Below are 60,948 nucleotides of genomic sequence, written 5' to 3'. Positions count from 1 at the left end.
GCATGACCCACAAGAGGACACAAACTACAATTCCCAGCATTGAGAGACAGAGAGAACTAGAGGATAGAGAACAAGAGAGGGAGAGCGCGTTAGCTCGCCGGGGAAAACGACTGTATGCGGTAATGACGATCTACATACACAGATGTCTTTGGGACATTTCCCTGGCCGGTGCTCCTGAACGGTCAAAGCGTGCTCTTCGTGTCCTCTTGCGTCATAAGCAGTCATTGATCCATGCACACTTAGACTCTTTTTCTTTTTTTTTTCCCCCCTTCAGAGCCTCTGCCACACGTTCCTCTGGCTTTCTGAGCGCCAGCCTACATGATGGAGCAGGTGAAGCCACAGCATTCCTTCAGCAGAGTGAGACCGGTCTTGGTGACAAAGGGAGCAGAGCTCTGCTGGGCTCTGGAGGCTGTCCTTCTGTTCAGTGGAGGATCTGTAGAGGGAAACAATGGGCATATGGATTTTAGTACAGCTACCATAGCTGTGTGAGCCATATTTTATCATATTATATATATATATATGTGTGTATATACAGTATGTGTACAAATTGTGTATATCTATCTATCTATCTTCATATACATATATATATATATATATATATTTATATATAAAGATATAAAATTATGTCAAGCTGTAGCTAAGTACATAAAAAATAAACAAAGCATACTTTTCTTTAGAGAGCTCTTGGGAAACTTGGACTTCAGGAAATCAGCCATCTCTTTGTCTTCCTCCCGCTCCCTGAGTGTGTGAGAAAGACAGGTAACTATGGTGATTATGAAGCAGTGGAGCATCAGCGTGTAACTGACTGCATGTCATTGCTTCATTGTGAGGAACTTTATGTCCTACACAAAGCTCTACGGCTCTGTCCTCAAGATTTAGTGCTGATAAACAGGGTGAGACAGGTGTTATTTTCAGTCAGAATAATTTGAGTTTTCCTGTCTTTGCGTGGTCTAGTGCTGTCTCTTTCAGTAAATTATAAGGTTGGAAACAGTTCACCCACTCCCTCCCTCCCTCTTTCTCTCCCTCTCTCTCTTTCTCTCTCTGAGCTTTTTGTCTAAACACCGAACCAAGAACATTCTCTTCCAATTCACTGAGCCTCTCTTCCTGCTAAACCTTAGGTTTTGCTTTCGTTGTGTCAACTTCTCTTCTCTTCTCAGAAAAGAGGCTCCGTGGGGTGACTGAACAATATCTAATTTCCACTGCTAACCACACATGCCTTGGTGTTAACACCAACTGAGCTAAAAATACCTCCAGCATTGAACACAGTGTTTAACTCACTAGAGCTGACACTTCTCATAGTGCAGCTGTGTCGTGATAAAACGGGAGCATTCGAAACAACAAACAAACAAGAAAAGGTCAAAGATAAAACAAGCAGACTTCTGTTGTCACGGTCGGTTTCCATTAAGATCCCAATTAATTCGGTCGTTGGGACTGAACGTGTTTTCGGTTCCTCACGTCGTGATAGAAATGATATTGATCTTAGGCTTGTAAACAAACTGCTGTGAGCCTACCGAAGCCTCTCGAACTCCACATCGTCTACCAGAAAGTCCCTGGCCTCCACCAGCTTGTGGATCCTTTGCAGAAGCTCCTCCTCCTTCTGTTTGTCTTCATCAGACTTGTCATTATCTAGAACAGATTTGCCATAGAACATTAAACAGAACACAGATGGGTGCTTGTCACTACAATCCCTCATAAGCTTAAATTGCTTGGAGCACAAGTATGTATTTAATACACATTGATATCTGGTTCTATAGAACAAAACAGAGAAGCAGCCATGGCCTAATGGTCAGAGAAGTGGGCTTGCGACTGGAGGGTCGCCGGTTCAGTCCTGGGACTGGCAGGAGAAAATGTGGGGAGAGGCAACAGCATTCACAGCTGAAGTGCCCTTGGGCAAAGCACTTAACCCCAAAACTGCCCCCCGAGCGCCACGGTTGTGTGATGATGTGTATGTGCTCAGTGTGTATTGTGTGTTCACTGCTTTGGATGGGTCAAAATGCAGAGGTTGAATTTTCCTGTTTGTGGGATTAATAAAGGAAATAAACAAAACAGAGAGGCTGTTTTTTAAGGTCATTTTCTGGCATGCTATTAAAATACGGGGTTTGAGTCACAGTGAACATCAGCTGTCATTTATAATGAGCGACACAGTTGTGAATCTCATCATGGAAATATTGAATCTACTGTACTGTATAATAGCTGACAACAAAGCAATTATGTGAAATCTATGCAGTCAATCTTTAATCTTCAGCGCTGATGTACAGTATTAATGAGATATTGATGTTTTGGAGGCAAAAAAACAAAACAAAAAAAAAAACCCTTCATAGTTACGCCTCTAGTGTAAAAATACAATAGATCCATTACAGCAAACTCATGCTGACATTTACCTGGAATGGACACCAGTTTTTGGAGCTCTTTTTTGAGTCTTGTGATCTCTTTACACAGTTGGATATCATCCATCCTGCAAGAAAGGAGAACACAGCCTTCTAGTTTACTTCACATACAATGCTACTGAAATTATGCTGTGAAAGAAACCAGCCCAATTCAAACATCAAGACGCATCCATTAAACGACATCGGTTAAGCACAATGTTTGCTGATTTTAGCAGACGCGGCCTCGTAAAAGACACCGCTATCAGGTTACCTCATTGCCACTATCGCTAAATCATTAAAATTTCAAACCTGAAGCTCGATTATGACTCAGATATGTGGATATATTTGGCCTGACCATTGGCGAGGCTCTCGGGAGTGAAACACGCCATCTCCCTAATCAGCGTTACAGCCTCTTCCCAAAACGGCAGCGCGGGAATAAATATTCATGCCGTAGACACACTGACGGAGGCAAAAGTAAAGCCACTGAATGTGTAATGAGGGGCAGCTGGCTGTGTGCACCTCTGGCTGATGGGAAGAGAGAAGCCTCTGGAGTGGGGACAGCAGATGGGACTCAATGAGCTCTGAGAATCTGTGTGCGCCGACCAGTCAAGACGCTCCGAATGCATAAAAGCAAGCGGCTCAATTCAGATTAATCTAAGGGACAGGGTGAAAGGTGGCACTATTTCTATATGGAAATACCATTGATAGCAGCTTTGCGGTGCACTTTGCAAACCAAACATGGAATGTGCTATAGAGATGATGTTTTCTGAGTGTTGGCCTAGCATTAAGAACAACTGGGAATGGGTTAGTGTTTCATGACTTTTGGACAGTGAAAGTGATCAGGGGCACACTGTTAGGTGGACTGCAAAGATTACATTTGTAACATTTTGTTTTGAATGTGTCCCTTACATTGTGTTTTCTGAATGTTGAGATCCTAAGCACTTTGTCAACTCAATTTCAGTGACTGATTTTAATGATCTGCATCAGTCCGACACCTTAATCAAAGACTAACTAAAAACATAATTAATTAATAAGCTATGCAAGAACTGTTCTGCCTCCTTAATAGCCATTTCTGTGACATCACTGAAAACTATGGAGTATCCATAGGTAGTGAAATGTGGCATAAATCAAGCTGTGTTATATCAGCAGAACTGGACACTCACATGTATCTGAGCTCTGACTCCCTCCTGACCAGGACATCTCGGATCCGCTCAATCTTGAACAACTCTCCCTCGATATCATCTACAGTTATGGTTGAGTCAGCCATAGACACAATGTCCTCCTCTGCAAACAGGGATAGAGTGAGTGAGCCATGGGAGCAAGGGATAAAGAGAGAGACAGACCGAGAGACAGAGAGGGAGAGACAGAGACAGAGACAGAGACAGAGACAGAGAGAGTCCACCTCAGCAATCACAGTCATTTCTTAAATTTGCAAAAACTCCTTATAAAACAGAAACATTTTGCACTGTGTAATGTAACACTTTGTGATGTGTGATTGTAATCCTCTAAAACGATACGGTCTATTCACTGCTGGATATCTCCTGACGTGAATCAAATCAAACTACCACTGACATATACACATACACATTCTAAAAACACTCTAGTCCCCACTGCATGGCCATAAATCATTGTCTGAGAAGTGGGTTAAAATTGAAGCATGTTGTGGTGCATTTATGCTGTCAGTTACAAATTACTGTATGTCAGAGTTAGACACACCAGGCATAACTCAATTAATTACGCTGGGGCTGCTGTCTCCTGTGACTATGCTGCTGGTGCTCTGTCCAGGAGGGACATTGGAAACTGCACTGACAAGCTAAAGCTAATACAACTTGTCACTTACAGGAGGCTGACAGGCTATTTGGGAATGGCAATAGATTTATATAAAAATAAATAAATAAATAAATATCCTTCACAATGAACAAATCAGTTCATGGGTAACAACCCTTGGATAAATGAGACAAGCTTTTACTCCATCCTTGCATGAACACCCCGATTCAATTCACGAAATCCGAAATAAATCACTGAAGGATCTGGAGTGTGTGTGGTCCTCTGAGAAGCCTACTGCTAGATATTGTCCCTTTTTTCCACTATCTTTGCCTTATTGTATTACGGTTCGACAATGACTGCCTCTGTACCACGATGCCACCCAATGATGAGAGTTACATTCCAAAGCATGGGCACAGACAGTAAGAAATGCATATCTTGTTATCTAAAAATAACCCCCGAGTGGCAGCGTGGCTCTTAGAGAGCAGGATAATCATACAATCTCTTGTCCTCTGGGGTGAAACCGAGAACTTGATACAACTGCAGTAAAACCCACACAGCCACTAGGAACAAAACCAGTCTGGCATGTGTTGTCCTTCAGTTTTGTAGGCTGTGGAAAACGGTCAGAAAACTTCTAAGAGCATTCAGAGATATTTAAGGGACCCCACAATGAGGTGTTTTTTTTAAAAAAGACGTTTAACAGTCTCTTTAGAGAAAAACGTGCACAGCCTAAAAGGACGTAGGGACGGATACAGCCATATGCGTTCCTTGTTTTTTGACTGGGAACACATAAAGGGCTCAATGCAACAGATCAATAAAGCTGAGTCAAAGGGCTGACACCATTCTGACAGCAACACAAAAACATATGGTATGAATGGGAACGTATCCACACATGTGAATTCTGACACTCCCTGTCTGATAACGGTTTCTACAACACGCTCTTGAACTGACAATGGAAAACCACAGGAAAGATCTTTTGCTATGTTAGATGTAGCACATGTACCGGGATAAAAGAAAAGACTACCAAAAAAGATATCCAATGTTTTGGACAGAAAACTCTACTTGAAATAAGAGTCAATTAGGTAACCATGAAATCAATCTGATAAAAAACTAGTTAAAAACACCTCACAGTGAAGCCACTGAGAGGTGACATACCAACACACGAGACCTTCCAATAACATCACCAACAGATCGAAGATAAATCACCTCCTTTTCTTTTTTTTTATTAAAGACAGAAGACTGGCGATGGATGCGATGGATCTGGACCCCTAGTAACATCAAAGGATGCAGACCTTCATGTAAAGTGCCTCTTGACTGTACGTGTGCCTGAAAAGCAATGTGTGCAAGTCCATTCTTGCTCTTCAGCCCCTGGGGGCTTTGAGTGGTTGAATTGGTCTGATGTTAAGAGGACTGGGAGACATTAAAGCATAAAAGAACATAAAGGAAAATCATTCTAATGAGAGAAAATGCAACAGCTGACCTCAGGGTTGCACTGAAAGAGACATGAAGAGAGAGAGTTTGGCAAGTCAAGGACCATGGACTTTTAACTGCTTGTACGAAACAACAAATTTTGCTTTGTCTAAAAAATGTACATGTGTAAGAAAAAAAAAAGAAAAGAAAAAAGAGTCAGCCATGACTAAACCTCATGTTCTCCACTTCAATGATCTTTTTGTTTGTGTCAATTTAATGAATAGTTTTCTTTTTTGATGTCCAAATGAATCTAAATTTATTACTTTAAATGTGTTTTCACATGTACAAGTGCTCAAAACCATCTGGCTAAACAGTCTAGTTGTCTATAATGAATCATCTCCTAAAAACCAGCTAACTGGTAGAGATATATAGGTCTTCTCTTAGTGACTTCCTGTCTGACGGCACAATTTTTCAGTAGTCTTGTCTATCTGATGTGGCTGTTCTGAAAATCCACCAGTGACAGTCTAACTGGGGAAAAACACCAGAACAATCCCCTCAGGAGACATCTCTACAAGGGTTCAGTGAGTTCCATGCCTTCAGCATCTATTAGGAGACAGCCATCTCATTCACTCGCCGGGGAACAAAGTTCACCTCTGTGAACCAGGAGAGTGAGAACACATAGACGTGTACGGAATTTGTGGGTGTCTGCCAACCAGGCAGTCACACACCAATAAAACGTCATCTTGGGAAAGAAATAATTCTCAATCAAATATCTGTATACAGACAGTTATTGAAATGTCTTAATCCAACATATCACCCCAATTACTGTAATCCTGAATTTCTACTGGAGTGCACTAGATGCATTCTGTTTAAATGAATTTGCGCTACATTTGCAACAGGTTCGTTTTCAATTTTGGGGCTAATTTCATTACCATCAGTCCACCCGGTTCCCCATCACAAAATTTTTCCCCGCTGAGAAATCTATTGAAGTCATGAGCTCGTTTAGTTTGAATTTGCTGAGACTTCGTCAAGTTTCCCACACCTCCTCAGTCCCGCTGTTTTTACGCGCGGCTTTCGCAACCTACCATAACAGACGGCTCGTTTTCTTTCTTTCGCGCACTTTACGCCACGGGTTGTAGTGAGGTGAGATAGGTCCAGCTAAGGGATGACATAACACGGTGAACGCGACGGAGATAGGAAAAATAACAATCATCTACTAGAGACCGTAATATTAGTGATATCCAATTAATTACAATCTACTCGTTATTATCTTAAGGCGTGCCATTCAATGAACATTTGGTTTAGCCTATTATTAGTAGGCTATTTGATTCAGGACCGATGATGTGGATCTACCAGACGCCTAGATTAAAAACAGATTTTAGGAAATTAAGTTCATTCATCATTCAGTCATAACAACCTTGAAATAAGTTACTCTCGACATTATAGCCTGAACAGAACACTCGAGATACGATGCGAATCGAATAAACTGTCACCGAAACAGAGCAAGCCAACCATGCAAACAGGAAAACGATTCTTTCCTGTTTTTTTTTCCTCATACATAGTCTAAACGGCGTTTATTGCCCTTAACACCTCCGGCTATAAATTGTAAACTGCAGCTAAAAAACGGGTGCTAATGATGATATTAATTAAGATCATCTATTTTCTTGAAGATCATAAGTAGGCTCTATGTAGACTAAATAATATCCATGCATCAATATAGAAATTAACATATTCTTCAAAACCGTTGAAACTATGGTAGCCCACACACATGAGAAACTTTCACCTGTGGAACAGACCATGGTGAAATATTCACGCTCTAAATGTGTAGTGGCAATGGCAAACAACACGCAATAGATCTGAGAGGGGACATTTAACCGCTGAATCCAGCAGTGAAACATTCAGTTGCTTGTAAATGCGTCCAAGGTTGTTTGTTGTTTAACATGGCATCTTCAGCCTCAGTGGTCTACCTGTTTTGTCAGCTTCTACATTCCATTTTGTGCATTCCAATGAACCGTACTGTGTAGAGGACCTTCGCGTCTTGTCCATTTCCACGTTCAGATCAGTACCAAAACTGGTTGATGTTAAAAGGAAAATCCCGTCCTGGAATATTCAGTTATCATGCGAGACGACTTCCTTAAAAATATCCTTTCAAAATTGTTTCTGACCGAGAAATGCTCTGCACGAGAACCATCCGTGGGCATATCAGTGCTGCGTTTAGTGACTGTGGCACGAGAGGCTGTGGACAATTACAAGTAACCTACAACAAACTGCCAACAATGAACTCTTCAACCCAATGGAGCCATCTTGTGGCTATTATACCATACAACGGACAGCGTGAGAAGATGTGGTCTGGGTATTCCCAGAATGTCATTAAAATAAATACAGTACATAACTAACAAACTAGCCAACCCAGTGGGCTTGATACTTTTCGGAGTAGGCTAACAGCTTATGGCTAAAATAGCCTTTATGTACTTAAATACCAAAAAGCAGCAACGTAGAACTTGAAGGCATTTTTTAATACCCTCTTTAAACAATGGAAAGAAATAAACCAGAAGACAAGAAAGTGTTTTAAGTCCTTTTCATTTTTTGAACAACAAATGTACATATTTGTAGAATAGAGATTCATTTAAACCCATGTTCTATACAGTCAGATGAAATAAATTACAGAAATACAATGGTCAAATCAAAACACTGTAACATATTATACAAGTTGCATAGTGTGCATTAATCATTGAACAGAATCTGATCGTCAAACGTGGAAACGTTATGACTTTCAGGGATACAGTTAACTTGATTATGAGTTTCCACAAGTATAATTATAATAATTATAAACTATAAGAGCGTGATATTTGGTCTGAGAGCACCGACTGGAGTCAAGAAGTTGTGTATCATCTTGGTTTTGTGTTTTGGATGTTATCCTTCATATGAACTTAAGTGACAAAATTTGTTGACATTTGTTCCATCACTTTGGAGTTCAGGCGTTCTGAGGTGGAACAGTTACTGTTTCATTCAGAGTGCTAAATTACATTTGTGTGACGGATCAAGTCAACCCATAGCATAAATCCACATAGAAACACGAGCCCGATGTACCATTAATAACAAAATCACTAAAATATAAACCCATCACTTTACAAACACATCACACAATGACTCAGTGACATTTACACAAATGTATGCTTAACACTGCATAACATGTAAACTTAGATATCTTTAAGTCAGCAGCAGTGACGCGTACAATGTGTACAAGCCACTGCAAACTAATTTAATGTGCCTGTAAACAGTTCATACTGTATACATTACATGTGTCATGACTCAACACCTTACAGGGAAAAGTCAGTTAACAATAAGGGACCTTGTAAAGTGGAATTTATCTACAGTACACACTGATATCTGGCTAATGTGACATACAGTCATCACATTCTAATTTGTCTAATAAATCTTTCACACATTTGCAAAATATAGTTACAGGGCTCAGATAGTTAAAATATGAATGTAAGTTTCATTAAAGAACATATTAATAGAATTAGTAAGTGCGCTGACCCCCCCCCAACAATATGTATACTTATGACAATGTCACAACTAATTTAATCACGGTAAGGTTTTGGAACCCACTGTAGCTATATTAGTGTTAAAGACGCCCAACAAAATTGTCCTTATTTGTGTCCATATTTATAGTAATACTGTATATGCTAGTCTTGGATTATGAGGGCTGTCAGCAATTGTCATCTACAGGACTTTGTGGGCAATACAAATAATGGTAACACTTTCTATCATAGGGTTTTCCAAAACAGTGAAGTACCACAAGGTTGACAAGGAAGAAAAAAACACACACCTCATGTATCCATAACACATACGCATATCTTATAAATCCATAACATGTGTTTCAAAATAAATGGAAGACACCGGTCAGACTACTCCGCGAGTCTCCAGGTAAAAGTGAGTCCTTTGTAAATGTTACAAGGACCTTAAAAGTTTATTTAAAGTGTTAAGTAACAAAAAGTGCTGTAGTTTTTCTGGCTGAGATCCTTCGGGGCGTGACAGGGGCATTGGTTACGGTTTGGAGCACTTTTTGAAGGTGCATTCACCAAGAGTTTGTCTGTTTAGTGGATTATTCCAGCAAAGGTGTGGATTGGCAGAGGCAGACCTTTACTCATGTACTTGCTAAGTCCCGCCTCATTGCTCTCTTCTGAGATGAACTTTGACCTCATGGATCTCTGCATGTAATATCCAGGGTCGAGACATGGGGAAACTTCAATGCTGTTAAAAAAAAAAAAATCACACACACGCACACACACACACACACAAAAAAAAAAACCCAATGAAAAAGGTGGGTAAAAATGAATGGGTAAACTGATAAGCAGTATATGCTTATCAATACAATCTGCTTGTTCAAACTGTCTGCTGTATCACTCCACTATTTTTAATGCTGCAAAGTTTATTGATTTTGTTTTAAGGTTTTTCATGACAGATTGAGGTAAACTAGCTAAATCTTTCATTGTTTTCAGGCATAAAGATGATACTATTGGTATCTTGACACCCAGCTATCAGTGTCTGTGGAGAGAATCAAATCCCCAGCAATATAGCTACTTTCATGCTAGAATACGTTAACGTATAATACAATGTGGTAATGTAAACAACAAATTATGTTTACTTATTACCTTATAACATCTGTAAAGGTCCTACGAAAGTCTTTGTCCAAGCGTACAGTGAAGGCAGTTTTTTCTGGGGTCTTCAATTTAATATGACATGTTCTGATTTTTGACTCCTGTAAAACAACATGTAAATTCAGGCCCTAGGTCGCCATTAGTGCTAAAACAGAATGGCTTGGATAGAGACTGAAGACTCACCGTGCTGCTTTTAACTTTCGTGTCATTGAAAGACACTGTCAGACAGTTCAGATCTATGTTTGAGAGAAAGGAAAAAAACAAAAGAATTTTACTTACTAGATTTACTTACATTCCTGAACACATATCAAAAGAATGACCATATATTAATAATATCTTATCTTGTAAAATGCATACAAAGAAAATTACGAGTCCAGAGAGTGAATGAATGAATTCCACTGTTAAACGATGTATGGATATATCAAAATAGACAGATAACTTCGCTTACATAACGTCAAATCAATAAACAATGCAAGTGTTTGTGAGTGTGTGTGTGTATATATATATATATATATATATATATATATATATATATATATATATATATATATGTATCAATGCTCCATTCTACATTCAGTGGGGTAATACCTTCTGTTTTGTCAGAGGGAATTGCAGAAATCTGCACTCCAGTGGTCCTTAGCATAACCCCTTTGTCTACATCCCTGTTGCTTAGCGACACCTGGGAGAAAAATGACAAGAGAAAGAATTCAGCTGAGACAATGCCACATAAAAATCAAATTCAACCCTTGGCTGCCATGAGAGAATATCAGCTTTAAATGCTGACATCCTCGCTAAAATATAGCCCAATGGGTCTAGAAACAGAAGCCTTTTTAAAAAAAAAACAGAAAAAATTACTCAAGCGTGAGACAGCACTCGTTGACCCCGTTCACATGCTTTGGTTCATGACATGAACGACAAAAAAAATCTACAATCAGAATGACAATACATTCAGCGACATTTCCTCCTGTAATCCCGTGTAAGAGTCGGGTAATAACTGGAAACTAAAATAAAACTTTTCACCTTTCTATAACTGATAGAAACGGCAGCACCACACATGTCTGCGGAAACTTTCTTCTGCTTGGTAGATGTGTCTGTGAGAATCAGCACAAACAGATGGTCAGAGAACAACAGAATATATGTTTTGACTAGGTATTCAAGACCAGATTAAAACATCCTGCCGACACTCCCTGTAACCCAATCAAAACAGGAATAGATAAACTTGTGTTGAACAGTCGTTTAGAAAAGGTATTACAGCATCGTTATGTTTGGTATAACAGTCTATAAGCCACACTGATTGTACATTAATTCCAGTTTAAGTAAACACACACTATATAGTATGTTAATACTGCTATGTACATGCAAGGTCTAACACACACACACACACACAGACACTCACACACATGCACACACACACACACACACACACTCACACTCCAGCTTTACCTTTAAGGGCTGCGTGAACCAGTTTAAAGTCAGGGAAATCTACTTCAAGGTGCGAGAGAAACACCTCCTCCACAGGGTCTTTACTGGGCGTGCAGAATGAGAGCTTTAAGACAAGCAGATGTACGGTTAGACATTTTATTTCAGTGAAATCATTCTTCCTGTTATCTTGCCAGTTCTGAGAACTGATCCCTCAACCTGGATCTAAGTGTCTTACAGCACATGCTGTCCTCAAAAGGAACCCTGGAAGAATTCTTTCTCAGTCTTTTTTAAAAGAGTTCCCCAAGAGGCACATCAGAGCATTTTAAAGCAGGTTGATACCTAGAGCTGAACGTTTTCAATTTTTATATATTTCTATCAAGGCCACGTTGTGGCACGGGAAAAGATGATTCTTCACTTGTGGGCAGACATTACTCATTTCATTCAATGGAAATGTAAAGTCAGTAGCTGACACATACTGTATTTATGAGGAAAACACACAGGAACAGGGAAGAATAAGTTCCTCAAAAAACAAACTGGTTCAATAAATTTACAATTGCGAAAATGCCTTGACGCTCACCTTGACTTGATAAATGGTGAAGTACACTGGCTGCAATGCAGTTCGCACATAGTAAGAAATGACATCAGCCAGGAAAGGGTTGGGTTCATACTGTCTGCCTGTGGTTGACTGCAAAAGACAAAGTGTCAATCGTCACCTCATATACAGCCAGCGCTAATAGTAATGGCACTATTTCATATTAATATTTTGTTATCTCGTCATTACCAGCTTGTTTTTTCAGACATCCCATAGTCCGTTAAACTATACCTACAGTGTCGCTGTTATGTCATACTAAAGTAAATTCAGCAATCTGATTTCACACAAATAAGTAAAAATCTCACTGAAAATGCATAATAAAAGCCTGGCAAAGAATTTTCTAAGTCCACATTTTCTACTGTCTAAAGTTTGATAGCACTTCTATATGTTATACTGAGCCTTAGTTATGAATAACAAAATCTCGTCACAAACTGCTATTAAGCAAGTTATGAGTTATGCATTTTAGACAGTAAAACCTACTCTATTTCACATCATCAACAAGGCAATTTAAAATACGAAGCAACTTTACGGTTAGATCCAGTAATCCACTGCCCCCTTGATGCCGCTAAGAGTACGATGGTATACTACTTCCTTTTATTTCACAAAGCAATATCTCATCAAGAGAACTTACCACTTTGGCCAGTTTGGGGATGATGTGTCCAAGGCTGTTGATGTTACAGTCATACCATGGATCCACCATCCCAAGGTAAGATCCCAGAGTACACAGATTCCCACTGGTCACTGTGACATTATCCTGAGGGGTTGGATTAGTTCGTTATCACCTGGATACCACATAAGTGGACACAAAAAAGACAGTTTCACAGAAGAACAGATGGAACAAATGTAGCTTACAGGATAGGACGAGGAGGGCTGGGAGAAGACAGGAATGTAGTATATCTGCAGGTTGACTTTCATAGTAAGGGACGGGCGTCGAGCTTCTCTTTTCCTGTAAATGAAGTCACATGGGGCTGTGAATTGGATACTTTTATATGCAAAAATGACTGGTCAAACAGATACAGGTACAATGGGTTTCCAAAATTCTATTTTGAGTTTGTATGAATAAAGGTTCATGTTGCTCTTCTTCAATAACTTATTTGTTGCCCAAAAATGGTCTCCCTGCTTCCACTTCCTTTGCAGGGTGGTCTAAGATTAAATTGAAGAGCCAAAGACTTATTGAGCTGCTTTGTGAGAACCACCACAAGTATGTGGTTAGACAGTTTTATCAGTGTAACTGTAAGGTTGCTAGGAGGTTTCTAACACTTTAGCACGCAAACACACATACAAACACACAAGTTTGTGAGTGTGCGCACATAGACAGACACATACACACACACACACACACACACACACACACACACACACACAGACCACATGCACACGCACGCACGCGTGCACACACACACACGCACGCACACTCAAACCCAACTTCCGTCATAGAATGGAAACAAAGAAGTTAAAACATTGCTTGTTTCAAATCGTTAAGAGTTCTGGAAAAGGCACTGACTTAAGAAACCAAACACATAGCTAAGCGCTTCCCTTTTCTTTTTTTTCATAGCTCTCCACGTTAGATTCAACCACAAAATATGACATTAAAAAAAAAAAAGAAAAGAAAAGTCACCTGAACCAGTAGTAAGCCCTAGCCAGCCGTCCCAGGACTCTGTCATCTCCCATTACCACGATATTGGTCGTGAACTGGCGCTGCTGCTTGGGAAACGCGATGGGACCCGTGCCCGCTTTCCTCTGCAAGGTGCTGGTCGTACCCGCCGAACCAGTCTCCTCGAGCGCATCCTGTAGCATTGCCATGCTCTCCGTCACGGAGGGTTTGACCTTAATGCAGCGTCGGCGGGTCAAGCGGGCCAGCTTGGGTTCGGATTTTAGGCTTCCAAAGCCCGGCGTGTCTGAGTCCGTCATCTCTGCCCCGGCCATGTCCCGCTCGATTCCGCTGTCGTTGGACATGACCGAATGTCGCGGCATTTCGGCGTCCAGGTCGCCCAGAAAGTCAGACATGTCAAAGTCATCTAGTCCAGGGGTGAACTGTTCTGAGAAGGAGCTGGAACGGACAAACTTGGCCAATTCCCTCCCTAGAGTATTAGAGAGAGAAATGTATTGAATGAGAGACTGAATAATAGCTAAACGTATAAAAACAAAACGAAAGGAATATGTCTCCAGTGTTGATAAATATGTAGTTTATACGAAGATGGAAGCAAAAGAGAATTTGTCATGTGAAATGATTCATATTTGAACTAAATAAATTTGTGTGAAACTTAATAAGTGTCAGTTTTACTCCATTCTGTGACCGACTTCATACGCGCGCGCACTTAAGGCTTAAGGCAAAAAAATCACTGCAGCTTCATTAATGTACAAAGACGCTTCAAACAGAAGGCTCTCTATTTTTAAAACTTGTAAGGGTCCGAGTCACAAAGAAATGCTCTCTCCTGAAACAGTCAACACACTCCGGCATGCGCATACGACGCCTGAGGAGGTTCGTCCACAGATTACCAAAGTGTACTTGTTTATAGTTTATAATAGTCAATATATCATTTTTTCCTTAGGGCAGACGATATCAATAGTCAATTATGGCTCAGCAGTCCTAAATCAGTCTGCATAATGGTTTTCTTTCACTGCTGGTGAACAGGACTACACCAGTTGTGGTTTTGACTTTGATGCTAACTATAGCATCAGAGGTGCTGGTGTTAGAGGTGCTGGTGTTAGAATTGAAGAAATATAAACCTGGATTAGAAAATTCTTGTACAATCAAATTGATGGCATCACGCTAAGGTCACCCGAGTTTGTTGATTCGCTCGCAAACAAAAGCTGTTTAGTGGTTATTGTGACTAAAATGAACCAACTGGAGACTGACGCAGACCGAATCTTTTTTGGCAATGCAGCAAAGCGAACGCTGACACCGTTACGTTCTCTTTCCGTGTATTTATGCTGTTAGTGTGAAGGTTCCTTTCATCAGTGAGCCAAAACCTGTGCAGGGATCGTGGGCAACTCACAGAGTTCCTCCTCTTCCCACCACAGGTGGAAACTCATCTCCGGATTGGGAAGCGGAACATCGCACAGCGAACCATGGGACAATGGATCTGAAAAAGGGGAGGGAAAGAGCCCAAAAATCACCACAATGACACGCCTGAAAAACAAGCCCCTCACTTCCTGCTAAGACCACACATCCGCTATTGTGAAAGGAAGAAAATAAAAACAACCGTGTTTTTGAGCAAAGGATGACAAGGCGGAAAATTACAGAGTAAGTACTTGGACAGCAGTAACACAAGCGTAGCAGGTTACCAAACAGAGAGCTGAGAAAAAATGAAACAGATAGAAGTAAAACGGATTTTCCCCAAAGTATAAAGAAGCTTGTTTGAGTCAAACCGCCGTAGTTCTTAGTAATAAAAGTAAACAGCTGCACTATCACTGACAGCTATTCTCAAAACACAGTCCACAGACCACTAGTGCATGTTATGAAGAAACAGGCTACAGTAGCGCATTCAGCTGATTGAGGCTAAAGACTGTTACATTTTCACAAGTGCTGTTTCCAGTCTGTCATATCTGTCATTCCTCATCATGGTGTGAGATTGTTAGTGTTCACTCCTACTCCCTGCGCACACCTCTGTATAGTTATTGCTTTGTATTGCGTGTTTTAAAAAGGCCTGAGGTTGTTATCAGGTCTGATAAATGCTGAAACGCTTGAATCAGTGTGATTGTTATTGCCCTGTTCAATTATCAAATCATTCAAAGGGCTGCTCAAGAGCAAACAAACAAAACCGAATTTCAGTTCATAACTCCCTTACATATTTCCTTACTATTCATTTCCCATTTTCCTACATGAAGTGTTTCAATATTTAATGGTGGACTGTTAACCACTGATCTGGACAACATGCTTGGTATAAGACATCTTACATCTATTCACTGATGAGTACAAAGATGTCTTGTTTACATAGTGGATATACCATGATATTAAAAACCAGAGAGGAACCACGATACATTTCGATTAAGCATGCACTTGCAATTTGCACAAAGTCTTGGAACTATCTTCCAGTTTGAAGAGTGGTGGTGATGCAGTAGAGAAGTAGGGTTTTGCACCTTGCTTGGCTGTAGTGAGGATCTCAGTGTAGAGCTGCTGAAGTCTGTGGGCCAGTTGAGTCTGATCTCCCCTCCCTTCCTGTGCACTCTGCTCCAGGGCCGCTACCACTTCCTGGAAGTACGACTCTACATCCTGATCCAACTGCTGTCTCACACACACACACACATACAAACAACCATGGACACACACACACAAAAACACACATATACTATTAATAGACCAGCAGGGGCTCCAGACAGATACTTGCGGGGAAGTCCTGCGGAAGTCCCGGCTTGTTAAGGAGCGTTTTTTTTTGCTGTTTTGTCAGGATCACTTACTATGAAAATATACTCTAAGCTATCTTGTTAGTAAGCAACGGAGCAATTCCAGCCAGCTGAAATAAACTTATTCAGATTTCTAGGTTCATATTGTTACAAAGATGACCACTGAAATAAAAAAAAGCCAAATTTCAAATAAGCTTAGCAGTAAGGGTTCTGAACAGTAAGAGGCGAGAGAGCACTGTCAGTCCCTTCCAGACACTGACACGTGTGTGAGAGAGAGAACCCACTGACCTGTAGGGCTCGGGCCAGGGAGGGGCCGTGACACTGCTGCTCCCCCAGCACAGACTGGAGGGCGTGCTGCACGACGCAGCGCATATAATTCAGCCGGCTTTGCAAAACTCCAGGGGACTCTATGTCCCCCCTCAGAACCGTTCCCAGGGAACCGGAGAACATGACAGGGTCAGCAAACACAAACACCCTGATGGCAGAGAACACAGTTAAGACTGTTCCAAGCTTCATATAACCAAGGTCTGTTCAAAGGTTTATACTCTACGCTCTTTATGCTCCTGACACTGTGTTCTTACTATCGTAACTCATGATGACAGAAAGCAATACGCTTCGTGTGCGTTAGCATTAGTAATCAGGTTTCAGCTCTGTTTATTCCCACAATAATTAACTACAGTCTTGTTCAACAATTTTGAAAATTTCCTGATATGAAAGAGCCATTCCAAAATGCGGACGTGAAAAAGAATTTGTTTGGTTGACAATGTAACGGCTTTTTTTTTTTTTTTTTGTGGTGTGAGTTTTATAAGGAGGAACCTACTTATATCACTCACACTTGCTTGGTCTGTCGTACTTTTAAACCCAACACAACTACTCTTTCACACAGATGTAAACAAGCCTGAAAGAAACACTATCTCTTTTAAAAACAGATCACGAACACTTAAGTGAGCTGGTCAGGATCACAAGGAAGCAAAAATAAAAAGGATAAAAAAAAAAAAAAAGCCTGGATCCAACTCATGTCTCTCTTATGTAATCATGTAATCGCAACTCCGTAATGAAAACCGCTCACTTTTCCTGAAGGGGATAACAGTCATGTTTAAGGTTTTGTTCTGCCAGGATTCTCCGCTGATACCAAAGACCTGTGAGAAAAAACAAAAAACAAAAAACAAAAAAAAAAAACAGGGAACTCTCTTAAAACCACAAATGATCATAAGACCATCTGAAAACAGCCCACAAATTCTGCGCATTGTGATACGAATTATGCATGAGCCAGCAACGCCTTAGGGAATCTCACAATAAAATATAGAAGTGCTATCTGTGCAATAAAACCTGCAATAAAGACTGAAACTGAATAGATCGCTGACTTGCCATCGTGTTGATGACACTGCTCAGTCTACGGCGCGTTACTCTCACTACCTCTATACTCTCTGGTGAAGTCTACCAAAGTTTACAAAGTTTCACTAGGTTACTACGTTTATTATGCACAACAAAACCTTTTTTTTTTAATTTGCCATTGTTTTCACAAGTACAAATTTTCTTAAATACCGTACAATAATTTCATCATAATTAGCCAGGTCACAAACATTTTTTTTTTCTTTTACTTACAGATTTTTAGTTGAATCTTTGAAAAACTGAACACATTTTTAAGTAAATAGATTTTTTAAAAAATGTGAATACCATTTAAGTGTACAAGCATTTGAAAGCAATGGTAAATCTGTGCGACTCCTGACTGACCTGGGGTGTAGCGCTCTGTCTTCATACAGCGGGCGTAGTTGAGACCCACAGTGCAGTACGGGTGAGGCAGTGTCAGGAGCCTCTTACAGAAGTCATACACCCTCTTATACAGCTCGTCAGGGATATATGGCGCCTAAACACACACACACACACACACTCTTTATGAGAACCGTGTGCCTTTTACACTACATATGTGTGTGTATATATAGTTTATAAAGTGAAATTCAATATATGTAGTGAGATTAAAAACTCGAGAAAAAAAAAACATGATACATACAAGCAAGCACGCACTTGCACTCTGCGTGCAAACACATTCACACGCTCTTTCTCTCACTCTCACACAATTTCTGTGTTGATCACTTTCGTTTGATCACACCGGCGCTTAAAAAAAAAAACATGACAAGAAGTAGGACAAAACCACAGGAGCTATGTTTAGCATGGCTAGACACAGATCTGTAACACAAAGGCTTTGTTCACAGGACGCCAGTGATGTCTCTGTACCTGTATAACAGCGTAAACAAGCGTATGTAGCAAGGGTATGATGTGTGTCTTGCAGTCCACTCTCTCAGCCTGGATCAGCGACAGAGAACATACCGGAGTGTTATTTGCAATTAAAATATTAGCAAGGTAAATATACGCGCTCTTTAGAAAAGGCCCCCTTGGACTAACGCAAACCACGTTAGCATCATTTTGTTAATTACTCCGTCTAAACTTAAGAGATTTTTCATTTTAGCGACGTACTCTAAGATCTTCAAACCAATTGTCCAGTCGTCCTCTGCTCTCTAACCCTAAATGTCTTAAGAAATGCAGAGTCATTTACTGTCACGCTGTGTTACATTTTCTTGTCGAGATGCCAACCGTTGCCGAAATGCTTGAAGAACCACTACGTTAAACTACGTTAAACAGTCACAGCCTCTACAGAAACGGTGTGCAGTCAAGTATGTGCTTTCCTAATGAACTGCAGTTATGACACTCATAGTTACTCATCTTCACATATGCCAAACTATTTTTGGTATCTCACCCTTTCTAGTTCCTTTATGGCCACTTTCACCAACGCTAAACTACTCAAAGGGTTCTTCTGCAGCTTCTTATGTAACGTCCATCTCAGCATCCCTTAAGCAACAAAAAAAAAGAAAGAAAAAGAAAAGAAAAGAGAAGAAAATGAAATGAAATGAAACAAAACAAAATGAAACAGAGCAAAAAAAATGAGAAAAGAAAAAAATAAAAGAGGGGGGAAAAAAAAAACAGGCTAAGCACATTACCACGGCAACAGTTTCACTCATAGAACAAAGTCAAACAGAAGGGTCTACTGACTTACTGTCAAGCTCCTTTATAAAAGACTTAACTGACATATTTTACTGTCTGTGGGTTACTGTGATATTCTTGTGAATGAGTTAATGCCACATTCCTTTAAAAAGACTTCACAAACCTAACCGCTTGTCCGTGTTTAGTATGACCAAAGATACTTGCATTCAGTGTTTCTTAGAAATGGTTATGCATGAATCTATTATTGTCAGACGATGAATAATTGGTTGTGCAGTAAAACTTGGGAGAAAAAAAAGTACCGTGCTGTGCAGAGGGTAAGTGGAAAGAACTAATTTAATTACTTACTTACATAAAATTTCACAAATTAGCAAAAAAAAAAAAAAACCCACAAAGTTGTGATCTTTGACTGCATGAAACAAATTGTTAAACATATAAAGCAGCTAGGTTTGTTTGTTTTTCCTGACAATGAACTAGATGATGTACCTTAACTATCAAAACTAATGTCTATTTTGTTGTGTGAACATATCAAGCTGAGATTTTTTTTAGAAAATCTGTCTTTATCAAAAGAAAAATCCAACATTGTTTGCACCTGGGTTACCCATGTTCTGTTTAATTAGAACAGCTACATAGATTTAACCCAGTCTAACATAATTTAATCTGATCTATCATGTTCTACAATGGAGACCATAAATGCAATCAATGTCAGACTATATGCCATTTTAGTTATAACAGTAACACCACTGTTGGCCACATTATATTGCTGAATGCTTTAAAATAAGACTGTGATCAGGGAGATGGTCTTACCTTTGTTGACCACAGACACTGGCTGTTGACTGTCCAGCTCTCGTAGAATGGCTTGGAGGCTTCGATAGATTTCCGACTCTAAGGCCGCACTAAGTTCTGAATATTGTACAACCAATGATAAAAATTTGAAATGTTTTTTTTTTCAGTCCCATACATCACATACTGTATATGTCTAATTTCACGTACACTCCCTTAATAATGCACTCATTCACACACCCTCTCACACACTCACACTTTGTCATTCACTCACTCATTCACTCACACACACACACATGTTGTCACTCACGCACACACCCACACCTCACTCAATCATCCACTGACTTAAAAACACACTCACTACCTCACACACTCACCTCCTCCATCATTCACTCATTCTGCTACTCTCTCACTCCATCATTCACTCCCTCTGTCACACAGTCCATCACTCACTCCCTCTGTTACTCATTACCTCCATCATCCAGTCACACCATTATTCACTCACTCACTCACTCACTCACAGATTTATGTAATCTGTATTTATATGATCCTATACGTCTGCAGTAGCACCACAGAAGAAATCTAGAAATCTTGCCATAGCTTCAAGTTGAGTTCATCGTTCAGCAAACCATTTATTGACACTGGCACATTCTCAGCAGCTGCGTGAACTCACACATTCTCAAAATCAGTCATCATCTGGTTTCACTACTAACAGTCAGTGCTGAAGTGCTTGTTTGTTACCTGTAGCATCCATACTCATGTGGCTGCTAGGGAGATCCCAAAGTTATCAGGTTCATGACTGTCCCAAGACAAATATTCCTCCCTGTGGAAATAAACAGGAAGTTGCCAGTGATTCTCTCTTGTTGATTAAGTGTTGATTCCTAGTGTTACCATATAATAGATTGAAACCTGGCCTGCAAACACGTAAACACACCCACATATGCACACATTCTCACACACACACACACACACACACACATACACACACACAAACACACACTGCTAATATTATGCATGGGAATCTATATCATAGATTCAAACATAGCCTGTAAACACACCTACACATGCACAAACACACACACTCACACACACACACACTGCTAATAGTGTGCCTGGGGATCTACAGGGGACAGGTGTTTTCTTTCACACCATAAAATGATCTTAGAAAACCTTGTCAAGCCTGCTGGTGTCTTATCAAGTCCTTTCTACATCAGACAAACACGTATCTTTGCATAAACACTCTTTTGCATTCTGCTGTCAGTCACACATGATTAGCTAGCGCAGTTTCAATCACCACAATACACTTCTACGGGACAGCCTTGACCTTAATTCGCTGTCTTAGAAACGTGGCAGAGCACCTTCTCGAAGGTTCCCGGAAACATCGGTTTTTGGACACGACATTTAAATCTTGCAAACCTTGACGCCTCAGGATGTTTTAAACCAAGTTGCGCAAAGCATCGCTCTATTTTCAAATCAAAATTTAAATACAATGAAGAACACATCCTAAGGACACAGATTTGATACTATTTTCTCTCAGCTGTAAACGCCTTTACAACTCTGTTGCCAACATCCAGCTTTTTATCTTTGAGCAGTGTTCGCAGTGTCAAAACACCTAGCCTCTTTCCATTGTTTTCCCACTTTTGGGCTAGTTTATCATATTACAAACATCAGATGAAGAGTGTGGCTATGGACCCCACATGGCCTGTCAAGGCTTGTGTAGGATCATCGGTCATTTTTAATATTTTTTTAATACTGCAATTCAAAAGTCCATTCTCAGTCATAATACACGCAGATGGGTGTTTGGGGAGGGCACGTCAGGAGGGGATCAAATTAGTAAGGATGAGTCATCGCCTTCAGCTTTCCGTCAATCATTTCACACTCTGGTCAAATTTAAGGGGAGAGATGAAACTGCCCACTCTTTTCCAATGCCTGACATGCAGCTCAGTACAGAACAGAAAAAAAAATATAAAGGTAAATCTCTGGTTTTTATGTCTGTCTTGGTCTAACACAGCAGACCACGTACGTGCAGAGTCTACACTGCTTTAGGTAAAAACTCAAACAGAAACTTCTTCACTGAGTGACAAAAAAGTAAATCCCTTCTCAGACAGACATATATGCAGATGCACGCAAAGGCACACGCACACGCACACACACACACACACACACACACACACATACACACACACACACACACGCGCGCGGGCAGAAAAATGCACTTTGGCCTGATCTTGCATGTTCCTCGTCTGAAGTTTCTGTGGAAAACGAGCTTTCTGTTCAGATAACTGTGACTAAAAAAAGGAACCTTTTCACTGACCTCAGCTACCGAGATGTTTCCTATTGCTCAGCCTCTGTTACTGGTCCGAACATTAATGAGTCGCCTCTCTAAAAACGCACTGCCAAAAAGACTACGTGACAAACACGTGCAACAAAACTCAGAAATACATCGAAAAAGAAAAGCTTTCACTTACCTAGTGCGGACTCTCTCCTCACCAGAGTACGCACATGGACTGCTCCAACACAAGCATGAGAAACAGTGACAGCGAACCGCTCAGTCAGAAACACTTCCTCATACTGCTGCCACTGAGGCAATAAGCCACTCTAAGTCAAGGCTGCTGAGAAGCAAGGGAGGGAGGGAGAGAGAGAGAGAGAGAGAGAGAGAGAGAGAGAGAGTGAGAGAGAGCGTAAGTGAGGAAGGGAGGGAGGGCAAAGGAAAGTTTAGGGGGTGGTGTGAGGGAGAGAGATATACAACAGAGAGTGAAATAGTGGTAGTGGTACCCTTTGATGTACGGTGGAATGACTCCTGTGTTAAATTCAGGAAGGCAACGCTCGTGAGCAGCATATAGAGACGAAAAGATCTGAGCCATGAGTTTCATTTTTTGTGCACACTACAAAATGAAACCAGAATAAGCCTGGTTTCAAAAAAAAAAAAACCAAACAAAAAAAAAAACTGACCTTGAGTCAGTTAGGCGTATGCTCTATGTGCCACATTCAAATTTTCCTTCTGTTTTTTTTTTCCCCCCAACTGAACTCAAGCTAATGTCCTAAACTGGCAGAAGAGAATGACAGAGTTAGCCTGGGGGAAGTAGGATTTAGCCCTTAATCCGGGCACAGAAAAGCTAGCAAAACAACAGAAAAGAAAAAAAAAGGGTTCACAGGCCTGCCTCAGCAATAGAGAACTGCCACTGGACCGCAAGCTTCCTGTAGCGCATGTACCTCTTCTCTCTCTCAGTCAGCCAAGGCAGAGGACAGGTCCTGACACACTTCCTGTCCATACGAACGTGTAGGCGTGACACGCGAGGCAAGATATATTTAGGCTGCTCCAGGATGTACGCTGAAGGCTAAAATCGTACCGAGGTTCACAAATAGTCCCCCCAGTGCACCTGAAATAGGCAGGTAATCACACCAGCTAGCTGCCCGTGCAAGATCTTCACAGTAAAAAAATAGCATTCATCAGTAGGAGGATGCTTTATGGTTTGTTTTTTTTGTTTGTTTGTTTTTGGTTTTTTTGCATTTTTTTGTTTTGGAACTTGCATTGCACAGCTATACAGTTGTACAGCGGAGTCAGCAAACACAACAAATGTGCATGCACCTGCTTCTCTGACTTTGCTACAGTATGTTATGTAAGATCAAGATTACCACAGCTAGGGGATGAGAAAATGTTGAAATTTGTTGGCTACAACATCTAAAGAGGCAACAAGTGAGATACGTTTTTTACGTATGTGCCTCAAGAAGAAAAGAGGTAAACCAGGGGGAAATAAATTGTACATATCTAATGTAATTATTTAACGTAACAAATACGCAACAAGGAATCTAGCACAAAACGAGGCCAAAATTTTAGACGTTTATGAAACATTAACTTGTTGGACAGGGAAACAGCAGGAGACCACAGCTGAATCCCTCTTTGTGTGGTTTTAAGAGAGGTCATAGCCTTTCTCGCAAATCACCCAGTACCACCTCCTACACCGCTCTGTCGACGTAACGGTAAGTTTGTGTGTATGTGGTGTGAGTATGTGAGTGCATGTCGGCCTGACTGCGTGTGTGCACAAGTTAGCGCAGCGACAGCATTTGATCCAACCCACAAGCGCATGTTCCCAGACCAGCGGCTCAAATTTTCCTAACGCTTTTTTTTCCCATCCCCCAAAAATCATGTCAAACTTAGTTTTAACTAGCTTTAAAAAAAAAAAAAAAGAAAGAAAGAAAAAAAAACAAAAGAAAGAAAAGTTTGTCATTATGTAAGTCCCAACTTTCATAAACGACTAAAACTGTTCTCTATTTTGGCACTTTAAACGTACAGTAAAGAACAATTTGTCAGTTTTGCACGATTATCTGTGCACCAGCCATATTTGGCCTGGTCACACAAGTGAACTGGCACCTAAGCACTGAGGAGTGAGACAGGGAGAGGAACCTGGCATCGCTGCATAAACCAACTTCCTCAGTTTACTTTCTGTTGGCAGCGCTGTCTGCGTTTTGCCTATCTTGGATTCGTAGGTAGACTATGAATAGAAAATGGAAAGGGAGCCTCTGAAAAACAACCTCGTGAAAATTTATTTATGTAATAAATATGTATCTAAAAAAAATATGAGCCTGTGAATACTACATAGACGGTTATTTTATGTAGTTATACTTGCTATTTATCCAGGTACAGACAAGTTTATGAGGGTTTGATACTTAATCCGTATGACTGGTTTGTGTCTCTGACTGTATCTCCAGATCTTGTATGGTTCAAAGTATTTGGAAAATTAAAAACACAAACATACCTGCACACGGCATTGTAAAGTTTCATTTAACGCAGACTTCTTCTGCTAAAATCCCAACTGAGGGACACAGTTTGGTGGTGACATGTTTCTTCTGGCACCCTGTTCTTGCCTAATGCTAAACTAGCACATACCACACATGCTCCATTTTTTCCCCCCATGCATGTGCTGACTGTAAAAACACAGGCACAAAGATACAGTAAACACCAGGCAAGTGCAAGGAATATTGCCTTTCTCCAAAGCTCCATTGCAGTTACCTTTGAAAACAGGAAGTCATACTGTAGGGGGCTTCCTACATATTACTTAGGGGCTTAGACTCTGGAAATACCCCACATTAGGATTGTGAAAACATCAAATGTACTTAACTCTGCACAAAGACTTCTTCACTTAGTTGTGTTGCTATGAAAATAACCTTCACTATTGCATGTACGTGTCCCATTGATCAAAAGGAGGGAAGTACAAAGTGTAAGCTCCAAGGCAACCAGTGCATTCCATTATGAGAATGCAAAAGCAAACAAACAGTTTCTGGAATGTCCAACTCAGCTGAGGAGAAGAGAGGTAATATCTATCAGGCCATGGATCAGCAACAGAGATATACGACCGAATACTACCATGTAATAACTGACTGACAAAAGTTTTGACATCGACTCTATGCTTGCAGCGCATATAAAAACAAACTTGGCGCAGGAAAAAAAACAAAACTGTTCAAATGAACCGATTTGACAAAAAAAAAAAAAAAAATGAGATTTTACCAAAGCTAAACTAACATGCTGCTAGCGGTATATTTGTGTGAACGAGAACCCAGAGGAAAGGCCAGAGGAGAGAGTGGAGGATCAATCAGCCACATTTCCTTCATTTATGGAGGCACAATACAAGGAAGTTTTTCGATGATTTGCGCACGTTTACGGTTCCAGAGGTCTACCTGGCTGGGTGTGTTTAGCAGCGTCGAGGGAGAGGGGAGGGCATTGCTTCCTTTATCAGCATCCTGACTGCACACAATGGGCTAGAGTGAAGATTTATACTTATTCAAACACATGTTAAATCAATCACGGGCCAGGAAAAGACCAAAGGAGGAAGAGGGTTTACTGGGCACCGAGAGAGAGAGAGAGAGAGAGAGAGAGAGCAAGGAGGTGTGAAGTGGGTCAGTAGACTAACGAAATCGCCATCTGAGATTCCCATCTTCACTGCAGTCAGCACAGTGTCCAGCATCACATGACTGGCCAGTTAGTGAAAAGAGACGATACTCAAAATGACCTCATTTTTACAGCTCCAACGGTGACTGGCTCATTTCCGACGATAACAGTTCTTGTGGGGAATTATAAAGGTGTTTTATTTACTCTGCTGAAGATAAGGATCCATCTGCCAAATGACTAATCGTCTTCTTATCCTTGTCATGTCTCTAGATAACCACTGATATGAAACGGTTTCACAGAGAGAGAAAAAAAGACTGATACCTAAATCACAGTTTCTTTAACCCATCCAGCCTAGTGAACTGGTAACATGTTCAGCCTTGCAACAGTAAAGTTATAGAAAATGATGACGCGCCATGAGATCCATGACGAAATGACTACACAGAATAGAAAAACAAAACAAAAAAAACCCTTACATTTTCTGTTCTGAAATATATTTATAATGAGTTGTCCACTCACAGTCCAACCACTGACCTTACCATTTTTACATTCAAAACTACAAAAAATAGACTGACCACAGGGGTTTAGGACAATCGCTTCAGATATAGAATGCCTGAGGGTAAATGTGTACCCAACACTGCATTGGTCGCTTTGGTAGTGAAACAGGATGTAGCCAGAGCGTCAGAGAAGACTCTAAAGCCAGACAGCTGGCATGGTCACACATGAACTCCCGTAAGGACAAACCACAGGGAGCTCTGGAAATATTACTAGTATATGAGTCTTGACTGAAAGAATGCAATTCCCAGTGCTGTCTTCTCCTTCTCTTTCTGTTTTTTTTTTTTTTTTAAGAATGCCATCTTCAATAGGCAGAATTTTTCAATGAATATAGACATTTGTCAGTGAATATTATAATAACATTAGAAAGTCGCTTGTAGATTACTTGCAGTCATTCTGTTAACACACACCAGCGTAAGTGTTTCTGTGCATCTAACAAAATGTCAGTTTTTAACAGGTCCAATTAAATATTGGATGGCCTAATACCTTTGTATTTATACTAAAGAGGGTTTGGTGCAGTGCTTGGTTTGCTCTTTGTTTGCAGTTTGATAAAAAATAAAAGAGCATCGTATAAAAAATGTACCAGCACTGAAATGTACAATGTGGTTTACCAGGCATAACGTGAATACCAAGGTGAAGAGGACTAAAGTAGAATCAACTGTAACACTCTTAAGTACAGTCACAAATCATGTTCAGGCTTGTGTTCAGACAAACTGGTTTGCCAGATTTTTTTGTTTGTTTGTTTGTTTAAAATCCACGTAAAGAAGAAATAATCATGCTTCATGGAATGCCAACTAAATGCCTGCCATTACATCATAGCCCTAAAACGAATTTGTGTCCAGTTAGATGATGTAATACTGGCTTCTAAAACATCTCAAAGAGGAAAGAGCACCCCTTTAGTTATTCTTGGAACTAAACAGTTATTGTGTAGTTTAAAGTATGATAATGTAATGCTATATTCAGTTACCTCCAGGGCTCCGGGACACTGGAGAGTGTCTTACATGAATGAGCTCAGTTATTCAAATCTATGCAATGGAAAATGGCAAATACAATGGCAAAGACAAGTTGGAACATGGCCAATCGTATCATATCTGTGAGCCAACGCTTACAGGCTCTCTGTCTTACAATGCATGTTTCTTTAAAAAGCTGACACCCCAGGGTAGAACTTTATAGGGCTGGGGAGGGAGCAAATCTTTCTTTAGTAATGCTGTGATTGCTGACATCAGATCAGTTAAAAAGAAAAACACTGGCATGTTTTTGTTTCTTCCTGACAGCGGGTGCATTGCCTTTGAGCGGGAATAAAAACACTGTGCAACTTCCTGCCTGAAAATAACCCCTGTTTCCTATTCCATTTACATTGTCTGCACACACCTTACACTGACAAGGGTTCAGTCACACACACACACACACACTCCCAAAAACCGAGGCGCAATGCTGTGTTGCTCGGTATCTTGCTAATCAGTAAGCGATTTGAGGGCGGGATGCCATCCCCCTTGTTAGCAAAATGACTAAAATGCATCCCCCTTGTTGACCTGCCATCTTCCCTCTCCATCCCCTAGTAGCAGAGAGAGTGCAGGGGCAGGGGGGATGTTTGGCTGAATATGCTAGTCTAATCTGCCTGACTCATTGATCCTTTGTCTGACTGAGGTTTGTGCAAGTTAGAATCTATGGATCTATGGCCCCCACCAAAATGCATCCCCCTTGTTAAACTACCATCCACTGGTCCATCCCACCTGTTCAAAAAATAATAAATCACCTACTGCTGCTAATGTACATTAACAAGTGCTTTTAATCAGATGCAACCAAGTACTAATCCTGATTTTAACAGACATCACAGGTCTTGTACACTACAGACATGAAATAAACTGACCGAATTAGCTCTGTTCTGATCCATCTGTGTTACAGCCTGTCATGCTTCTGCTTATTTGATACTGATTCGAGCTTTATGATCGTATGGTAACATCACACGGCGCAAAGATGCAAATGTGTAAATAAAACCCACAGTAACCATAGTAACAATCAAGGTGAGTGCTACTTAGAGTTCATATTGTCAATTTACCACTATCGTCACCGTACGTGTATGCCTGAAAAAAGAGATAAATCAATAAATTATTATTATTATTATTTTTAGAAGACATCAATTGACTTTGAACTACTTGCATGGTCTTCGCGAAAGAACTAAAAACTGGGGGGCTAATCCCAAGGCACGTGCCATAACTAGCTCCATTTCTTAATTTGTTGGAAACTATACTATTTTTTTTTTTCAGCTATGGTCCTGCTGCTACTGCATGCTAAAATAAGTGACTGAAAACAAAAATTAAAGAACAAAAACATTGCACCTGCTCTCTCAAATCTACTTTCCAAATAGCGCTTTAAAATGTTTATTCTAGCACAGAGGAAAAGTAAAGAAACGCACGGATAAAATAAGGTCCTGGCATCAATCTTAAAATCTCAGAGCATCCGAAATTACCTGCTGGCGGATGAGACGGATCTCAGACTTTCAGTGTTTTACTCTGCGGTTCGTCGTGTAGCAATGTTAACAAATCCGTTACAGAAACGCCTACTTGTAAAACCACAGTGTGCTGTCGCCATCCTCAGCCTTAGCTACTGGTGTCAGTTAAGAGGTGTGTGCGTTTACCAATGTTTATACATTTCAGCCCAGACATGCCAGACATTGCACAGAAGTTATGAAGAAACTTCTCTGTCTCAAAACAGAAATGTATCGTTTTAAAAAAAAACAAAAAAAAAAAAAACATTTATTTTTATTGTGTTTACCTTGTAAAAAAAAAAAAAAAATACGGTGTAAGCAATTTCTAAATGTACCACCATCACTTTCAAAAGACAAATAGTTGATCTGTTTATTGTAAGTCTCTCATGACTTTTCTTTTTTTTCTTTGTCGTCATGTGTTTTTGGTGCTCTCTCCCACTCATCTGTTAAAGGGACAATTCTTCAGTCTCTTATGACCCAAAATATATTTTATTACTCCAAAACAAAGCGTCTCTCAGGTCTTGGAGTGGAGTCCCACTCTGCCTTAAGGTATAGTGGTTAGTTTACACAAAGCTTGACTCACATCCTAGTTATCAGCTGACTGGAGATGTGAACCACTGTTAGTCCTTTTAAAAGTGCCTCAATTTTCTAAGAAATACAAACACAGACACTGGTTCAATTATCACACACACACACACACACACACACACACACACACACACACACACACACTTCTACTAACAGAAGATAAATATGTTGAAAAACAAACCTGCTGCTTTCAGGTTACCTTATCTAGTGCATTAAAGACTTTCCCAATGATTTTCTCATTTGTCCTTCTTTTTTTTTCGTCTGTGAGGCAGATATCATCAAATGTTCGAGGTTCTAAGCTGTCATCAAAACAGCTGCTGTAGTTTATAAGCTATTTGTGAGCTGAAAAGAACTACGAAAGCTCTTGACATGGCGAACAGATTTTTTTTTTCATTCTGAACAAGTGAAAAGTTTACAGATTCTTAAGACTTATCTTTTTATTTGATAAAACTTTAATAGAATAATAGTGGTTACAATTTAAAAAAAAAATAATACACAAATTATAAAATCCAGTTAATGCACAGTAAAATCACTGAGTTATATGAATAGTACCACATAAGTTTATCTCTGCTTTGAAGCTTGATTTTTCTTAAATGTCCATTCTGCACAATAGAGAACAACATCCATGTGAGTGTATTGTGACATACTGTGGCAACTGTGTGCATTCTATGCTATATATCAGTGCAATTTTCTTTGCTCAAGATCTTCTTTTAGACCTTTACAGGAAATGTTACTGAGACATACCTGCTCTATGTTCCCGATATACTCTGACTACTTCCCTCAAGTCAGCAATTCTGTGATAAGTGTAAAATATTTCCGATCATAACAACATACACTGCGTTTTGAGTTGACCTGTGATTAGATCATTAGAACACATATAAATTTTATTTACATTTTACAGTCCTAGTATGATTTCATCAGATGAAAATATTTACAGATATATTTGTACTTTATTCTTGTACAAGTTTGGTTCTTTGTGAAAATGTTTTTTTTTTTTCACACAGCCTGAACAAACCTGGAAAGTGCTTTGCTTATATACTCAGCTAATGTAAGGGCAATATATAAGTAAGAAATGTACTACGATACTAATGTATTATGATCTTCTCTCCAAATTACAAAAGAATTTACCATTAAATAAGCCAGTTAACATTGATTGGTGGAAAGTGTGGGTTAAAATCAGAGTCACAAAGTCATGTGCAAGTGTTGATCAAAAGGCTGAGCACCATGGTTAAAACCCTGCTAATATGGAAAAACATAGATTCAAACAGGAGGGGCATGTCAATTCAAGTCACTCTGAAAAAAACTGAAAATCTTCCTATGTATCACTGATGAGTAGTCAGAATGATGCAAAAGAAGACAAAATTGTACAAAAAAAGAGACACAAATAGGAGGGAAATGTTCCAATAACCCCTATCCCTAATAAAATATTCCATATAAATATGTTTGTCTGAATCAATACCAGTCAGGAGCTTGTAGCTACATATTCAAAGTGCGATATGAAGATCCATTTCTGAGCTCCGTGAAGCTCTTACTTTTCTTTATTGTGTGCTCTGCATGACCCCAGCAGAATTAGGCATATGCTATCAGCCCCTGCTATCTATTTACTGATTAGGGAATAGTGTCCCCTCCTGGCCAAGATACATCATTTCCTCTGAGACAGAATACCAAGAAATCTGACAGTTATTTTAATATTATAGCTTAAAACAATCACTGCTTAATGAATATTTGCATCTGTACATATATATACATTGGTTTTTTGGGTTTTTTATTTTTTGTTTCTTTACAAAAGAAAATTAGTCATTTGACTGTGAAGCATGAGAAGTGCAGGGATCCATTCAGTTATAGTGTATGGACTACTGCACTGTCATACTGTAGAAAAGAGGCAATCCAATGCCAGTATGTGAACCAGACATATATATATATATATATGTGTGTGTGTGAGTAAAACCTCTAAGTGGAGAATTTTCTATAGGTCCAAGAAAAAAAAAATAGATCTGTAGGTGTCTCTCAGTGATGCTGAGCTGACCACAAGTGAACCTGGTTCTTCAGGGTTGTGGTCCACTGAAGGTGGCAATGGGCAGGCAGAGCAGAGAGCAGAAGGTGGGATGAAGTGGCTGGATCTGTGACCACAGCGTTCTCCCTCGCGTCCAGTCTTTGCAACTCTCTGGTTTGTAGCAAACTGACACATCACATCTGCAAGGCGAGGAGGGGAAAACAACGCTAAGCCTATTGTTTGAGAGTAGCTCATTGGCACCAGAAAAGGGATTCAATTATGTTCTATATTGAGAGGAAAAAGATATTTCGAATGCTATATCCTGAAATGTTACATTAGAGAAGCAGACAGACAACTATTTTGTCCTACCAAACTAGTCCACTGACTCAAACAGACATGGTCAGAATGTACCTGCAGTTATACATGCTCAAGAAGACATAGTGCAGAGGTATACAAACATAGCACTGAGACAAGCATTTATACATATTACCGCAAATGCTTGAGGGGCACGTGAGACTGCTACTGGACTGCTTTAGCTCTAATTGTTTCAAAATCAACAAGCACACACACAACAATAGAGTACCTGGTCACACTTTGTAGAATCTTCTTCTCATCCTGGTCGAGACACACGGCGAAGGTGGTACTACCGGCGCCGCTCACCTGGACCTTATCGACTTTCACCTTGGTGGTCGTTATTTGCTAAAAGGCAACACATATTAAAACATTAGTGTGAAACATATCTGGCTCACGTGTCATTTCATAACATACAACATGCTCTGGACCCCTGAACATAACCACGAATGCACCAAATAATAAGAGCACTGTAATGACAATGCTGTGTGGTCTGTTTATGACAGAATAGCAAGCAGAGAGAATGTGAGTGTAGACCCTGTCACGTCTCCTGTTACAGCCTAAAAAACTTTTTTTTTTTTTTTTATTTGCATAAACTGTCGTCGTTTTCAGTCTTTCAGCTGTAGCAGCTTCAACCACAGTTCAGCATTTAAGAGGCATAACAAAATGTTTGCGCTACGCTGTTTGTACTTTTAAAACCACAAACAGGTTTCAGTCCCAGCAGTTTCCTGCTCACCTGATTGTAACCCTTCTTCGATTTAGAGTTCTGCCTTTTCAGCACCTCAGTCATCGTTAACTGCAGGCACTCCATTTTCGAATCTGAACAACCACAAAGGAAGACGTATTGGTAACCATCTCAATATCACAAGCAAACCTTCGCCCCATGATTCCGCATGGTTTACTTAAGTAAACTATTTAATAGTAAACTAATGCTTATCATTAAATGGTACTTCTATAAAACACAGGACTTGTTTATTAGTTGTTATATAGGCTGAGGAATTTGGGTTACATGAATGAGGACTTTGCAAAATTAAAGTAATTTTTAAATGATTAGTTCATACCCAACTCCTCAGGGTTCTTGCAGGCTTTTGTCAGGTTTATAGATGTGCAAACTTTCTCTGCTTTTATCCGTTGACTTCTCCCACTAACCACAACCTGATCATTCGAGGAAAAAAGAAAAAAAAAAAGAAAGAAAGACAGAAAGCGAAAAAAGAATCAGGACGTGAGAATGTGTGCGGTCTTTCTTTTAACGGCATTACTGAAATGTGTGAAAAAAAACAACGGAATAAGATCTAACCTTGTTGTAAACAACCTCCAGAGATAGGGGCACTGCCTCACGGTCTCCATCAATCCCAAACCGCTTGCTAGCAGCTCCTGTTGCAAAAAAAATACCCTGCATTAGCAGCAAGAAACAAGCAAGTGATGCTAAAGAAATCAGCCAATTTAGCACGTATCAAAACATGACTGACACAACTGTGTTTAGTAGTACAACACAGAGATTTTCAACAGTCAGAAGAACAGAGAAGCTCATGTTAATGCACATCTAGGAAAGGCAGAAACCGTGAGTCTTAACTGTGTCTAAAGATAAACTCATCATAGCTGATGAGAGATGATAAGGCTTCACAAGACTGCACCAAAACATCTGTGATGTAATGTAATCGGTAGGCGATTCAAAGGGGGATGAGGTGGGATACCATCCCCCTTGTAAGCAAGATGACCAAAATGCAACCCTCTTGTTAACCTGCCATCCCCCTATGAACTCTGTAGAGTAGTGTCAGTGACCACTGGGCCATCAACCCTGTTGAAAAATAACAAATTCCCTACTGAATGTAATGTAATGCGCCCTAGTGACATAAATGGAGAAACGGCTGCTCACAAACAGGGCTGACTCTCCAGACGTTAGGAGCTTTGCTGACTCATAACTACAGAGTCGATTTGGTGAGAAAAAAAAACGGGTGTTCTGGTTGACCACACTCACCCATCGCCTTTATGGCTCGTGTACCAGCTGTGTGACCCAGTTCCAGGGAATGGATGAAAACCTCATTCCGTTTTTCCCCTCCAGCAAGAGTTAACTACAACAAGAAGTCAAGATTAAACAACAAACCAAAGAAGCTACTGTTATGTCTCAAATAGCTGCATGAGGTCAGTAACCACCTCGGCCTGGTAGAGCTGAATGAGAGCCGGACGTGTGGCGTGACGGCAGTAATACAGGATCAGGTCGGCCAAGATGGGCAGACGCTCTTCGCTGGAATCGTCGTACGAGTCCGTCTCGATTTTCGACGTTTGCTGCGCGGTGTGGAAAAAGGATCGGCGTGAGTGTTGATTTTTTTTGTTTTTTTTGTTTTGTTTTTTTTGAGACACACAATCAAACTGGATCAAAACGGAATCAAACCGGATTTCTTATGAACCTAGTTCCTCATTTTCACTTCTCCTACTGAACAGTTGAAGACGTAAGAGAGGACATTTCCGTAGAAGAGCGAGTCCTAGAAACTGCTTTTATTTATAGTAATCGCCACAGTGATAACCCACAAGTTTAAAAAGACGTCATTTGAAACCACAGGAGATTATCAATGATACGTTTGTGGCTATACTGTGCTTGTTCTTTTTTGTTTGTCTGTTTGTTGGTTTGTGGGTGAGTGAGTGAGCGAGCTTGGACATGTGAGTAAACTCACTTGGCATACGACGTTGATGGGCAGGTTGAGAAGACTAAGAGTGTTCCTCTCGTACCAGGGGTCCAGCATGCCAAGCAGCTGGGCAATGTCATTAGTGCTATCCTCTGAACTGCCAACACTTAAATCCTACACAAACAGAAAAAAAGAGCAAGGCATTACTACAGAGCAGCCCCCCCACTCCCACCACCACCACCACCAGGTTTTACTGACAAAACTCTTCAGAAATCTAGAGTTGTATTAATAGTGGTAAACTGCAATCATTCTCCTTGGCATTGGCTTGAACACTGCTAGTTCTCCTGAAGCACTACGTTCAGTTGATTTTATGCAATATTATGGGGAATCTCTGGACCTTGTGGAGACACAGGTGTTCAAACTGTTGGCCAAAACTGAGCTGATATTTCTCATTCCTTCTCTAGGACAGGTTTCATGCATGCTCTGACATTCATTAGTGCAGTGACCTGCATTAGTTGAAAAGCACTTTTGAAGAGCATGCAGGAGCCTATGCACTAGAATGCAACAAAACAGAATCTTTAATGTTCAACAAATATTGACACCAATGAATAGTGATCTAGGTCTAGTCAGACTGTCGGTTGGAGACTCAAGGTATGTTTTTGGAGCGTTCCAGTGATGTGGGTGTTACCCTGTTGCTCGCTACACTTACCGTGGTGGAGGCAGCTCCTCGAAGCGGAGTCAAAGAGAGCTGAGACATGGAAGCCAGGCTGTTCGTGTCTCTCCTCACAGGGATGAAGAAGAATCGGAGCTTGAAGGCCCTGCTAAGTCGAGGGCAGGTTCTCTCCCGCCTCCTAAGACGACTGTAGGCACGGGCCACCCTGCCAGCCATGTGGTCCGCTCCAAACACCACCACCCTGAGCAAAGTGCACCCTCCACCTGTCTCAACGTCCTCATCGCTGCTCAGGATGGGCCTCCTCCTGTAGCACACATGACGTAGCTGTCCCAAAGGGCCGGGAGACAGGCCCAACTCTGAGTTGTGAAGCTGGACCTGCTGGGGTAGAGAGTTAGAACGCTGGGAACGCACGGCGGTGACCAGTTCTTTGGCTTCAGGGGTGCCCAGGCTTTTAGCACGGCACAGGTTGGATCGCGGCTTGAAGAGCCGGGAAAGACGTTTCGAGATTCGCCCGCCAGTTTTGGATTTGCCAGTCGATACAGGGCTCCTCTCTGGTGTGCCCTCCTCCTCTGCTTCCTCACAGAAGTCACTGTCAGTGCCTGAGGCTTGGGAGGAGGAGAGAGTGGATAAAGGAGAGTACTCAGAGGAGGCCACTGAGAGAGTGGAGAACATGGAGTCTTTAGAGGCAGTGGAAAGGGAGGAGACTGTGGAGAAGGTGGAGGCTCGGTGATTGGCGGTACCATTGATGACAAACTCCTCCATCTCCTCCAAGTCTTCATCTTCGTCCTCCTCTTCATCATCTTCATCCTCCTCCCCAAGGCCATTGGACGTCTGATGAGCTCCAAGTTCATACTCAGCCTCCGGCAAATCGTTCAGAACATCTGTGAAGGGAGACAGAGAGAAAAATACATCATTTAAATGAAAAAACGGGCAAAGAACTGAGCACTGGGGGAAAATGCTAAAAAAGAGAAAATATGTGTATGCTAAAGAGAGAAAATATATTTATTATTTTGTCTTTGGTAAAAGATGTATTTTATAAATGACCACCATAAGGAAGCAAAAGCCCTTTCGCCCTTTTTAAAATGCCAACTAAGAGTTCAATTCTAAACCAAAACAGCCAAACATATTGAATAGGAGCTAATTAGCCTTCAGTCCTTACCAAAATTGTCCTTGTCCCAGTAAAACATGTAGCATTTGGCTGTGGCCATTCGCAGAGTCTGAAGCATCCCTGGTGGCAGTAACACAATTCACAATTCAATCTTTCTTTTATTCCACTCTTCATAAATCTTTCATATTGGTAAAAGACCAAATGGGCTTTTAATCTTAAAACACATTAGCTGGCTGCGCTGCCAGAATGATTTGCTTACTTCAGCGCACTTGCCTAGAAAAATAAAATAGAATTTCTACAGGCAGTTTTTATGCCAATGCTAAGTGTATCACTACACAAATGAGACTCTATGTGCCCTCAGTCAGTACTGTACAAGGTGTCCATTTTGATTGGCTGGTTTTCAGTCAAACAAACAGGCTGTCTCAACGGCAAAGAACATATCTGGAGAAAACAATCAGATAATTTAACACTTTGTAAAGTGTGGTCTTTTTTGACTTAACAAATATGAAAACTCATGGCATATTCATGTTTGGGTCACGCAAGATTTCTTCCATGTAAATTAACAACATTGCACCGAGCATATACGGCGTGGGTTACAAAAACTGTTATATGTAAGATACAGCAAGATCATATGTTATGATAAGCGTAAAACGAGGTTTGGGGGTTAGCAAAGCTTCACCTATTACATTTCGACTAGTAAATCCTTAAAGTTATTTGAACCACGGTACACAAACACAATGTTGTATTTGGCTCTCGTGGAGCGGCCCTGGCCGGCCCCCCCTCACCGTCGGATTTCCTGCCGTTGGATGCTTGGATGCCAAGCTCTTCCCGCAGCTCCTCCAAGCCCTTCACCACATGAGACCGTGCTTTGCTGAGGTCAGCTGTGGTCGCACTTGTCTCCAGAAGCCTGGTTACGGTGGACAGGATCTGCCGAAGTTCCTCAATTCCTCTGGACTGAAAAGAGGAAGCCTCAATATCAGACATAAATCTGCTTTTGTGGTATTTATAATTACAGTCATGCCTCGCTTACTGCCCCTCAAAATGAAGCCTCTCTCTCTACACTGCGCTAATGTTGAGAGTTAAGCGTTCGGCTGCGCCTTTCTAAAAAAAAAAAAACGGCGCTCTGCAATAATGCAGTATATATGACGTCGCTGGCTACGTTCCAAATCACAACTAGCACCTTTCGAAGTGGACCAGCATTGAAAACACCATTAAGGACGCACTTGTAGATTGTTATGAACCCATGGAAAGGTAACGGGAACAAAGCCCAGAGCCAATCTGCGACTACCGCATATTGAAGGCGGGGCAGTTGAGTCACTGTCCCTTCTCAGTGAGGTGGTGTACCTGCAGGGCATTGCTGATGTTCTGGAGAGGGTATTTCGTCCCAAGATTGGCCTGGTACGCGTGTTTAATAAGAGTAATGATGGTCTCTTCCGGGCATGGCTGAAGACCATTCAACTGCTCAGCCACAGATAAGAACTCAGGAGGTACCTCAGAAGTGTTCATTAACAGCACCGTACTGATGAAGCATCACACAGGGGAACAAAAACACTAGTCAATATCACGGAACAATGTTGTACACTCACAGTGCACACGCAGACACACAGACACACAACAGACAGTTCTATGTCACGTGCCCAGCCTTCTGCGTCAGGGCTTGCAACATGTTATTTGCTGTGTAGGACTTGTCATGAACTTAAAACAAAGAAACTGACAAACAACAAAAATGCAATGATGCCCATGGCCTTTATGCAATCCAAGAACTGACAGAGGAAATGAATTGCTATGACAACAACCACATGAGCTGAGCAATGGCTGACACAAAAGGATTTCCTATGTTCTCGGTGGAAACTTGGTGACTCACATGGTCTTAGAGCGATGAGTGGAGGTGGTAAGGCCTTGTTCCTCTCTCATCAGTCTGTGGTATGAAATCCCTGGTTGACAGGCGCATACACACGTACACACACACACACACACACACACAAAACCACATGCAAACATGAAAACATGTTGACAAGCTGGTGCAGATTGTAATCATTCAAAATGCGTTTTCAGATGAATACACACAGACTGAGGAAATGCGTAAATCATTTATAGAACTCTGTATCACTACAATAACTACTATGGTCACTGGGTGGCGGTATTGAACCACATAACATATCTTCCCCATAATTTCCCCTGAATGAGCAGATAGCATTCTTACACTGTACATGTTGCTCTAGCTCACAGAACTGTATTTTCCCCACAATTTCCCCTGAATGAGCAGACAGCATTCTTACAGGGTACATGTAGCTCTGGCTCACCTCAGCAAATAAACAAGCAAAATAAAACCAGATGATATTCAGATGGAGTCTAATTCAACGGGTAATATCCTGACACAAATATGTGCATGTGTGTGTATGTGTGTGTGTGTGTGTGTGTGTGTGTGTGTGTGTGTTACCTGGTGCCCTGAGCTCTTGGTGGAGGGTAGAGAGTAGATTTCGACACACACCACAATAAGGCTCTGGCCATGTCAGGAAGCCATGGAAAACCTCACTGGCTTCTTTCAGTAGCTCCCCATCTGGGGGAAGGAAGGGGGTCTGGGGACAGAACATACCAGAGTCAGGGGACAAATCCTGGGCCACGGATGGAGTAACATGGAGCATGGATGGCTGGTGGGGGAACACTGCCCATGCTCTTACCTGTAGGAGAGTGGACTCAAACATGAGAGTAAGGGGGGCCACCAATTCATACTGACACTTCTCCTGAACCTAAGAACAAAACAGAAACAAACAACCAGTCAATGCGGTCAGCCAGTCAGACTGTGCCCTACTAGATCACAATGGTAACAAAAATGAGTTAAAAAACCATCTGATTATTACTATGTAGGAAAGCCCCCGGTTACAGAAAATTCCATGGCTAACCTGTTCAAAAACCTAGAAATTAATGGTGACCAAACATACTCTTAGAGCAATATTGTGAGAATATTTCAAACAGTTTTTGAATTCCTGCATGTGCTTTCATCAGTCCGACGTGTGCCAACAGTGTCCACAGGGGGGCACTATGTCTGAAGTAGCACATAATGAAATGTAATGAATAAATGGAGGCAAAGTATTCACGTACATCTCAATTCCATTCAGACCTGTGCATGACGTGCCTCTTCCTTAAGAGGCTGTTAAGCCACAAACATAAACTAAACCCAGCACAAACCTTTTTCAAGAACAGTTTATCGAGAAAACGCTTTCGATTGCACTGACAGTGTGGGGTGCTACAAGTGCTAAATAGAAGTGAAAGCTCACAAGGAAGTCTTGACCACAAGTTTGCATGACAAAACATAAGAAAACCAAGATACAGATGAACATTAATGTCAATAACAGCTACTGCTACTTTTAAACGGTGTGCACATTTACCACAGAGATGTTTTAAGAGTTTTGAAGAGGTGTTTTTAAAGTCTCACCTCTCTGGTTTTCTGAAGAATCTGCTGGAGAAGGATAAGAAAATTCTCGGGATCCCTCTTAACCAACTCCTCCAGGCTCCAACGGTTCATACACCTCCCTGCTGCACATGGCAACACACACATTCACACATTCACACACACGCACACACGCACAAACACACACGCACACATGCAAAAAAGCACGTACACGGGCACGCACACACACACACAGGCACAAACCATGAAGAAATGCCTGGATTTTCCACATGATAGCTTGACAGACACACAAACTGTCACTATTCAAAGCATCAGTGAGATTTACACACAACAGCCTTACACACACAGCTATGAAAGAGCTACAACACAAACACTGCAATTGGGATGAACATCTACACAGTCCCATACATGCGGCTTTGTCTCTCAAAGCAAACTGACACCAAGCAAATCAATGTACAATAACATAAAATGCAACACAGTTATCCCCTAAGTCTATCGTTTTAATCATATTTTTAATTTCTATTCTCTTATATCTTTTTCATTTGAATTTGAATTATCTTTGTGTTTTCTATTTTCTCATTTTTAAAGTACTTGGAATGACTGCAGTGTATGAGAGGTGCTATATAAATAAATTTGCCTTGCCAAGCCTTGCCCTACAGTGACCTACAAACTAGTGTCAGCTATTAGGGATAAAGCTTCTCTATAAAGGTATAGGTCAAAAGAGTTAAGAGTTTCCCATTGAACTGTACTGTGTTAACCTAAATGGCAAAACTTTTTCATTATTGCCCTGTGTTTGACATACCCACTGCGGTGCTTAGCATCTATCACATAGGTGGTAGTACTCAGACTAACTATCCTTCAGTGGCATGGTGGTTTAAAAAAAAAAAAGCATGAAAGAGGATATCAATAAAATTTAGCAAACATCCTGCATTAGCCACAGATCATAAGCTTTAGACCCCATGCCCAAACACCAATGGGCCGTAACTCTGTTGTCATTTAAAACAAAAATATCAAGTGCGGTCTGTATGCGGATGGCAGCTGTAATTGATCCCACTTTTTTTCCTCTCTCTCTCTCTCTCTCTCTCTCTCTCAGTCACTGCCCTCTGGCTTGTAGTATGACTGTGACACAGCGGTGTACGCCTTAGCTTCCTCCTAGGAGGTGTTAATTCTGACACTTCCTCCTGCGTGCTGTCTAAAAACAACCCTTCTTTTTACACAATTCAACAACAGCGCCAAACTCAGCAGGCTTCAAAGGAGTAGAGCACAAACAAGTCGCTGGCATGATGTGCGTACTAAAGGTGATGAAAAACAACTCTGATATGTATTGGGCTGGTAGAGTGAGTACGTAATCAAATTAGCTCACCAACACGGATGAACAGGTACACGTTTCAGCTACTACATTTCAATCCTTGCCGACAACAACAACAACAACAACAACAAAAAAACCGTCCCAAATTTGTTTCTGGTTCAGGTGGTTCAAAACGGATCCTGTTGAATTTAAAACAACAAACAGCGACAAAAAAAACCCCCCAAAAACAAAACAAAAACAGGCTGGGTCTGTCTGAGGTGTAGCGAGGAACACAGAGGCTGTTCCAGTTTGTCTAGTTTCCACACACGTTAACAAGAGAATCGCTATATGTCATCTATTCATTATATTTTTTTTGTGTGTGTTTTTTTTGTTTGTTTGTTTGTAACTCTGGACTTTCCCCCCCGCTGAGAAAAAGGAAGTCAATAGCCCTATTAAGTGTGCCGCGGGCATAGAGACCTCTTCACGATATCGATGCAAATAAACTCTTACCGTTCCATGCGGTGGAGTCAGAGCATTGGAGACCGTCCAAGCATCTCTCCAGTGCGTGCTGGATACGGTCTTCCGTGCAGGAGGTGTGCTGCATCTTCTCTCTCCCTGTGAGGGACACAAGCATTACATTTACACGGTTCATCCCCAGGTGCCCTTCCATCTCTGCCTGTCTGTTCCTTTTGAACTCCTACAGTGACACCCAGCAACACTGACATCATCGCTCAAACAGGGCCACTAAGATATGGACTAATTGAGGCGAACAGGCAAGTGTTAGGGAGTACATACCATAAACCTTCTGATCAGCAGCTTGCTATAATGAGGTAAAGTTGCAGTCTGGAATATGGTGAGGGAGATGATCCCTTTGTCTAACCTCTCGTTCCGACGTTACCATCCCTCTCTCCCCCTGTTTCTCTCCTTCCTTGAATGTATAATGGCCTTTTCTCCCGTCAGGGAAGTAAAAGGTTGTATGTTTTGCATGGTTCGAAAATGAAGTGTTGGTTTAGGGAAATGTATGCAGATAAAATGTTTCAAAGAACACGCAGAAGGGAAGGGATTTTTAGGGATGCTTACGCAGACTTGTGTGTCTGTTATTCTTTCTGGTTAAAACCGTACTGAAACACAGCAACGCAATTCGGTGACATCCTACACAGAGGCACATGTAAATCATTTTAACATGCGCTGTGTTTGGCATGAAGTGCGTGATACAAACAGCTGTCGTCTGTGCCATGCTGTTAGCGAAACCGGAAAGGGCACGAGGGTGATTGAAATGGAAATGAAAATAAAAACAAAAATAAACAAAATAATATGTTATTTAGTCCCAAATGGACATTATCGCAACAACAGCACTTTACAGAAAAACAGCAACAGAGCAATGTCATAAAAACAGCCAAACCCGTAAAACAGATGAAATGCCATGGAATGGAGACTTCTCCTTTTCAGTTATTACATTTTTCAAGTGTAAAACTTTAGTCCCTTTGTCCTAAACTCCTAAGTTTAAAATCCAGTAATGTAAGGGAAGTACTTGGTTATACAACAACTTCCACTTTATCTGCCTGTGGTACGAGTTTGGTTGATACTGGCAGTTTCTTAAATACAGTTGTGTCGAAAATATAATACATGAATGGAAACCATTTTTCCCCTACTATGCTGTTATGTGTTATTTTGCAGTCTATAAACCCTTTGGGACTCTGACAATCACAGCCAACTTTCAATGTCCCAAATCAAATTACATTTCACCAGAACGTTGTGGCCTTGGACCTTAGTAAACTTGAAGGCCACATTTCTAACTCTGCACGATATTATGTTATCATTACACAAAGTATGACAACTCAGCTTGGCTGGTTGCAACCATAAAATGATCTACAAAATGAATCTCAAAAATTCCCCAGTGTGAAACCAAAAATCCCCAATATGACTAATGAGTAATAATTTGAGACAGATACAGGCTGATTATATATATATATATATTTTCTGACTCTCCTTACCACCAACTCACAAACATTAAACACCACAACGGATGTTATCTGCAAACATAGCCATACCAATCATTCGCTGTGTCACACCCTGAATATCTGCAGAGCATAGCCCCAAATTAATCTTAATTATAATTCTTTTCAAAATAAGGCCCTGCGCAGGGGGAGAGCTATGATAAAAGTTAAATACAGTGACAAGCAGTGAACAAAGTGCGAATACCACGAAAATCACTAAAACAACAGCCAGAGAAAACAAAGGGGGTGACCATGAAGCTACTCAGCTGTAATTGTTTTTTTCTGTCTGGATGCTAAGGATAGAGTTGAGTTTAGATAAAGTGTAAAAGAGCACGTCCGCCTGTATGAAAAAAGCTACGGTATGACGTCCACACAACTTCTCGTTAAAACTATGAAAATTAGGATCGTACCTGTTCTGGGGAGTGGGCGAATGGGTGAATAAATTCAGTAGACAGCAGACACACCTAGTGACACAGGTCTATGTTAAACAAATATGAAAGTATTCACAGTCAACATTCGGGTACTCACTCATTTCAGAAGTATCTTGCGGTGTTCTATCAAGGGCAAACAAAACCCAACTCTACGCTGGTTATACTTCTTTATGACTCTTTAAACTCTTCTGCTGCTTTCATTTCTTTCTTCTTTAGCATACATTAAATGAAGTTACTTTTGTGTCACACACGCCTAACAGTAAGGAGCATCTATTTATTTTCGAGCGTCGTAAAATTCCTCGTTTTAGGACTCCTTCACACAATTCAGAGCGCTCGGGCCCACTCAGTGCCGCATCTTCTGTCAAACGAAAATCACATTCCCACTTTGTCCTGAACAGCACTTAATCGATTCGAGCTCGCCCACTGGGAAAACTAATGTATCACGAGCTAAGTAAAAGGGCTTCATTGTAGCTCAAAGAAAGCTGTTGAACAAATTCGAATAAGAGGAAATATCTGTCTTTCTGTATGTGTGTGTTTTTATTAGACGTCACTCTGAAAACGCCATTATTACAAACAACATTTCAACACACTGGTGGTTATGAGCACTCTCGAAAAGTGCCAAAAAAACCAAACCAAACAAAACAAAACAAAACAGGACCTCAGCTGTCCTAACCACAAACTTAACGTTACAGTTACGTGTGCATGAAACCCGTCTTGATGCCCATTCGGTGGTAACCAAGTCGACAAAAAGTAAGCTCCGGTATTTGGACTGTGACGTATCCAGGTTACATTTGTGGTGTTCTCTCAGTCTTAACCACATAGAGTTGACACAGCGAGAACTGAAGACAAACATGTTTTCACACTTGCGCAGAAAACACTCTAAAAAAATTAACAGAAAGGACAAACTTTAACATTTGAGAACGGGCAGTGAGTATCCAAAGTGGGTTCATTTTGACTGTTCTGTCGGTTTACTTAATGTGAATTCTGTACAGTGACCTTTGGGCATGTATGGGTGTCTATTTACCTTTTTGTTATGCATGAGGTGTAATGGTCAGTCATTGTTTATTTGTAGACTATATCCAATCTTATCCCCATTCTTATCTGAACGATGGAGCAGCTGATCTTTTAATTCATTATCCCCGCTGAGTGCCTTGTATCCTTTAAACGCTGATTGCACTGAGGTGAAAATACGCACCTCTTAGAGCGACTGTTTCGAATACGTCAGTTCGTGTCAGAATATCCACTTTTTTTTTTTTTTTTTTTTTAACAGAATGCTGACAGCTATTTTGGTCATTTCGCTTAGTCCGTTTTGCAGCGATCTTTCTTATTTTTCATTATTTAGTTAATATAAAGGTTTATTATTGCTTAGAAGCAGCCTAAGATAATCAACGGATCAAGCATTAAGATCTAATGACGAAATTAAACTAGCAAGTAATACTTCGACAGGCAAAGTCTCAGGGGGCTCAATTTAACCTCACACCTGGAAAACTGAAAAGTGCTGGATAGGTAATATCTAATTGAGAACATGCAATTCTATGTTTGAGGTCCACTGAGCACTGAAATTCAGTAGGTACTCTTTTTCTGTACTGGCTTCTAACCTCCTGTTTGTTTGTGGAATAAGCAGAAGGAGAGAGAGAGAGAGAGAGAGAGAGAGAGAAAGCAAGGATCCTTATTTTTAGTCCAGAGGGGCTTTTTCTGAGATCCATCACTCAGACAGGAAACTGTCTTTGTGTGCGGTTAACAGTGTTGGGTGATGGGCAATAGCCTTGTCTCGGATGAGGAAATCAAGAATTGCCCCAGTTATGGAGTGCGTCCGCTGGGGTGACCCATCATTATGAAGACATGGAAATCCCAGGCGAAAATGCAAGCGATCGAGCAGGGCCAGTTCGGGACCCCAACGCAAAACTCACCAGCCCGCAACCAGCACAGCAACAAAACCTCCAATGTGCCCAAGTACCTGTTACTTTCTGAGTCCTCTTTAAACCAGGTCTCATAACAGGGTCTAAGACTAATACGGTAGAAGCAAGATGAAAACATTCATCTTAGAAACAATGACCTTTTAGTGAAATAGTCATGTTATAATGTGCCTTCCATCAAACCTGGGAGGAACTGGATCATTTATTGGAGTTATACCAACCGCGACCAGTATAAAAAGAACAAATATCTCACTACATCTCATCTGCGTTTATTGCCCCCCCCCTTTTGGATTTGCATTTATGATATATCCAAAAAAAAAACAAACAAAAAAAACCATGCGTGCAGTCAGCAAATAACCCATCGTTGCATAGAAACCATGCCTGGGTCATGTGTATTCCACAGATGAAATCATAATCTTTCTTAAGAGGATGTGAGCACATCCTTTTACATGTCAACAAGGTCACTTCCACATTTTCAGAGGTTGCAAAAGGGAGGAAGAGGTTGAGGCAGCTGACTGCTATTCACTTGTTTTGTGTCACTACAGCACTTCATTTGCACGGCTGTCTTAAACGCCGCTCCACGGAATGATCTTAAGGCGTTTGGGAGGTTTTTTTTTATTACCGAGGCTCTGTAGCGACCGATCCATGGTCTCTCGGTCATGTTGCCCATTTGGCTAATGATTCGATTTTTTTTTTTTTTTTCATATTATAGTTTCAGCAGATGAGGGAGAAACTCACCCTAAACATTAGTTGCTACGATAAGACAGGAATTTCTGCAGATGTATCATTTTTAAAGAGCTTAAGCAATCCATTGAATTACTTTCATTCAGCCGAACATTCTCAGCAAGGTATTTCTCAACTCTGCTGTTGAGGTTACTACCATATACGTGATGTGAAGTTCAGATAGTTGTCCAGGACAGTGCATGCTAAGTTACACAGAGACACACTGATCACCTCAGTGTTTGCAACAAGTCACCCACAGCTCAGAAAGTACACACACTTTTTTTTTTTCAAAAGAGCATCACACTTTCACCAGCTCCTTGATGAACACTAACCATTTCATGATCAAGATAGTATTGAAGGAGTATTTTTGAATACAGTTTATTTCAGAAAGCACATCTCAGATCATTTCTTAGCAGGATATTTGAATTTTCTTAACGAATATTGTATGATAGGCTTAATTGCTGGTTCTATTTGTCCAAGGACCAAGAAATGATAGTTTCCCATGTTTGGGACCATGTGATGCTTGCATGAAGTATGTGGAATGATCCTGAATATAGGTCAATATCACAGAAAATAAAGAAGAACTCAAGGACTGAATGTTTGGTTAGGATTTTGATTTTACTTTTGACATCAACCATTGGCTAAGAGAGTGCTATATATTGTGATGCTGCACTTTTCCACCAAGGTTATCCTTAGAGCATCCTCAGCCAGGATCCAGATTTGGGTCCTTGCCAAAGTGAGGGCTTCCCCGCTCTCAAGTGTTCTCTCTCTCTCTCTCTCTCTCTCTCTCTCTCTCTTTCTCTGTCTCTCTCTCTCTCTCTCTCTCTCTCTCTCTCTCTCTCTCTCCTCGACCAAACATGAGAACTGTCTTGGGCTTTTCTCATTCTTTCTCCCTCCCAGCACGACCTGATCTCAAATCCAGCAGCTCCAAACAGGAAGAATGTTCCCCAGGTCTGCTGAGGAAACAGGTGCTGCTCCATTGTTATGGTGCGATCGCCCTCTGCGATAGACTCCCACAGTAACAGTGGGCCAGCTCGACATTGTGTGCGTCCTCTGATTGATAGAGAGTAATATCCCCCTCCCCTCTCCCCCCAACTTCTCATCTGGTTAGTCTGAGCACTGTGATATTCCACCCCCCCCCCCCTACTCCCGGTTGCCCTCTAACAATGAGAGCAGGCTCTCCCGATCGTTTTAGGAAATAACATCAGTCAAACAATACCGCTCTACTGTAAATGCTTCCCTTTTGTTTCAATGAGCTACCAGCAACTTACTGTCAAGCATCAGCTGGCCAGGTACAAAAGGATACAGGGGATCCATCATAAAGCAATATTTGCCCTACTTCGTGCTCTCATTCAGCTGCCAATTTCCCCAGTCTGAGCGGAAATGAGGAACTGAATTCCTTCCTGTTTGGTCCGCATTGATACCATGGGAACTGCTGGGTCACCTTATATAAGTTTATTGTATTACTAACTTAGGATAATAAAATCTGAGGTAGACCAACACATGGGTCCTGCAGATAGCAGAATTTGTTTTTTTTCTAATATGAATCGTTGTGAAGAACATTAGCAGTGCCCCGTTTCTTTTAAGAGTAAGGATGTTCAGTGACATATATTGGTGTATATCATATATCAGTATATCATTTATCATATATCATATTTATCACGTTGATGTGTATCATAACCATACTAGACAACAAGAAACAGGTTTTACACCTAAATATATGACATTTCTTGTATTGGTTTGTTTACACTAAGAACCTGTATAGTTGATATGTGTATATTTGTGTATTGCATGTGGTATACATACATATATATATATATAAACAGACATCCACAAACAGACATTAAAAAAAAAAATTGGCAAGACACCTAATTGTTAACACTGTGGCGTAACACAGAAGTAAAGTTACTTTGATTTGAAGAATTTTGAACTGATAACCCATCTGTAACATCCTATATAATGTTCTCTCCCCCACACTGATCCAATTTATAAAGCAAGTAAATAATACAACAGGGAAAACAAGATCAGCAATAGAAGAGGACTGTGTAGTGCAGTACATACAGAGCAGACGTGCACAAACACATTTCTTGGTCTGTTTACCACATTTCTTGGTCTCGCTGCCTTATTTGAAACCCAAACTGAAAACACAGCTAAAAGCAAATCAGTCTTACAGACATGAATACTCTTTAATGTTGTTTTGTTGTTGCTGTGCATGTCATAGTGTATTTATGTGTTGTGTTGTAAACACTGTAATGTTTAGCTAAGTAGCTAGCCTCAGCATCAGGAAAAACTGGAACTGGAAAAAATGAAATGCTGATTAAGGTACAGTTACCTTATTCTACAAACCAATTAAAACAAAACTGCACTGAACACTATGCAGGATATCATTTGTCCTGTCCTAAAAGGACTATATTTTCCCACATAATTCAGACTGTCTCTCTGAAAAAATGACCCCCCCCCCCAAAAAAACCCTGTCTTCATAGTTTTATTGCTTTTTTCCTTTTTTTTTTTGTATTAATATTTATGTTTGGAAACATTTTGTCTTTTTCAAAACAGTTGAGGTATCACAACTCAACTTGATGGAGAGACCTGGTTCTGAGCAGTAACCTGCATTAGTTCCTCAGTCATCACAGACAAAGAGCCGGCACCATGCAAATTAATGCTTCATAGCTTTTGTCCATGTTATTCAATGTACTGGGTACACAGCACCGATGTTGATGTTATTTTCATAGGCATTTCTCCAATTTCCCTGTGATATTGTGGGACTGACTGCAATGATTGGATGTATTTTTTTTTAAAGTCTTACTATGTTAAATAGCTTAATAGGGTCAGTTATGCTAAAGTATACGCAGAAGTTAAATAGAACAAACAGATTTTTGTTTGAATCTGACACAGTTTATGTGCTCCAGGTGTAAAAACCTTGAAGAGTGAAGATGATGAAAATGATCTGGTAGATAAGACCTGTGAAGAAACAAACAGGAAGAGGTGTAGTGCAAAACACTACTGTGTGAGCCTTTTAAGTCAGATATAACGAACTTTTTGCCTGCTCAAAATAGGTGTCGCTACTTTCACTAGAAATGATTCACGCTTTTTGTAGTAAGGAGATATGTATGTCCATGCTAACACCCACTCCTAAACACACTCAAACTGATGCTATGCAGTATGTGTGGCTTGGATTGAAAGCTCCTTAGCAACGAAAATTTGATTTACTGAAGATCACCAAATGCGCACGTTTATTTGGGTCTAAGGAAACCAGAGGCAACCTCAAAACCAAATGAGTCACGTGTATTTCTCAATACAGTTCGAATCATAGCTTCACGTCTGAGGAACGGAATAGGGGTCCCTCAGATACCATCAACTGCACACACTGTTGCCTCTTCTTGGTTATTGCTTCTCCAAGCACTAACACACGGTAACTGTAGTGGAAGCAGAAAACTTGCTTAATTCTAAGTCTCATCTGCTGACTTGTCATGCATTATAAAAATGACTGTCCAATCAGACTATAGTCCTAAAAGGAGAAGTAGTTCCTGATGTAGGGGGAACTCAGGGGGAACTTTAATGTCCTGTTCCCTTTAATCTGTTACATCACTCCAACTATCTTTGGCTCTCCCTGTCATGGTCCCGAAGGTTTCATCCCTCTCACACACCCAGTTTTTAACTGACAATTGATCATTTCACCTAGGTCACCGAGGGCTTGTAAGTCCTGGATAGTCATATCATTAGGTTTTATGGCGGTGCTATTAATAATGTAATTTGCAAGTAAAATGACCCTGTGCCATGTGTCGGTCTGTTCCACTTAAGGATTGAATCTTAATTGGACTTACTTCCCATGCTCTTCCGTACCATTATTGTCAAATGTACGTCGAACAGCTTTTTGCACCAATGAGTAGAAAAGGCATGTGACACTATTTCATATGTTAAATAAAAGCAGGATTTGCAAACAGGCTTTGAGCAAGTCAATTCAGCCAATTCACATCAGGTTCGGTTTTGAAAATGTAAAACCAAAGACAACAAAATGGTTGAGATCTGTAATAATCATGAAACAAAATAATCCGATTAAGTCTATTCTAAAGCAAATCCACTCATACCATGACTGCAGACACTCCTCTATGAAACCATATACTGTGTAAAACTGAGAGCTCTATGAAGCAGGTCCCTGAGTAATAAGTAGTCAAAAGGTAGCTAGATACCCAATGAAGCTTGACTGAACTGTGAGGCAGACTGTAGTGTACTATAACAAACGGATCAATGATCTTTTTGATTTGACCCATGTCAACAAGAGCGACAAAGTCCCATTCAAGCTTTGGCAGTCTCTGGACACTTAAGTGTCATACTTGTCATCTCAAAGATGAGTAGGATGCAATCAGACAGTTACGTGTCAGTAATGCCATTGTGTTATGCATGGAAAGCTTTTAGTTAATCTTTGGTCAAAAACAGCTTTTATGACCTTCTCAGAGTTTCAGTGGGAACAGGCCATCTCCAGAAAAAGAACACGTTACTGGCAGTTTTGATTTTGAAGTTTAACAAGCAGAAATAAAGAATCTTCTGGATGTCAAAAGTAAGCACACGTAAGACTTACGTTGTGACAGCTTCAAGGCTAAATACTGAAATGTATTAAAAGAATTCATTTACACCGAGCTCTGGGACACCTTGTCATTTTTCATCCAAATGTGTTATAATCCACTGTTCCTCAGCTGAAATTTCTTCTGAAAACCTTTGGCACCACTGAAATATTCACAGTAGCCTAACTCCACACTTAAAGATGACAGTGGACACCTCAAACCTTCTCCATGCTAAACACGCAATGATTATTACTCTGCCACGCTGATCTTGTCATCATGTCTGTCTAGTCAAATAAGCGTTTTGGATGAATCACTTACCTGCAGTTAACGCTTTCTCCCCATGCCGTTCAGGGGTATCTAGAGTTGGAGCAAACGTCTCTCAGGTTACATCCAACAGCCATGCATTTACAATGAAGGGAACAGACAATGCACCCACATCCTTCGACAACGTGCTTCGCCAGTTTACAGCTACTGAAACAATATTAGCTGGAGCAGTCACATAGAAAGTCAAGTCTTGTGCATTTCAGAGCGGCAAAACAGGAACTGAACGAAAAAAGGTGCACAATGAGGAAGACACTCGCTGAGTGTGGTAACAAGTGGGAGGGGGGTTCAACTCCCACTCACAGGCGGAAGTCGTTCTTTGATGTTTGTGTTACTTTTATGAATTAAGCTACATGTGCTGATGTTATGGGATGGACTTGTGTTCTGAGCTGTTTAGCAGACTAACTGGCTGATCAGACATAGTACTGGTGTCACATGGTCACAGTCAATAAATCATTTGACACGCGCACACGCATGCACACACACACACACACACACACACACAAACAAATGAAAAAACATGTAAAAGTGCTGTTCCCATGTGATATTTTCATGAGGGTAAATTTGTCTCCTCTCTTGGAGCATAAGAGACTTTTTCTTTTCCAATCAGCTTTATCTCTCTCGGAGAAAATGGAGCTGTGTAGCCTCAAGATACAGGAACAAGAATTTCTTTATAATTTTGTCACAATAAATAATTACAAGTCTGTGACCCAACCTTTGTATATGACTGAAAATGTCTTGGGGGACAGAATTCGTAGACGGTTCAAAGATGAACTTTGATTCTAAATAAACAGGAGAGTGTGAAATAACTAGTTGCAACAGACTACATTAATCACTTCTCTCTGGCTGTAATTGCAGACTCAGCTCCACATACTGATGGTAACATCCATGTACTTCCTCAACTAAGGCCTATGATTTGCATGCCCTGTTTTACCGTAAGTCCCCTTCTCTCTGCCCCCCCCCCTTACTAACACACACTCCCCTCCTTATAAACTCTCGGTTCAACCACACCCATGCATTCTCATAGTAAAACTGTAACAGAGAGAGACACAATTTTGAGAATACAAATAGGCTACAGATTAGGAGTAAGTGGTTTGACTCATGTTGATATCCATGCTACTTTATGAATGATTCAGAACTCCTCTCTAATTTCTGTACAGTTCCAAAGAAGAAGTGGCCTGTTTTAGACAGTAGTTTATCTAAATCTGTGAATTGTAAGCAAAATGAACTCAGGGCCAAAAAAAGTGATGTTCTATGATTGCTGACGTATGATGAGCGACAACAAAATTGCCGACTGCCCTCTGCTGGTACACAAAATGCACTGACGCAGTAAACCATTGGCTCTGGCCAAGGCCAATAAGATACTGGATGACTAAAATTAATAAATAAACTGATCAATTAGGAAACGATTATATAACCAACTGTGAGACTTCGAAAACAATCAAAATACATATGTTAGACCACAACAAATCAGTGCTGTCTGACGTTGTGTTAAGTTTTAAAAGGCTGATAAGATGCTCAAATATGACAGCGAAGTGGGCATGACGGTCGGCTAGTACATGCACTTGGGCTCAAAATTACATTTACACAGAGAGTAATTATTGTAAAGGTGCCAATACAGTTGCTCCGTTCTTCCCCCTCTAGAATCGAGGGTGTTTTTTCCCCCTGCCATTTCATCTCAAAACAAAACCAGAACCTTCCCGAATGCATAATAATGAAGCGATTTTGCGCTCATTTTTCTATAGAAGTTGGCACAATGCACTTACTTTGTCATGGCTCTTCATTGGAGAATCCCTCCATGGAAATTAATTTGGCGTTTCAGGAGAGCACGGACGGATAATGCGGGTATTCAGGAGTCCAGATTCATTTGAGAGAGAAGACCTTGGACAAGTGAGTTGTAGGGCTATTCAAGACTGTTATTTCATTACGGTCGTAATACACGGCTGCTTCGCTCGGTGCCTGTGTAGGCCTATGACATGCCGCTGCCCCATATTTCGAACAATCAGTAGGTCTAAGAGATGTAAATTTAAATTTAGGTTAAAACAAGGATAAACCTTCACCAAAATTTGTCGACTTTTCTTCTCCACTCCAGCATTTTTTTTTTTTCAATTTTTATAAGAAAAAATAACTTCTCACTATCAAGTTGATTGCTTCGTCATATTCGGCGACTAGCCTGTAGGCAAATATGTTATGGAAATATGTATAAAGTATTTAGGATTTGTCATATTCATTTAAAATCCAACAATAAAGAGCTTTTAAGATGTATATAAACATACACTTTTCTATGAAGTGAAAAGTGAAAAATCAACTGAAAACCAGGAGCAAGACCTAGAGTAGATTCACGACGTCCTGACTGTTAGACTGAATAATGTTTAGCCACCTAAATGTGTAAGTGGAGAAACAAGTCTATTGGGATGTAAACCTAGGCGCCTCTCACTCGTCAAGAAGTCGTCATGACGAAGTTTGGTGTGTTACAAACACGAGAGGGCACCATTTAGGGCTCCTTCAGGGTTTTAATAGAGGTAAACTCACCATATTTGGAACAGAAGTGGATAATTCCTCATGTAGTCATCTTCCCGATAACTGCGATTATTTTAAAATGTTATTGGAATTACAATCCCAGGAAAAAAGATGCGTGTCTATCCGTAAACGAACTTTTACTGGAAGAACTGTAGTTTATCCCTAAATGGACAGAGTATATTTTCGATTATCACATGATGCCAATTTAAGCAGGTAGCCTACTACAGTTGGACCGGGAGTTGCTCTGTGTGTGCTGGGGAAATATATCCCTAATCGTAAAAGAATAAAATATACAGGTGTCCAAGCAGGAATTCTCTCTGTCTCACCTGTAAAGTGCAACATTATACCAGTGTTCGACGCGGAGGGGGATCTGCAAACTATGACGTCTTCTGAAAAGCACTTATTTAAATCTGTTGCTCCAAATGATATGAAACATTGGGATTCTACAGTTCTTAGGCTGAAGAACGCACAGAATTTTCTAAGAATCAAACTCACTTTAAAGCTCCATTATAAAGTTATCCTAGAGATTTGGCTCATTGCAACCAGTTGTTTTAGAGTCTTGCAGTATTCATAAGTTGAATTAAACAGTTTAATCGATAATAAAGAAAATTTATGTAAAGAGTATCGAGAAGTGGAGTTTTTCCTGCAGACTAAGTGTATTGGCAGCAATCGTTTTACAGCCTTGCTTCATTTTAACAAGGCATGCGTGATTTTCAGTCTTTAAAGTTAACGAAAAAATAATGCCAGTTAGCATTATGTCATAATGCTACGCCTTTTTGCAATGCTTAAAACGCATGGATGATGTTTAGACTACATGTCGACATTTCAACCGCTGGTATTGTCATACTTCTCAACTTGCCATTTTAAGACATCAGTTTTATTTAACTGTTCTGTTTCATGTGGAATGGGCTTATTTTTCAATGGTAAACTTTTGAAAATAAATGTACCGTTGTAAAAGCAGGCTTCATTCCTGATCTACTACTGAACATCAGCCAAATACGGTAGATGGTTATACAACGATGTTGATTTTCCATGTCTCAAATTCAGTTGTCGGATGTGACAACCCATATTATTATTATTATTATTATTATTATTATTATTATTATTATTATTAGCAGCAGCATCACCACCCACCATCAAAGGATTTGGAGACCATTGTATTTTTCTATTTCTATGTCCAGTCGGACCTTAACATACAAAAATACACGCTGGTTTGCAAGATATGTTTATTAGGGATCAAAGTTCTTCCCTGTCCTGCTTATTCTATTAATCAGCCGTATCTATCTCATTTTATTGATAAGCTACCAGTGGATGTCGTTGTTCACTTCTTTTACGCGCGAAGTGTCACTCCTTAAGATGACCTCAAGCTCAGCGTAAACTGAAGTCGTCCTTCACTCTCCAAAGAGACGCGCGGCAGATACAGTGAAAGACAGAGAGAGTGAGTGTGTGTGAAGGTGGAAGGCACAGTGCAAAAGATACGGAAAGTAACGGCTGCTCTTACATCTTCTCTGGTTTTGCTTCTAGGTTTCAAGAAACAAACAGGATCACAAGAGCGCACGTCATTGCATACGACCTGGTGGACTGGCTGAGATTCATTTTTATGACTTCTACTTTATCTGAGCTATTATACCGAGGTACAGTGTCCTATGTGGAGATTTGTTCACCTCGTAAGCCAATTTAATTCACTTTCTTAGTTCATTATCGTAGAAGACACTTTTGCTTACTCGTTTTACAGTTTGGTTTGTGATGCTAGATTGTATGTTTTGCGGGTTTTATTTTAGAGTTTTCATTGTCCTGCCTCTAACACTTGATAAATACAAGTGTTTTTCAGACAATTAGCCGATTTCATTTTATAAATCGGCTTATTCACTATCATGAACGCTAGTGCCTCTTCAGCAATTGTGTTTTGAAAGGAACTCAATTTTACATCTTCTTCACAGGGCACAGCTGTATTTTTCAGCACAAAGTATACTGAGAGACGCGGATTGCAATGTTAAAGGTTTCGGATGCTTTGATCACTTTGGTGACACTGTACGGTGTCGTGGAAGTGGTGCTTGGTGGCTACGGGATGAGCATGTTCGCTGCACAGACGTCTCCGCCGGATCCGTGTTACGACGAGAACGGTAACCCGAGGAGATGCATCCCCGATTTTGTGAACTCGGCGTTCGGGAAGGAAGTGCGTGTTTCCAGTACCTGTGGCAAAACCCCCAGTAGGTACTGTGTGGTGACAGAGAAAGGGAATGAGAGGAACAGGAACTGCCACACCTGCGACGCATCAGACCCAAAGAAGTCTCACCCACCGGCTTATTTAACAGACCTGAATAACCCCCATAATCTCACGTGTTGGCAGTCGGAGAACTACATCCAGTATCCGCAAAACGTTACTTTAACGCTATCACTTGGGAAAAAATTCGAGGTGACTTATGTGAGCCTTCAGTTCTGTTCACCTCGACCCGAGTCTATGGCTATTTTCAAGTCGATGGACTATGGTAAATCCTGGGTCCCGTTCCAGTTCTATTCGACGCAGTGTAGGAAGATGTACAACAAACCCAACAAGGCTACTATAACCAAGCAGAACGAGCAAGAGGCTATCTGCACGGATTCTCACACGGACATGCATCCGCTCTCAGGCGGGCTCATTGCTTTCAGCACCCTTGACGGAAGACCCTCTGCGCACGATTTCGACAATTCGCCGGTACTTCAAGACTGGGTAACCGCTACTGACATCAAGGTTACTTTTAGTCGATTACATACTTTCGGTGACGAAAACGAGGATGACTCGGAGCTTGCCCGGGACTCTTACTTCTATGCAGTATCAGATTTACAAGTCGGCGGCCGATGCAAATGCAATGGTCATGCATCAAGGTGCGTAAAGGATCGAGATGGAAACCTTGTTTGTGAGTGCAAGCATAATACTGCAGGACCAGAGTGCGACAGATGCAAACCGTTTCACTACGATCGACCCTGGCAACGTGCAACTGCGAGAGAAGCAAACGAATGTGTCGGTAAGTGCCCCCATCTCTGCATCCTAAAGTTATTAACAGTGACAGAGCCTTGTTACTTGAACAGGTTTGCCAAGGAATACCCATTACGTCTGCACGGCTTTGGCTTAGTTAACATATCTCCTCATTCTATCCATCAAATGCAACCAGTTTCTTTAATTGAGTGACATTAAGAGTGAAGTATACGTTAAAGAGTTATAGTTTGTGGTGTAGACTAACGAAATAACACATGCCAGTGATAATCCTAATAAAATACTACAGTAGGCCCAATTAGAAATAAATGTAATTTGTCAACATATCTTAGAATAAGCACAGACAAAGTTATGTTTAAGTGTATGCTTATTAAAACAACACTTAAAGTAAGTGAGCCAATGCAATAGATAACTAGATAACTAGTATACCGTCAACACTTACTGCCAAATAAACAGGCAGGTCGTCAATAGAGAACTTTGGGTACAACTACAAACTCTTAAGCCTTAGTTACAAGTGGCTGGGAATTTTTGCCATCACAGGTCAAAACTCCAAGTCTTTGTGCATGTTAAGCACGCGATACGGTTCAGAATAGCTATTGATTTTAACTCTCTAGGTCTGAGCGAGAAAGAGATAAAGATAGATGATCAGTCACGTTTAGGATGTCTCTTGTCCGTGCTATTCCTAGACATAGCTTACATTGCACATTATACCTGAGGTTACAAAACAAACCCGAATGAACAGCGCTATCATGAGCGGAGAGACAGATTTCCTGAGAACCATACAACATGCCATTTTTTCATATTTCATAGGCAGAATTCACAGCCTACTCATCGCTACTCCTCCGGAGGTTTTTTTTCCCGAAAATAAAAAGGTTATATAGTGATTGCAAGTATCTTATCTGATCCTTAACAAATAAACAACAATAAAATACTCATGATATATCTCAACGATGTATCTCAATGATATACCCATCTATATATAAACCGATATATCTCGTTTTTTTGCAAATGTTAGAAAATATATAAATTGCACTGGCTGCTTCAGATCGCGGCTTGCAAACTAGCTCAATTTACTGTGTGAAAAATCCTAGTTGAAACGAGCCGCCTCGTTACCAAAGCACGCTGTATAATCATTCACAGTGGAGACATGTGTTTCACTGGTAATCTTAGGCACTCGTTTTTTTCCTACCGCAATAAAGCAATGCATTTTATTTCGAGGGCATTAAAACATACCCACAGCCATTGTTAAATAAAGGTTTTATGGAGAGTATTTGAGTTTACGTATGTTAAACGTATTTAACATTTATATGCTTACCATAAACTATATACAAGAATATAATTTCTGAAAAAATATTATTTTAATTTAATATCAATTTTGATGAGAATATTCAATCACATTCCACGTTCCAGCTAAAGTGAAAACTGGATAATATTTAATATATTAAAGGAAATTATTATTATTATTATTATTATTATTATTATTATTATTATTATTAGCGGGAGCGTTATTATTAAAAAAACCCCAAACGATTGTTCAGTATTGAAGTATGTATGGAATTATTATGAGATCATTTTAGAATTTATACGATGAATAAAAGAAAACGCACGTGTTGCGTGGCTAGAAAATGTAATTTTTATTATTATTTAAAGATTTCTTTATACTCATATAATTTGCAAGTGAAAGAAACAATGACATCTTAAAAACCCTGCGACATCTACGGAGCCACAGTGCCTACATGTGCCTACAGCTGTTTTACATTAAAGAAAGGTTGTTCCGTAACGGCAGGTGGGTCATCAGAAATACTGAAGTCGCGTTGCAGTTATCCAGGCCATCAAAAGCTTTGTTAACGGGTGGCGAGCTGCTACGTGGTGCAAGAGTGTTATGCTTACATGCTGAGATGTCTTTTCAAACGCACTAATTTTTCTTTTTAAACGCACTGCTATTTTAGGGGAGAGATGTGAATAAGACAGGGCTTTATATGTATGCATACACAGTGAGTGAGTGAGTGAGAGAGAGAGAGAGAGAGAGAGAGAGAGAAAGGATATTCCTTTTCTGTATTTTTATGGGTTCCAGTGTTGATTTGACCTATGAAATCATGAAGCAACAGTGGAAATGTAATTTAGTCACATCCTATATGATTCAGTTTGAAAGAGGATGCATAGTGCCCTGAAGTATCACTGCATTCTCACTAACTGTCACACTAACCACAAAACGCAGTGGGGTCCTTGTGTGTTTAGAACTAAGTCAGTCATCCACAGAGCTTTACTACATACATAATCAGTGTGTCTTGCCGGACTGTAGCCCCTCCCCCCTCTTTCCTGAATTTCTTTCCTTAATCAAAATACCTTTGTCAAGAACATCCTTGTCATGCAGCCGACTGGCATATGATTGACAGGCATGTGTTTTTTCTTACATAAAATAATGATTTTTATCCCTGTGTATGCGTACTGCACAGCTTGGAAACACTTGTCTTATTTGACCATGTTCCTCGTGTGAACATCACACATTGTGCAAGTTTTGCAGACAATAGCAGCTTGTTACAAAGCTAAATGACAAAATAAAGGAAATGCTTGCGCAAACGAGAGATACAAAGTGCATTGAAGGCAGCTAACTCCACGCAGGTGTGGTTCCCAATTTAAAATAAAATTGGTGGGCGTTACTGAGCGCATGCTCAGGAACAATTGTTTTGGCTGCCATGGCTACAGGAAAAGATTTCATTGGCTTTCAAAGAGGCTCAAATATCGCATGTTCAGTGGGAGCCTCAGAGACAACCGATGTTTTATGAGGAACAGTAGCTAAGGTGATGTTGGTGTGGACACGGAAGGGACATCAAATGTTTGTGCATTGCTTCAAGACACGAGGGGAAAACAGATGAGCAACTCAGAGATCGGTTTACAATGAATATAAATCTAGGGCGTGAGCAGGCAGTCTCATCAAGAACAGTCCACTGAGTTTTTTAGATGGAGGAATACTGTAGTCAGTTTACGCAAACAGCTGATTACAACATAAACAGTATGCTTGAGAGCAAAGCGGTGCAAAGAACACGTGCAATGGTAAACTGTGCGGTGTAACAAAAAAAGGTCATGTGATCAAATGAGTTCTCCTTCATCCCATTCTCAGTAAATGCATGAATGTGCTTGTGGCACATGCCAAAAGACACCTCGAGGCCAGAGTGCATATTTGTCCTTGGTGCGTGAGTTCTTCAGCTCCGTTATGGTGTAGGATAAATTTTCCTTATATGGTTAAGGTACAGTCAACCTGACAGAAACAAGGGAAACGTCCATTAAATACAAACCCAGTGTAATTGTGAATGGTCACTTTCATCCTTTGGTGGTGCATTGTAGCATCTATATGGAAACTATGAAAACCACTCATCAAGGCAGTCTCAGTCAATAGAGCTCAGCTTAATTTAACGCTTGCAGGAGGTTATGTAGCAGTGTCAGACAGCAAATTTTTTTTTGAACTGCCATCAACAAAACATTAAATGATGGAGTTTTCTTGACAGAATGATGTCGGATCTCTTCAGTAAATTTCCAGGGACTTGTAAAATCTGTGCCAAGATGTATTCAAACCATAACGGCATCTAGCATTATCACTTCATTGTGACATTTACCTTATACTGGCTGTTACCTTTATATGTTTTAAACACAAAAGAGGTGTGAATAAAGCTATAAATGGTACCTTTTAAAACGGAATTGTTTCTCTGACCATAGTCTATCAGGTATATTGGGCATGTTTTACTGCTAATTACTTTCCAATTCCATTTTATGTATTTATTAAAGGGAATGTTGCATGCATTCCTATTGATGAGAGAGGGGCTCACACTAAATTGCTGAAAGGTTCCAACTTGTTCTTTATCTATGTCACTGGACCCCAAACACAGTTTTGTATATGTCCCTGAGCTGTTCATGTCAGAAGACCAGTTTGGACACAACTGTCCCACAAAAGGAATTGTTCACCCTATATCCTTGACAGTTTATTTTTACCAAACCTGTGTGTGTGTGAGTGTGTGTGTGTGTGGGTGTGTGTCTTGTGCGGGCTCAAAAGACCGTCACTCACTGCATCCATCATGCTGTCAGCAAAGAGGTCCTTTTGCAACACATTCCAACACTATGTTTTCCTGTGCGCCGTGCCATCAGACCAAGCGTCGAAATGAAAAGATGGGCTAGGGGTGGACCCTGCTAAAGCAAACAT

General features: G+C 40.5%; 4 protein-coding genes across 4 annotated transcripts in view; 1 reads left to right on the top strand and 3 right to left on the bottom strand.

Annotated features, from left to right (window-relative positions):
- Positions 1-314: 314 nt before the first annotated feature.
- Positions 315-7,586, bottom strand: pik3r6a (phosphoinositide-3-kinase, regulatory subunit 6a). Its single transcript, XM_030782798.1, has 6 exons — positions 7,508-7,586; positions 3,530-3,650; positions 2,382-2,455; positions 1,512-1,626; positions 668-738; positions 315-433 (listed from the first exon to the last, which is right to left on the bottom strand). The coding sequence occupies exons 1-6, from the start codon at positions 7,584-7,586 to the stop codon at positions 315-317; spliced, it is 579 nt and encodes a 192-aa protein (XP_030638658.1).
- Positions 7,587-9,436: 1,850 nt separating this feature from the next.
- Positions 9,437-21,119, bottom strand: pik3r6 (phosphoinositide-3-kinase regulatory subunit 6). The gene is made up of 19 exons (XM_030782555.1): positions 21,087-21,119; positions 20,370-20,465; positions 19,321-19,412; positions 18,801-18,869; positions 18,300-18,432; positions 17,635-17,704; positions 16,854-17,040; positions 16,302-16,446; positions 15,218-15,304; positions 13,837-14,299; positions 13,071-13,164; positions 12,850-12,972; positions 12,204-12,311; positions 11,648-11,750; positions 11,225-11,295; positions 10,793-10,883; positions 10,388-10,440; positions 10,199-10,305; positions 9,437-9,797 (listed from the first exon to the last, which is right to left on the bottom strand). Exons 1-19 carry the CDS (start codon positions 21,103-21,105, stop codon positions 9,641-9,643), a joined length of 2,268 nt encoding a protein of 755 aa, XP_030638415.1. The 5' UTR covers positions 21,106-21,119; the 3' UTR covers positions 9,437-9,640.
- A 10,786-nt stretch (positions 21,120-31,905) lies between these two features.
- pik3r5 (phosphoinositide-3-kinase, regulatory subunit 5) lies at positions 31,906-51,372 on the bottom strand. Its single transcript, XM_030782361.1, has 18 exons — positions 51,257-51,372; positions 41,820-41,924; positions 40,046-40,146; positions 39,291-39,359; positions 39,050-39,188; positions 38,474-38,543; positions 37,954-38,128; positions 37,395-37,563; positions 36,661-36,729; positions 35,538-36,382; positions 34,877-35,002; positions 34,359-34,490; positions 34,183-34,276; positions 33,502-33,578; positions 33,266-33,359; positions 32,941-33,023; positions 32,437-32,552; positions 31,906-32,053 (listed from the first exon to the last, which is right to left on the bottom strand). The coding sequence occupies exons 2-18, from the start codon at positions 41,911-41,913 to the stop codon at positions 31,906-31,908; spliced, it is 2,601 nt and encodes an 866-aa protein (XP_030638221.1). The 5' UTR covers positions 41,914-41,924; positions 51,257-51,372.
- Positions 51,373-55,769: 4,397 nt separating this feature from the next.
- The window catches only part of ntn1a (netrin 1a), a 51,676-nt gene continuing 46,497 nt past the window's right edge, over positions 55,770-60,948 (top strand). The window contains exon 1 of the mRNA XM_030782632.1: positions 55,770-56,784. Within this exon, the coding sequence (XP_030638492.1) occupies positions 55,770-56,784 (1,015 nt within the window). The remainder of the gene's footprint in view (positions 56,785-60,948) is intronic.

This window comes from Chanos chanos, chromosome 8 (genome assembly GCF_902362185.1).
Source record: "Chanos chanos chromosome 8, fChaCha1.1, whole genome shotgun sequence".
NCBI lineage: Eukaryota > Metazoa > Chordata > Actinopteri > Gonorynchiformes > Chanidae > Chanos > Chanos chanos.
The sequence above is the reverse complement of the archived record's forward strand: the minus strand, read 5'-3'. Positions and strand labels throughout refer to the sequence as shown.

Bases quoted from the DNA above. Each gene is read 5' to 3' on its own strand.
- pik3r6a (XM_030782798.1), bottom strand. From the start codon at position 7,586: ATGGACAAGACGCGAAGGTCCTCTACACAGTACGGTTCATTGGAATGC. The intron at 2,456-3,529 runs GTGAGTGTCCAG...CCTTTCTTGCAG, and splicing joins GAGTCAGAGCTCAGATACAT to GATGGATGATATCCAACTGT. The intron at 1,627-2,381 runs GTAAATGTCAGC...AATCTGTTCTAG, and splicing joins AAAACTGGTGTCCATTCCAG to ATAATGACAAGTCTGATGAA.
- pik3r6 (XM_030782555.1), bottom strand. The intron at 18,433-18,800 runs GTACAGAGACAT...GTGTGTGTTTAG, and splicing joins TTGTTTACGCTGTTATACAG to GCGCCATATATCCCTGACGA. The intron at 12,973-13,070 runs GTAAGCTACATT...CCAACCCCTCAG, and splicing joins AGCCCTCCTCGTCCTATCCT to GATAATGTCACAGTGACCAG.
- pik3r5 (XM_030782361.1), bottom strand. From the start codon at position 41,913: ATGCAGCACACCTCCTGCACGGAAGACCGTATCCAGCACGCACTGGAG. The intron at 40,147-41,819 runs GTAAGAGTTTAT...TGCCATGTGCAG, and splicing joins TGACTCCACCGCATGGAACG to CAGGGAGGTGTATGAACCGT. The intron at 33,024-33,265 runs GTATGAACTAAT...GTGGTTGTTCAG, and splicing joins CAAGAACCCTGAGGAGTTGG to ATTCGAAAATGGAGTGCCTG.